The sequence below is a fragment of the Etheostoma spectabile genome, chromosome 8 (assembly GCF_008692095.1).
Source record: "Etheostoma spectabile isolate EspeVRDwgs_2016 chromosome 8, UIUC_Espe_1.0, whole genome shotgun sequence".
Lineage (NCBI taxonomy): Eukaryota > Metazoa > Chordata > Actinopteri > Perciformes > Percidae > Etheostoma > Etheostoma spectabile.
In genome coordinates, this window is record NC_045740.1 from 21,476,466 (window position 1) to 21,548,554 (window position 72,089).

The window sequence follows — 72,089 nt, forward strand, 5'->3', positions numbered from 1 at the left end:
AAATCAATTCATAAGTTGCTACACAGCTGCTGGAGCATTTCTATTTCTATATTAAATTGTTACTGTTGTCACGTTGTTTTTTTCTGTTGGTTTTCTCTTGTTATGACCAATGATTTTTCAGGGCTTGATAATGTGATTTATTTCCTTTTGTGAAACATATTTATAACATGAATCATCACACTAAAGTAACAGCTTGTCTCGGTATGAAATAACTTGAATCTTGTTTCACGTGACAGATGACGTTCTCAATGAACAAGTTCTGTGCTCGAGTATTGATTCAAACTGGCGGCCAGTGTAGTTGATCTGTATTGTTGAAAACTTAAAACAATTCAACAGAATTGTGAAATATTCGGCCTCATGTTATTTGAGCAAAACTAAACTATGTTTTGGGGAAATGTTAGATGCCTGACCACTTTTACAGTCTATAGGCTTTAGGTGTATAGTGCTTTGTGCTATAGCACAGCCAGGTATGGTGTGTAATGGAGAACCAAGGTGAGTGATAGGTCCGTTCGTTGCACCGGAACTTTTTACAGTGCAACAACATATTTAAAGAGCATCAAGCTATTGAAATCTCTATTATGTAAGCACAGATAATATAAGTATATTAGTTAGTCATGTGTATTAGGTTAAACAGTGATTTGATAACGTTTTTTATTTAAGGTCCACCCACAGTTGGTCTGGCCCTGGAAACTGGAATCCTGGCACCGTGCCTGAGGTATGACACTGCAATTTCCTTGCTTGGGTTGTTCTGTTGCTCACACTCAAGATGTCTCTCATGCTTGTGTCATGCCACAGAGAATAGCCACTGAATGAGGAAATGGGGATGAAAACAGTGAGTAAGATGCCAAAACACTGGAGGTGGATGGGGGGGGCAGCAACTACTCAAATTGCAGAAGTAAGAGAAAAACGTCATCACTTCTTCTGGCAACAATCAATAACCTGCACAAACTAAAAACACAAGTGCACAACCATCCTCAGACCTCAGCATCAGTTTTCAAACAACGTAAAAAAAGCAGAATCGTTACTGAGGCCAAAAGGCTTCAAGTCAGAGGAAAAACACTGCCAATTTGGAAACGCTGTGCAGCTGAACATCAGGCGTCTGACAAAACAGCCTCAAGTGAGGCAGCAATGTCATCACACCCTCATAACTGTGTTGTGATAGCTTCCTGTAATTAGAATAAGGAACACATCTTTTGGGCAATAACAGTTATTAACAGGTTATTTCTTGTTTCAGTAATAAGATTAGATTAGCAATTTGGTAATTATATTACAGTTACTGATCCTAGTAAAGCCTCAAACTCAACGAAAGTGATAATTGAAGCGCTTCAATTGATACTGTTATGGCGCACTACAGGCATCAGATTAGAAGTGCCAACACGATAGAATCAGCAGTATTTTAGAAAAATATGTATCTATCTAAGCAAAGGTATTTCAATTACAGATACCCCTTGTTGCATTACACTTTCTACCTTAACGGGATTTGTCGTAAAAATTCCTTCATAATTTAACCAATTAATATGTATCCTTTACATTTTGTGAAGCTATTAGAACATGTATTTTTTTGCATTCATTCATATTTACTTTTGAATTAATTAATTAATATAGGCTACATAATTAGTTTATAGGCTCGATACTGCTTTTAGAAGGGCATGGAGAGAAATGATGATGACCACTGACTCTGCAGTCAATTTCATTACAAAACAGATGATTGATTTCTTTTTTCTGCAGTGACAGCGGAGGCCACTATAAACATTGTAAATCAGTACGTTATGGTATACTTGCTTGTCCTTCATCCTCCACCGTAAAATGGTTTCATCACAATTATAGGGATTTTTAAAGAAACTTCGGACACCCAGCTACCGTGACATTTTGCAATGTAGGCGACCCGCCGCTGCAAAACTATGAGCACACAATCATTCATACCCTCTGCTCTTGGGGGTCTGAGGCTGTTTGGTCTAGAGAATGATGCCCTTCTGTATGATATCCGTAAACTGATACCAAAGTCAGCACACAGGACAAGTCAATGGGTTCCCTTTCTGTGTTCTCTCTAGCTGTGTTCTGTTTCTGTATTACACACTCACGTGTTATGTGCAGCCCACATGCTGAGCATAATGATCAACTCGTGTAACCTTGCATACACAGCTCGCTACATGGATGAGTGTATTATGGCCGGTCCCTTGCAGAGACAGCACCCAGGTAATGAAGAGGTGAGTGGAGATCATGGAGGGCTCTTTGTGCTGTGACATACAGTGGCTTGAGAAAGTTTACATTCCCATGCTAAAGTTGATTAAAAAGAAGAATAAAAAAATCTCTTTTGGAAATTGATGTTACTGCCTCAATTCAAAAGATTTAGGAAAATCAAAACTTTTAAGGACACCAATTTTCCTTGTGAATGAATAATAAGATAAGATAAGATAAGATAATTTGTTTATTAGTCCCCAATGGGGAAATTACTGCACTGCACTCTGTGTACACACTTTTTGTTAGTACTCACACACAGGCCTGAAATACACACACATGCTCAGGACCTATACATGCACTATACATGGAGAGATGTCAGAGTGAGTGGGCTGCCAGCTGAACCAGCGCCCTGAGCGGTCGGGGGGGTACGGTGCCTTGCTCAAGGGCACCTGGCAGTGCCCAGGAGGTGAATTGGCATCTCTCCAGCCACCAATCCACGCTCCCAACTTTTTGGGTCCATACGGGGAATGTATTGTAAATAAATAAATGTTCTTCCTTAGAATACAGTGGGCATAAGTATACACACCCCTATGTTAAATTCCCACAGAGGCAGGCAGATCTTTATTTTTAAAGGCCAGTTATTTCATGGATCCAGGATACTATGCATCCTGATAACGTTCCCTTGGCCTTTGGAATTAAAATAGCCCCCCATCATCACATACCCTTCACCATACCTAGAGATTGGCATGGGGAACTTTCCATAAGATCATCTCTCAATCCAAATCAAAACAGCTATTAAGCTAACTGAAATAACACCGTGCCAATCTCTAGGTATGGTGAAGGGTATGTGATGACATGGGGTTAGTTTAATTCCAAAGGCCAAGGGACCTTCATCAGGATGCATAGTATCCTGGATCCATTAATTAACTGGCCTTTAAAAATAAAAATCTGCCTGCTTCTATGGGAATTTAACACATATATTTATGCCCACTGTATTTTAAGGAAGAACATTTTTTTTATTTACAATTCATTATTCATTCACAAAGAAAATTGGTGTCCTAAAAAAGTTGGATTTTCCTAATTCTTTTAAATTAAGGCATTAAGATCAATTTCCAAAAGATTTTTTTTTTCTTCTTTTTAATCAACTTCAGCATGGGTGTGTAAACCTTCTCAAGCCATTGTAGAGGGGACTCTTTGAAGATCAAATGCCTGTGAGGGGGCATCCAGGTCCGGACAGTCAAGCACAATTAAAACCTCTATGAGGCCGAGCCACTCTAAAGAGGTAATGAGAAAAGGCTTCCTCTAATCCTGCCTAATTATGTTTAGATGCATGGCTGGATTGCAGTAACCATGAGGGACTCTACAGAGTCACTTTAGTTAACAGTATTGCCGCGTTAAGAAAGGTTCACCAAATACAGGACAGACAATACAGGCAGAATTGGGATTTCTACAATAGAATATAGTTTTAGGTAAATTGCACTTGTGTCAGCTCATGCACCTAATATTTTTGATGGCGGTTTCTATGGTACGCTCACCAATCGGATGCTGGTGTTAACAGACTGTTCTTTTGTTGTTAGAGCGGACTCCAATGCTGTGTGGATCCCAAATATTGATTGGTCAAACGCCAAGGTCACTGGGGACCAGGCTCAGGCCACAAATGCACTGAAATCATGAGCCAGCAATTTGGGGTTTATAGATATTTGGCGTACAGTTAATCCCATCTGTAAGGACTATTCCTTTTTCTCAGGTGGACATAAATCCTTTTCCAGAATAGACTTTCTTTTTGCATTCCCTTAATTATTTCTTTCAATTGATAAAGTGGTGTTACTTCCAATGGCCTTGTCTGACCATAAAAGGGTCCGTTGCACCACCACCAAAGACCACCTGGCTCAACACGCTACTACTTATTTATTGAAAAATTAATCCTACCTTAATTCCAGATATTTGAAGACATTAATGTTGGTTCTGTAGAAGACCCCAGGATATTGTGGGACGCGATAGAAGGGTTAATTGCGAGCAACACCATACTACTCTGCTCTAATGCGCACAACGCTAGATCACTGAAACTGCAAAACCGTGAAGCTGAGTTCATCAGATTGGTCTCACTGTTACAAACTAATTTCAATTTTTTCTGGTAGCTTCAGAACAATCATTAGTCAAGAAAGAAATAACATTCTAAAATAGAAGTTTGAATTTCTAATTCACAGAGAAAGACCGCACTATTACTTTAAGGGTGCTCGACCTAGACACCCTCTCGCTATGAGATTATGGTCCATATGGATTATTTTTTGCAGATATTCCTAGGGCTGCACAATTATGGCCAATATGATAATCACGATTATTTTGTTCATTATTTTGAACAATAGATTATTTGTTGATTTTAACCAAAACAAAATGTATACTCACATAGGCTATTTATAACATCCATATTGTGCTACATTCCTCTTATGTTGAAGTTGTACATACATACTCACATACTGAAATAAATAACCTAGGATATATAAAAAAAATAATAATAATTATCTCTGGGAAAGCTCCTTTACTTATTTTCAACAATAACTGATTAAAAGCGCTAGGGAGAGAGGGGGAGTGCAATGGACGTACTCAGAGTGACGGCTGACTCATTATGAATGGGTCCAGCAGGCTCCGTCCCACACGCTATTATTCTACCAACTGAAGTTAGTTGCGTTCAATAACTTCTTCTGTGTTTTTGCCGTGGCTGCTGCAACAGCAGAGTTACAGCAGAAACACTGGTACAAATACAGGTTTGCCTCTCATGCTTAACAATATACAGCTGTGTTAAAAATAATTAAAACTGTGGACAAATTTCATAAGTGTGGACTGGCGACCGCTGTGTCTCTCCATGTTGCTGGGGGGCCGTGTGTGAGTAAATGGGGAGGGCAGGGAGAGTAGATGGAGAGATACGAACACAGGCACGGCTTTACAGAAGAAATGGGTCATGTAACGCAAAAATTAAACCATATCGATTTATACAACATTGCTTCGTTTGTGGAAAGGCTGCGGATGCGAGGACATTAGCACCGGTGCGATCTAGAGGAAAAAGGTTAGTCGCACCCTAGAGCCCTGTGAGCTAACAGACACTAACTAGCACTGGTCACTGCTGTTTTCTGAAAAACAACACAGACGGGACAAAATGTTGCGTTTACTGGTAAACTGGTAAACCTTGTGACCGACGTATGACCGACTGCTATGTGTTGAATTTTCCTCACGTTACTCTGTCCTCTGTGACTGTCTGCATCTAGAAACTAAACTGCGCAGTGCAGGGAACAACTCTGACTGGCTCATGATCAGATCATGGTTTATGGAGCGGTAGATGGGCTTTACAAGAGCGTTCTATGAACGGAATGACGCATTTAAAATATTGCTTGATCACGCAAATTTGATCGTGGGAAGCCAAAATCGAAATCATTGATAAAAATTTGAATAATTGAGCAGCCCTAGATATTGTCGCTATTAAATCTTCAGATGGATATATTAGCCCTGACCCTGCCGAAATAGCGGCAGAGGACAGCAAGCCCCCAATGTCACTTCTCTCTCTTGATGCAATGAAAGTCTTTGATAGACTTGAGTCTCCATTTTTATGGTCAGTCTTAGAGGTGATGGGCCTTTGTAAAACTTTCATTGGTACGATATGTTTTGTATTCTAATCCCTCAGCTGGACTCTTAACCAGACGCACCTCCTCCTCTTTATTTCCAATTTCTAGATCCTCCCGCCAAGGTTGCCACTTGAGTCCTGCATTATTAGTAATTTCTCTAGAGCAGCTGGCTCAAGCCATTTGTCAATTGATTATGGTGTCACCAATATGGATACGTAATACACAGCATCATCTCTCATTATTTGCGGATGATGTTTTGGTCTTTTTAGAAAACTAAGCTCACTCTCTTCCTTACCTTCTATCTTTATGCGAGGAGTATGGAAGCTCATCAGGCTTTAAAATTAACTGGATAAAGTCTGCACCACTTCATTTAAATGAATCTGCTTGCAATTCAACCATCTCTGCTAAGATCCCCATTGTTAAGCAGTTTAAATATTTAGGCATTGAGGTCTTCCCCTGCTTAAACTAGATTGTTAAACATAACTATTCTGTTGCTCCAAACAATGTTTTGAAAGCTATGGAAAATGGATGGGTCTCCCTGTGTCGATTAAAGCCTGTATATCAGTGGTTAAAATGAATGTGTTACCCAGGATTAATTTTGTGAGCTCTATGCTACCTCTCTCCCCTCCTGTTGGCTATTAGCGTAAATTACAATCAGCAGCATCTAAATTTATCTGGAAAGGCCAATGGCCGCAACTTAAGATGTCTACTCTACAGAGGAAAGACAATGGTGGCCTCTCAGTTCCCAACTTGAATTATTATTTTTGGTCCGTCGTGTTAAGGCCCCTCCTTACTTGGTTTAGCCCAGATATGTCTATTTGCTGGCGTACCTTAGAAAGTGCTATGACAGAGCCTTGGTCACTCAATGACGTTGTATTTGCCAATGTTTCGTAGCATTTTACATTTCACCACAGTAATAAGATGGTAATAGTGGGGTAACAGTGTGCTATAAAGAGGTAATATATCGGTAATAACTTAACCAAAGTAATGCCTCCTCGCCTCCCTCTTCACACCCCCCAGCCCCCTCTTTCACACCTTTCACACCTCCCCTGGCCTACTCCCCCCCTCCCCTCCTCAGCCTGCCACCTTCAACGACCCTCAACAATAAGACCACCAGCCCGCTCCTCCCCCTTCGCCCCACTCATAAGTTCATCCCCCCCCTCTCCCACTCCCTGAAACTCTCACTTTCCACCATCCTCACACCCCAGTCATCCTCCACCCCCTTCTCCATGACAGATGATCAGGTGAGAAGTCAACTTAAGAAGATCAAGGCAAGGAAGGCCCCGGGCCCGGACGGCATCAGCCCAAGTCTCCTCAGGGACTGTGCGGACCAGCTCTGTGGTGTGTTCAGGCACTTATTCAACCTGAGCCTGAGCCTGGAGAAGGTCCCAGCCCTGTGGAAGACCTCCTGTGTGGTTCCGGTACCAAAGTTGCCGCGCCCCAAAGAGCCAAACCACTTCAGGCCTGTTGCCTTGACTTCTCACCTGATGAAGACCATGGACAGGATCATCCTGCGTCACCTGCGACCCCTGGTGGGCACACAGCTGGACCCCCTGCAGTTTGCTTACAAGCCTGGGATTGGAGTGGACGACGCAGTGATCTACCTGCTGAACAGATCGCTGCTCCACCTGGAGGACAGCGGGAGCACTGTGAGAGTCATGTTTTTCGACTTCTCCAGTGCTTTTAACACCATCCAGCCTTCGCTCCTCAGAGTGAAGATGGAGAGTGCCGGAGTGGACCAACATCTGGCTGCATGGACTACGGACTACCTCACCAACAGACCACAGTATGTGAGGCTCCATCACTGTGTGTCTGACGTGGTGAACTGCAGCACAGGTGCCCCTCAGGGTACGGTGCTCTCCCCCTTCCTTTTCACCCTCTACACCTCGGACTTCACACACAACACCACCCACTGCCACATCCAGAAGTTCTACGATGACACAGCCGTTGTTGGTTGTGTCTCTGAGGGGAACGATCTGGAATACAGGTCGGTTATCAAGGACTTTGTCAGCTGGTGTGAGCTCAACCAGCTTCAGCTTAACACCAGCAAGACAAAGGAGATGATAGTCGACTTCAGGAGGAAAACATCCCCTTTCTCACCGGTGAGCATCCAGGGATCAGACATTGATGTAGTGGAGAGCTACAAATTCCTGGGTGTTCACCTAAACAATAAACTGAACTGGACTGATAACACTCATGCAATTTACAAGAAGGGCCAGAGTCGCCTCCATCTGCTGAGGAGACTCAGGTCCTTTGGAGTGTGCAGGACTCTCCTCAGGACCTTCTATGACTCTGTGGTGGCCTCTGCTATCCTCTATGCTGTGGTCTGCTGGAGGGGGGGCAGCTCGGATCGGGACAGGAGCAGACTCAATAGACTGATCAGGAGAGCGAGCTCTGTCCTGGACTGTCCTCTGGACCCCATAGAGAAAGTAGGGGAGAGGAGGATGTTAGCCAAGCTGACATCCATCATGGACAACACCTCGCACCCCCTACATGACACTGTGGGGTCCCTGAGCAGCTCCTTCAGCAGTAGACTGATATACCCACGGTGTAAGAAGGAGAGGTACCGCAGGTCATTCATCCCGGCCGCTGTCAGACTCTACAACACCTGCACTACCTGATAGTGTTGTAGTTTCTGTTCCTGTTTTTCTCCCATCTACATCACACACTTTCTGTTTATCTTTAATATTGGTATTTATATTATTTTATTACAAGTACTTACTTTTCAATATTTATGGTCTCAGGTTAATATAATTTAAATTATGCTACCGACTCTTGCTTCTTTGCTCTAATTACACATTCAACTTAATTTTTAACGTCACTTACACCGCAATATTGTTTCTCTTATCATGGCAACCGCACTTTAAAATTCCTTTTGTTTGACGCCATTTTACTTACTCAGTCTACCATATTTTCATTGTCTATTGCTTGCCTGTATTTCTTGCCTGTATTTCTTGCCTTGTATTTCTTTCGTGCTTACTTGTTTGTGTGTTTTTGTTTTTTGCTGTTATTGAAAAATGCTGCTACTGTAACGACAAAATTTCCCCGTCGTGGGATGAATAAAGTATAATCTAATCTAATCTAACTGAGTAATAAGATGTAATACTGGAGTAATAAGGTGATAAGAAGGTAACAGATGTAATAACATGCAATGTAATAACTAGGAATGCTGAAATGAATCCATCCTTTATCTTCAAAGTATTTCTCTTTTGTTTCAAGATAATACTTTACAAATTATATGTTTAATATTGTGACTCTTACCAGAAAACACGTTTGGTAGTTTCTATGTAACAACCTTGAATCAGTGGTGCAAAATGCAAAACTGCCTGTTTCTATTTTATTACGTGGTAATATTAAAATAACAAAGGTGCAGAGGTTACCTGGAAATGTTTCTGGTAGTTTCCAGGTAATCTCTTCACCTCTGTTATTCTAAGACTACCATGAAATATGTCTGGCATATAAAGTGCTACCAATGTTTCTAACACACAGTGCCAGCTACGCGTTGGCCCCATTATCTCACATCTTATCAAGACTTGGAGATTAGCTGAAACCTACTGCCATATAGCTTGTCACTGGCAGACAATTCCCCTTTATTCAATAATACAACACTCCTGATTGGTGGGAGGCCGATAACAGCCCCACAATGGGAACAAAGGGGGCTTCATTGTCTAAATGGAGGGAACTGGGCACGCAATTGCCCAGGACTGAGTATGAGAAGTATTATGCCAGACCATCAGCAGATTCACTACAATTTCATTCATAGGACATATCTCACCCCCAAAAATGCACCACATAAAAATCATTAGCAGCCCTTTATGCACTTTCTGCCCAATAAAAGCACAAGGCACTTATCTACATATGATCTGGGAGTGCTCTCCCGTTGGAGAAAATGTCCACCTTGTTTAATGTTACTGTGCCTGTTTCTGTCAATGTCTTGATTCTGAATGCTGTCAGCATTTCAGTCACTGGAACTCCAAAATGTGCTGTATTTGCTGGACTTACAGCTGCGAAGAAAATGATTGCAACCCATTGGAAACCACCTCATGACCTGTCTATCTATGCATGGAGCCTTTCCTTCTTGTATGTAGTGTATATGGAACTATGGGAAAGGCTCTGGACACCTGGCTGAGCATCTCTGAATCTCTGCGCTCTGGGCTGTAGCTGTGTGCAATAACTTGAGCAGTTGATTGGTCCCTTATGTTGTGTCTGTGTATGTGTCTCTTTCTGCATTTGTTGTTTTGTCCCCCTTCCCTCCTGTCTTTCCTCTCTGTGTTTATTGTTATTTTATTTTTTGTGGACCTGGAACGCGTTCCCAGTCTCAGTGTATAGTTTGTAAGTGTTTGTCACTATTTGTACTTGTAAAAAAATATGTATATAAAATAAAACGACATTTTATCACAAAAAAAAGAGGTTTTGCAATCGCAATTTCCAGTTTTTGCCTTGCCTACTTTACCTTGCACAACTAAACCATTTTGTTAACCAATCATCAGGCAATAAACAATGAATAGTCTCATTGCCTTCTTCTAGAGGAGGAGAACACAACACCATACATTCTTTGGCTTTACTGTAAAATATATTGTATATTAGTATATGCTATTCAGATCTTAGATGTCAAATGTGGAGTTCGCACCCTTATTAAGTGCCTGCTCTAAGATTAAAACGTTTTTTTAGGGACACATAAAGATGGCATCATAATATTTCACTGTAATTCTACATCAACTATTTTCATACACTGTTCTTTAATTTCCTATTCAATTTCTCACTCAGCAGTATCACTTAAAAACATCCCATCTATTGTTACTCAGGACAGACAGGAGGAAGAGGACAACAATGTCAGGCCATTTGGGCCACACACGGGGGATTTACCACGCAGGCTGCAACTAAGTGGACTAGGAAAGTTAAGTGTGAGAACATCCATGTAGTCTTTTATGTTTGCCACTTTCCCCCCATCAGGTTTCCAATCTGCACAGATACACACTCATACTAAACATTGCTGGCAAAGTCATAAAAGCAATAACAGGATTCCTCACAAGCACTCTATGTGGTTGCACTGTATCGGGATTACGTTTCTCTGTAGTGATTCTGTGATTCTTTTTCTTGGCCCACTACAGTTGCCCTATCTCTTAGTTTAAGCCACACTTTATCGTTTTATGCCGGTATGTGTCTCTCTTCTCTTCCACACACACACACACCTACACAAAAGAAGCAGATGCGGTCTATTATTTACTCTGAAAATTAATTCTGAAGCCAGTTCTCAACAATAAAACGGAGCTCTTGCAGTTATTCTAAGCTTCTTGCAACATTTGTGGTGTTTTCATTCCACAACCCAAAGATTGCAGTCAAGTTCAGTGATCCCCACAGTGTCAAACGTTTAGTCAGCTCTGCCAATGAGTACAAACATGAGAGTCAATGCTAGTTCAGCTGTCTAAGTCTCAAAAGCAAAACTATTGAATCATAAAGTGGAAAAATGAAATGTTCCATGTTAAATATAGCCAAACATACATATTAAAAAGCAGTTTTACTGACATGTTTATTGAGGGGATTTACATCAAAAATGCCAGAGGAAAACGGAAACGATTGCATGGCCATACTTGACTTTAATTAGATTTACTTACTTACATTTACTTACAGCCGATAACTGACAGAATGTGTTGTGTTTGTTTGTTAGTAGACCTACCCATACCTGTGTGTTGCTGATTTGAAACCATGCACACAGAATTGATATTAGATTTAGATTACTGTGCTATTTGTCTGGCCAATCTTTTATAGTTCTATATTTTACCACTCAAGCTGGGCTTGGTATCTGCAGACATAGACTATAAAATGTTACTATAGTTCTTTCAGCTTTGAATAGTAATCTAGATAATATTGAGTCCCCACTCCCAAGAAAAAAAGATTTCTCCTTTCCATGTTATCCTGTATGTCAAACATAGTTGCGGCTGGTCTTTCAAAGATGGGAAGCTAATTTTCGGCCTACGTCATAGAAAGTGTCTATTTATTTATAATATTATAATTATTATAACATTTTTAGAATAAAAATGTATAATATCCGTGAGATGGTCTCATCAAGAGGCATGGCCAGCAGTACACTTTGTCACAGCACTTCCAGTTAGCCAGCTGACTTTGTCATACCAGGAGAGCTGGTATGAGCTGGTTTCTTTTCCCTATCTTTTGCCCTAAATCAATCTAAGGTGTTAATATATCAATTTTAGGTGTTGATCTGCTTTGCTGTTTAATGTTAAGTTTCTCCTCATTAGGAAGACTTTTAAATGGCTTTGCCAAACTCAGCTCGACAATATTAGCATTGTCTGCCAGTGTGTGCAGTTTACTAGCTGGCTAGTTCACCCCTACAACACTAGCCTAGCCTACTGTATGAATGAATGAATGAATAAGCAAACAATATTAAACTTGAAGGAAGAAATGTGGGAATTAGGTTAAATTGAAACAAGGAATGTAGTGTATAATTGTATAAAATGTATGATGAAAATTGGCTAGCAAATACCAAGAAATAGGTTGCAGCAGTTCGTCCTTCTGTACAAAATGGCTGTCAACCAAAAGGAGATGCAGATTCCAGAAATTCAAGATTCCAGATCAGCCCATCTGAGCTTCCATTTTCTCAAAGATAGAGCAGGATTCCCAGGTTTACACCTATCACCATTTCTAGCCACTGGGGGACCGTAGGCAGGCTGGGGGAACGCATATTAATGTTAAAAAAACCTCATAAAGTGAGGTTTTCATGCCATGGGACCTTTAAGGTTGCAGATTATTTATCTTTAACATGATACCTATTGTTAACTACTAAGAGTCTTGTTTGAATGTCAAACAAGTAACATTTGTAGTTGCCATTGGTGAATGCTATGTTCCAGTAGATGTCATTTATAAGTAAATTTGTTACTTCTGGGAAAGTTAGAAACATTTCACAGCAACTACAGAATGCTTGATGCTCTCAACTTAATTAGTATTCAATAGTATCTTAGATATTTAGTTTATTCATCCCGTAGTAATTTTTCAGTATTAACTTTGTTAAAGATGCTATGAAAGATAATATAACCAGTATAACCAATAACCAGAGTTTCCGGCGACTTAAACCAATCGCAGCAGTCCCACGTGCCAGACTTTGTATGAGCATGTGATTCTGAGAGCAAACGACCAAGCGGGACTGGGAACAGGTTGACGTCAGACGTACGTGGCCCTATTCATTTCCTTGTTTAATGAGACGTGTGTGACTCAAACATCTCCCATTTACCAACAAAACATAGAGCAAAAGAGCGTGCAAAACATTTCAGACCGTCCTGCCAACCTGTATACATTTTACATCAACATTTGTTCACTCTGCAGCGGGTGGGGTTGTTGAATTCACGCCGCAACTGACGCGCGCACACAAGGAAAGGTCAGCACAGAGTAATTTTATTCCCCCCAAGACAAGTTTCCTTTTTATTGTGAAAGAACTATACAAAAAAATGGTAAAATTTTTTTTGCAACTTTCTCTGTCTCCCGTAACTTTATTGCAACAAACATACAAAAACATAGCAACTTTTATTGCAATGTTTTACCAAAGCTCCCGCAACTTCAGGCATTTTGGGCAGCAACAATCTCAAAAAAAGTCTGCGAAATCCTGGAGGGACTGTATTATGTCCTCTATCATGCAAATGATACAAAAAAATTCTAATGCTACTTCTACTACTGACTACTGAAATGGCTCACTATTTACCTAAGTGTATTTGTGTATTTTTAATATACCTCATATTCTTAATAGGCTTAAATTGGCACTTTGTATTTCTTAATTCACAGTACACTGTATTCTACAGGGATTTGAGGTTGCATATAAACCTATTTTAATGGACCTCCTCTGCTGCACTGGACTGAGATTGTAGTGGCTTTAAATAACAGAAGAGAAGACTCTGTAACACTGCATTGCCTAATAAGCCCTTTTCAGTGCTTTGACCTTAACAACCATCATTGAAAACATAATATTTATAATTCACATATTACCCAACTAAATAGTGCTTCTGTCATGCCACCTCTACATTTCACATGTCCACCCTTTAACCACATTTACCTTTTCTAGTTCAGAGGCAAATAAATACAGTTCGTAATATGTGGGATGTGTGAAAATAGATAAATGGCATGCACACAGACGTACTGTATACTGTAGGTGCAGAGCCCTGCACACACACTGTACCTTCTGTAACATTATTACATGGCTTGGTTAAATTCTAATGTAGAAAGCAGCCTGTTATTTTCTTGACAGACCATTGTTAAGTATAACACACCGTTGCCATAGAAGCCATTCTGTTCACTCTGGAGGACGGCTATAATCAGTCTACTAAAAGAAGTCCGAATAATTTATCGAGTGGCGTTCGAATGTGGACACAGCAGCGCTAATGTGTTAGCTTAGCTACCTATGTTGCAACATGTTTAACGTTGACTTACAGGTGTGTCAACATGCAGTGGCTGTGGAAAAAGGAAATGACATGAATGAGGACATAAACGTCAACATAAATATCCCCAAAGAAGTCATTCACCGTGTCTCACTTCCCCGTCAACGGAAATGTTCAGTTTAATGTGAACTAAAAGCAGCTGATAGCCGTTAGCGCACTACAACGCTTCAGCTAATGTTGTGTCAATTCCTGCTGTAAAAAACAGTAGCTGGGTAATTTGTCCACCACGGCAGCACCCCATAAAATATAGCTACGGCTACTATCACAGCCCTTAAGGTGGGGTTGAGTAATAGACAAAGGGTTGCATTAACCAGCTACAGAGTTTGCGTTGCTATGGACGCAAGATTCCAACCGTAAAGACGGAACAGACTATTTTCTTTAGCAGCAGCAATACAATCAAGTTTAAATCAATAAACTCCCATCTAAATCAATATTTTGGGTCAAATTATTGATTTATTTGGTAAGTAGCCATGTAATAAGCGGGATAATGGAGAGTGAGGTGGTTGTTATAGCGAATACAACCCCTTCAAGCTTTGCGTTGGGGTCCTGGTCAACCTGTCGGGGTTGTATTTGCTGTAACAACCGCCTCGATCTACATTATCCCTTACACAACAATTCTCCCAGTTTTCAGCATCAATAAGTGTTAACTTGGTCCTTTGGAAAGATGCCTATTAACTTGTGTGTTTATTCACAGTTCCTCCTCCTTCTGCCTGTGTCCAACATTTGCAACATGCACCACAGCACCAGTCTCCAGCCCTGCTGTTCTTCCTACAACTTGACAGAATGACAGCCCTTATAGAGAGACAAAATGCCACTATCTCTCAAGCAAAGAATGAAACAAAACTGCCTATCTTCTTTGGACGCATAAGGGAGACGTCAACGCAGTTTAGACAGCAGTTTGGATACATGGAAAATGATATTGACCACATATTGGTCACATCAGATAAGACCATTTACTCAGTCGTATGTTCATTCTTTTAACATTTCCTTGTTGCCATTTTCGTACCAGATGGGAGAGTTACAGTATACACCCTGCCTGGTCCCCTAAAGAAATTGAATTATGGACATACAGGAAACACTAATTGGGTTTTATGTCAATTTAAGTGATTCTGAGTGCTGTCCTTCAGCATATAGTGTCCTTGAATTCAGAGGGCACAGGTCTTGTATCCCAGACACACAAATGGTTTTGTAACAGGATGACCAACATGTTGAAATTGATACTTAGCATAGTTAACAGCTGCATAGCTGATGATGTAATGTAATCAGTCTGCTGTGGTGAAATTGTGTTTCATGATGGCATACTGGATTATTTTCACGATTTTTTGCAAAAGGGGGAACCATGTAGAAAGACTCAAAGATCACTTTTTTCTTCTTCTTTTTTTAAATGGTATAGTTAAAGGATCCTCAGAAAATCACTTTGAACCTATAGAGTGCTTTCTGTGACATGTACTGTAAGTGATTGGTTCCAACCGTAGTTAGATTTCTAAGGGAGACAATTCTCCTCCAAAACAAAAAAAGAGGTTTAAAAACACTCAGTTGGTATTACCATGGTCGCTCCATGATCTGTTCTATTCCATTATGTAGTTGCTATATTGATTTTTAACTCAAGTTGAACCAAGACAGTAGCTGCATGGTTTTTGTCAATGGATTACTTTTTGATTAGTAAAGTGGAAGCCAGTCTCCGCTTATCTTACCATATCCAAGGTCCATACATTTTAATCATTTAAAAATGAGATTCAATGTTTCACTTTTTTTTATAATATATATTCAAACAGATCAATGCCCTTTTGAGTCACCAATTTCAATAACCTTAAAAACAAATGCCTATATGCACAGTTTAAGCCCTGCCACTCATCCAGACAGTCAGGAAGTTACAACTCAACCTCAGTTAAGCTATTATCTGCACAACCTGAAAGCCATTACCAGCAATGATGGAATGGATTCCCATGGGGACAGGAGATGGACAGTTACATAGATAGCAGGTGATGAGGTGGACAAGGGAACATGGGGCATGGTTATAGCTCCTATACCTCATACTCAATTGCTGTGCTGGGCTCACTGAAACCTTCAAATGAATTCAACTTATGACAGAGTTGTCATTTTGAGCATGGTTGGATGGGCCAATCACCTTTAACAGTTGCCTGGAGAGACCTAGGTGGGAATGGTAAAAATGGACATTTATGACATGAAAGCACCCTGTACCTTAAAATTATATAGCCTTGGCTTATAAAATCATGCAATTTGCCATCTTCTCAAACTTGAAGTGACCAAAATATACCAGATTTGATCACAGACAGACAGACACAGACACACACACACAGACACAAACACACACATGTCCTACATTGTGTGTCTGTGTGTAAATTCATGCCACTGTCATTCAGAGCTGATAGCTAAAAATATCAGCAGTCTGAATGTAAGGGAGTAAAACTCACAGTGCACCCTCTCCAGAGACTTGCGCATTCAGGAACGCAAAAGCAGTCCCAGGCTGTGTTTTTGTTGATGTTTGAAGACCATTCCTCACACATGACACACAGCCCCTTGAAACACTCCGCTCACATTCACAGTCTTCCACTGTCCAACCTGTCCAACTTCACCTAAAAACACCTCTGGGTTAGATGTGGTTGGTCAGTTTATAGGTTTCAGTCATTTACTATTCAAAACTATTCGCCCAGCTCAATACAATGAAACCACGTCCGCAGTATTGTCATTGTGAAATGCCTCTAAAAATGTTTTCAAATGAAAACAAGAGTGCCATTTTATTATGTTTTGTTGATTTGATATTCTTGTCCCACATGTATTCTTGTTCTAATTCCACCTCTGGAGCCTAAAAAGAATAATAGCCAATGCTATGAAAAAGTAAGTTAATAAAAAAACTAGAAGGGCGGTCAGAGAGCACATGGCCTATCTTGCCATGTTAATGAAAGTGAAAAACAATTTGTGTAACCGCCCCGTGATTTGGATCCACTCCACACTTAAATAGCATCTTCGTTGGAGGCTACAATTCAAAACACTTAAATGGGACTGTCAACATATCGCAGAACACCAAACCCGAGGATTAGTTAAAGAAAATTAAAGTTTAATTCAGAGAACCTGATCCCGGTCTCCCAGCCTTCCTTATATACAGGGGCGGGGCCACACTGACAATCAAGAATCAGGAACACCTGAGATGAACACAGAGATCCATAACACACTGCTAACACATTGCAAATGTACCACTATATCAAATATATAACAAAGGAGTCAACAGAGATTTGGTTAACATTCTGCAGTTGCAGTCAAAATTGAATGTTGAAGGCTATTTAACAGATGAGAAAAAACAATGGTAAGTTGGGTAGTTTTAGTGGTAACCTACTGAAAACAGCCAACACATATCGACGATGAAAGCTTTCAAAATAAGAGTGTTTTGCTTTTGTTTACTATATTTGGAAGGTAACAAATTCAAAAATGTTGGAAGACACTAAACTAACAAGGCCATCTGGATCTCAGGCCCCGTTTGACGTTGCGAGCTGAAAATGAAAATGGGACAGCCACGTGCAAGGAGCTTGCTAGGAAGTGAGCCACTCTGCAATACCTCAAGCTTCAGATATCTGCAACACACCTCGCAGTAGCAACATTGTCTCAGCAGGATTTTAAGTGTTTCTATTAAACACAAGGATTTGTTCCTTTTGACCTGAAAATGAATCACCGGTAAGCCTGGATACGCTGACAGACTATTGTATTACAAGGTAAGTTAACATTTGAACTGCCCACACAGCAAGTGCCTCTCTTTGGTTTTCCATCAGCTTTACAGTGATAACAGCATGTTGGCATTTATACACCACTAAAGCTGATTAATCTGCTTATGCTAGCATTTAAGCCATGCACACAGAGTGGAGAAAAAAAAAAAACTTGGGCCATGAAAACATTAACTAAATGGCTCAAGTATATTTTTGAAGGATTTTGCTATACCCCAAGCAATTGCAAATGGCCACTGGTGGTCAGAGCAGAGGAAAAAGCAGCTGAGGGCAGGTATATGGTATATTTCATTGGACATGGAGCCTCAGGGGAGCTGACTACACTGTATGTTTGTCACAGAGGATTGATGACGTTTTTTTATAAAAAAAAAAGGTAAATAAATAATCGCAGTAATCCCAAAGATGTGACGACCATAATGTGTGCTGCAATGAAAAGCTGTGGTCTGAGGCTACTGATAGAAGTTTAATTCACCATGGAAAATGTCTCAACTATTTATTTATTTATTTACATAATCGTGCCATTTATTCATGTACTGCTGCAAACATGCTGCTGAAAGATTGGATTCTCTATGACTACAAAGCTCAGTGGGTTATAGGTTTACTGCCACCTATTAAAGTATCCACTGCTTTCAAAACTGGAGAGATGACTAAACGTTTTTTGGGGGGAAATTAGTGCTTTAACATACTTCAAACGAAAAGCACACAGGCTTCTCAGATATCCTTATTGCTCACATCCCCCTTTCCCTATATTACAGCAAAACAGCAAAAAGACGTGAATTATAAAAACTATTATTAGTGTAGCCGTGGATTTTACTTAATGGGGTTGAATAAATGTAGTAGAAAACAGTAGGCAGTACCATTGCTGAAGCCTTCTTTTCCATTAATAGGGCCCTTATTGCCTTTTTTGTATAACTTTGTGCAAGGTTAAAGAGGAAACTCAAGGATGCAAGTACAAATTATCTGTATTTTATTGGAAATATATATATATATACTTTTTTTTTGCTGTTTAGATGTAATGCTTCTGCCCACTGTAGTTCATACTGCTGTTTTTCTTGTCCTTGTAATACACCATCACTAGAGTGTGCAAAGCATTACAAAAATAGATGTTACAGCTCAGTTTATATCAACAACTACTTTTGCTTTTTGTTGATGTTAATTTATCTCTGTCAAGAACATATTTATTTCCTTACCTGTCTAACAGTGTCTATATACCGTACATCTTGGTAGGGGGTAAAATACATCTCCAGGTGACTCATACTATTAAATCAGAAAACACTAAGCAAAGCATTGGTTTGTGTGACAATTTCTTTAGAGTAAAGTGGCATTACGCAGATTTCTTTCTATCCTTCAAGAGACTGTGCTGTGTAAAAGGAAACACACTGAATCATAATAAAATATGACACCCTAGAAGGTAAATTAGTAAATTGTAATCTAAAAATTAAGATTGAAAATATATGGAAATGCAATCTATCTATTGGTTTATTTGTATTCATAACAGGTCATTATTGTATCAACCATATCAATGACTGGGATAAATACCACATGTTGTTTCCTTCAGAATTCTTCATACAAAATAATTTTGTTCTGATTTTTTTCTGAAAGTTTTAGAAGCACAGGAAATGATGCATGACTTGGGTTTGGGTTCTCAGGGGTGGGTTTTTTTAAAACGTAATTTTAAACCATTTGGATTTCTGCTATTGGAGCTTTTAAACAGTTTGTTCATTTGAGGTGACTTTGCTTAGGTCTACATGATCCCAGATTTAACAAGGTAATGTCACGCCATCAAATGCAAAAAGCCCAGTCTGTGGCCAAGGAAAAGGTTACCACTTCAACATGTCCTACATAGTGGGTTTTAATAAGGTTAGAAGAAAAGAAAATTGTGTTTAAATACAACACGGTCTCACGGCAGTTCGTGAAGTTGTCACGTTATTTTTAATCTAATGATATGTGTGCATTTTGTCATGTTACTGAGAACGTAATGTATTCATGCTGGTTAGTAGGTGAAGGGAAGCATTCATTTTGGAAAAGAAGAACGGGGAAACGACACGCCACACGCCGGGACACGAGCCCCGGTCTCCAGGGTGAAAGTCCTGTGTTGTTAGACCCATCCACCACCCCAACCTACCTCCTTACGCTGATTTTCCGCGTTTAATAATTACTCGCTACCGTAGTCGTGCTGTGACGACAAAACATTGACACTTTAATTTAAGGTCAAAATGGAATTGAGATGAGAGTTTAGAAGCACTTCTCACAAACCTAATACATTTTAAAGTACAGCATGAAGCATCAATTTTAGTATCTTAGCTTTCTCTTTACCTGTTTTTTTTCTCATTTGACTACATTGCATGTTTTTTCGTCAAATGTTATGACTTTAAGTATCTGAAAACCAGGAAATTCCTGCAGTTGGAAAACTTCCAAATACTGCAGGTTTCAGTCTAAGAAGTACAAAGTTAGAGGAAGTCTTTCACCCTGAAAAGGATAATTATGTAACGTTCCTTAGGTGTACTTGGAACGACATGTCTTCACTTGTTCTACCTGTTAATGCTTAAGATGCTAAACTTCAACTCCTCCTGGAGGCTCTGTACAGAAATGATTAATATAGGCATAGTGTATAGAGATGCTATTTGAGTCGATCTATGCTCGCAAGTCACTTGTGAAACTAACAAGCACTGTTGTTCCAGGTCAACCAAAATAACTCAAATTGACATGCTTCTTCTATTGTCATAAATGCATAGAATATGCTACTTTTATCAACATCTACCTTAGGTGTCTCATCCGGCTACTATGCTTTAGTATTGAGCTGATATTTACACTACAATGTGATTGGCTGATTGGCACACTGTTCCACTCATACCTACAGGTTTTGCATTAATTCTAGTAACTGTGCAACTAGGTTGAACTTTAGGTTTCTGATTTTGTATTTAACCTAAAACTGCACTGTACACTAATGATGAACAGAAATATCAGATAAACCAATATTCTTTCATCTTGTGAACTAATTGCTGGCACAGACCTTTTCTTATGACAGTGGGGCCGGCCTCTGTTTTATAATTTATGGCGTGGGTCAGCCATTTTACCGGCCATTATCCTCATTGATTTTTTTTAACTCACAGGGGCCGTTTGCTTCTGCACCTTTTTGGATGTAATAAAACGGGGCTTGGATGCATTGGTCAATCAGTCCCAAAAGGTAAGCAAGTTGGATTTTATTCAGCATATTCACTCCTAAACATGAGTATAATAAGTATAATAATAAGTAGTTTGCATGTCCATTTTCATTTATGCATTACTATTAAATTTATCTTGTCCTACAGTGACAAACAATACAAATATAGCACCTCTCAAAAAGATTGTTTTCAAATATTTAAATCTAACTAGAGCCACATTAGCTCAGCATAGCTATTTTTATTGCTTTATGTATTTGAATTGCAGGAGGAAAACTGGCGTTTGTTTAAAAGAGCTGCCTCTGGAGGATGAGGACTTGACACCATCAACAAGGATTATCCCACTTGCTAAGTGGTCATTATCCCTGTCTACTAATAGAATCAAAATATTACAAGAAAGTAAATATACACATACATAAGGATATTATTTCAGTCCATTTAGACAAAATACATTGCTTTTTCAAAACCATAGCTGTCAGTCTTCTCTAAGACCATGATGCCAAAAAAAAGGCTGCATTCCTCCCATTAGATCAATACCTAACTGATGTCTAGAGGTGTGCAATGTCAAGCAAGGCCCCCGAGGGAGCACAACCACAGCTCTGTGTTCAGCGGCCGTCTCCCTGATGACCCGTCCTTCTGGAGACCTGACCCACAATTGACCTCAAAGCTAACCACCAGGCCAATTAGCACTGGCTCTCCCCAGGGCCTTCCTATCTGCACATCGGATCCAAATACCAAACAATCAAACTGAGGCCGGCCTCTAAGTCAGTGTGTGACCACAGAGAGTCCCAGGGGGGTTGTATCTTCACCAGTTTGTTTATATGGTACAAACTAGGTAATCACGTTCACAACTGTATATACCCATCTTTACAATGCTGAAATACACAGACATGAGGAAATTCATTACTGAAAGATTCACTGTGACTGCTTTGTTAGGCCATGTTCTTATACTGCGACACGATAGTAAGTCAAAAGTCTCAAATGACTAAACCAAACATCAGCAGCTTGAGTCACATTACAAATTTAGACTGCAGATGCTGTAAACATGACATCCGTCATCACACACCAACATCACACATCGAACTGCTGCACTCAACATTAATTCATATTGACACAAGGATATTAGGTTCAATATAGCACGGATTTCTGGCCTTATACAATGTCAAGAAGCCATTAAGCATTGTTGGCTTTTCGAAATATCAAGCATTTACATCAATACTTTAAGTCATGTATGTATATCCTTTACAAAGATTTGCCATTTAACCCCATGAAACAAATCTACTAAAAATGTACTGGTATTACTTTTGAAAAATGGTTTCTGCATGAACATCTGTCAAGGCAAAAAACTAGCATACTTTATTTCTGGACTTTGGTGTAGATTACAGTGTATTAACCTATATTAGTCATGCTAGCATTCCTTGCAGTACAGTTGCTGGGGCTGTGTAAGTGATGCTATTGAACTAGAGCCTTTCGCCTAGAGGCTCTCGAGGCCGAGATGCTTTTAGAAAACATAGTTTGGATGCAGTTGAGTTTCTTTTACCAAGGCACATCCTCAAAGACATCTACAGGCGGTGAAGGTAAATTGGCTTCTGGTCAACGCTGTCCTTCTCAACTGTTTTTGCTTTGTCTGCTGTAGCCAGACAAAATGTCTAGCCAGTTCATGTTGCATCACAATTAACATCCTAACATTTTTTAACAACATGATTATGTATGTTTGAAAAAAATTAAATATCACTTCTCGTTGCTTCTTTTTATCTTGCTATTGAAAACTAAATGAACTGCAAAACAGGAGCTTAGTAGTGTCAACCTGTACACAAAAATACAAAGAAGCAAGACAAGTTTAGAAAGGTTTTACTGAAATGCAGTTATTGCACACTTAAAAAGTATAACAAACATCGTGCATCTTCAAAAATTCTCTTGAGGACACATGAAAACCCACTTCAACACTCAATTGTTGAAATTGTTTGACATAAAGCTGCAGTGCTGTACTTGGAGATCTCTCAGGCAGCGAGCGGCTTGTCAGACATAAATGAACAGCAACAAGTGGGGTGAGCTGTACAGAAATGTTTGCGCTACAATATCTCTTAAAAAGGTCACTGTACAATTAGTCGACAGCCGGTGACAGCGGTAACCTGTCAGCCAAAAATGGGCAGCAGCATTGGTTTGTAACCTATGAGCTAGTTTACTCTGAATGGCAGGATAATACATTTAAGTGCTCCACTGCATCCTCTCAGACAAAATGGGGTATCTTGTACAAAAAAAGTATTTTTGTTGTTCTGTACAAATGAAGATCTTAAAACGTTATTTGCTGCGGTTTGTTTATGTCTGGCTAGACACCACATGAGGGACCTAGATTTAGATTATTAACTTATAAACTCTAAAGGTATGAGATGAAAAGATTGATACTATATTGTAGAGTAGTAGAAATCTTCTCATCTCATACCTTAGAAGAATACTATAAGTTTAAAATCTCTTCCTTGGCACAGACCCTTGCACTATGACCCCTCTGAAATGCATGTGTGTAGTCTGTGTATATGTAGACGGAATACGCAAAGACATACTGTACATGAATTAATTATTGACTGACTGTGGGAATTTGCCTCGTGTAAATTGTCTTGAGATGATTGACGAATAAAAGCATCTCTCTCTCTTCATGTTGTTGAAAGGATACTTGGCTGATTTAAATCCAGCTCCGTGTCATGGCAGTGTGAGCAGTGTCTGCATATGAACGGTGTTTGGCTTTACTCCGAGACACCAGTCCATGGAGCTCCCAGTGAAGGTCCGACGCGACGATGTTTTGCGTCATCTGGTGGATCTCGGTGGATCGTTGTGGATTTTGGAGGATCTGCGCTGTTCCGCTCCGTGGGGAGCTCCCTGCGCCGGTGCCAAGGAGGGAAGCCAAACACTGTTCATTTGCATACGCTGCCCACATAAAGATGACACAGAGCTGGTTTAAAATTGGCAAACAAACATGATACTAGCTTAGCTTGGCATACGGACCTGAGAAATCTACCTACCAGCATTTCTAAATTTAAGTTATAACATGTTTTATTGTATCACATTTGTTTAATCTGTACACAAACTGAAATGTAAAATGTTGTTGTTTCACGGGGAACTCCACGACTCCTGTCTTTGCCGTGAGGTTACAAAGCAACCAGATGAGACTCGGTAAGTAAACAAATTTAGAGGTGCCCCTGTTTCTTTGCTAAGCTAAGGCAAACACCTGCTGGCTCTAGCTTCATACATAACGTGCAGACATGAGCCTGGTAATGATCACCAAGTGAATAAACCTATTATTCCTTGAAGATTTTCATTAAATAAACCCCATTGTTTAAACAATTTATGCCTGACAGTTTTTCAGCACTAGCTAAATGTATTTGGAATCTGTAATTCTCACGTTTTTGTTGTAAAAAATGGTATTGGGGTGCAACAACATTAATCACATATTCCAATTAACTGAATATTAGTGTTAGAAACACTACATCCTCACCAAAGAGCACAAGCTCCACATGCTTGTGATGCGGTCAAGTTGATCACTCTGTTGTGCCAATAACACTATTCCCCTGGGCCTCCCTTCACCTGTTGTTAACAATGTTCTCTTAGGAGTTTCTGTCAAGTGCTGACAGTGAGGAAAACATATGGCTTCCTTCATCTGTTAAAACCGCATGAGAAGAATTCCTGGGAGGCTAGTTTGACCCTCTCCAGCAGTCTTTAAACTGCAAATTAAACAGAAATTGTTTTTTTTTTAACCTGAAGCCAATGTGCTTCCCTGGTGTCTTCATGCTTTTGAGGAAATTGTCAGTTCAAGACAAGGGATGCAAAAACGCTTTGAAGAACAACATAAATGATTAAAAGACCGTTGAGCAGCTGTCAGTAAAAGATAAGACCATATCATTTGCAACGTCAACCCCACAGCAGCTAATAATCTGGGTTTATATTGTTGTTTTTCTTCTAATTTGTTCAAATTATATGCCGTTTGGAGTGACTTTCAATTGTTGTTTTTTTACACAATTCCATTAATTGTAAGAAACAAGGTTTGGAGTGAATGCCATATTCCTACATAATGGTCTTCCACCTTGAAGTGACCCTGCCGTCCTCGTCTTCTTTTGATGATCTGCAGTCACTGCTTTGAGACAGATCTACAGAGAGCGGAGGTTGTTTGACGGCTGATGGTTGCCTGTGGGCTGTATAGTCCTAGCTTTTAACAGTTTGAAGTGTGCTGCTTATGTTGGGCAAGGATAAATTCATGAACATATTAGTAAGAGTAAGAGGCCTCTCTCATCCAAAGGTTAGCATAAAACAGTCAAGAACTTTTTCAAAAGTCCTCTCCTTGTGCCCTTTGCTCCTTCCTTGCTTAACATTTTTTTTTAAATGTTGCTGATAATCCTTAGTAATTTAAGGAATAGTCAAGCATAATGATTATGTTGCATTTGGTATAGCATGATAGCAACACATCATTGTAGTCTTACCCATCCCAATAAAAGAGACACAAACGCCTATGAACGTTCAGTTAAAACTTAATCTATGTATAATGTCTTGTAATTTAACACATCATACTACTTGTCACTCTCCATTTCGTGTATTGTATATACAAAACAAGAACAATGAAACAAATGAAATAAACAAAACAAATGTGGACTAGCAGTGTGACTGATACAAGATTTGGTTTGTCTTCAGTTACTGTAATTGCCACATGCATGTACAGTACTTGAAATTGTGTTAAGAAATCAAAAGAGAAGTAGCCTAAAAGATCCATGTGAATAAAAACGGGACGTAAACAAACATGGAATTGTGGAAAATGGGCTGGCAAGGTAATCAGAGGCAGATAGAAGACACCAATAACTCCTCCAGAAAGGAACCAGCCACTTCCAATGGCACTTCTTTTTTCCTTTCTCCACGCTCTGAAATCCTGTCAACTCTCTCTCAGACAGACAGCAACTGCATTTCACGCTATTCTTCCTACAACTGAGAGTTGCCCACTCACTTTATAGAGAACAGGGTGTTTGTCTGCTGCAGTTAACTGTGCTGTGGTTTAATTTGTTCTTCTTACTTGATCGTGGTTAAAATCTAAAAGATTTCAGTCCTTCTAGATGTTAAGTGTGCAGATTTCTGCAAAAAATAAAGACTATGGTGCTATGGCTATGGCACCCTATGTTAAAAGGTTTGTAAGATACAGATTTTGGCTTTGGTACTTTGGAGTGTACAAATATGGAATTTAAAGTTATTGCCATACAGCCATAAATCTCCATAATCTTTTGCTACCCTTTACAGTAGCAAGTGTACCTCTTTCCACCACTGTTGCTTGACTCGTAATATCCTGTGATGACCTGCCCATTGCTCCCATTCCCACTTGATTTTTCTCTCTCCTGGCACCACAATAGATGAATTACCTTCTCTTTGTAGCAATAAAAGGATAATCTTCTGCTAGAGTACACATCTCAAAACTCGCTCCTCAACAAATACTTTCCATTTTACTTCCCAGTGGATAATATTCCCTCAGCACTCTCAATGACATCTAAAATATCACCATCACCAAGACCATGAGCTTTGTCTTTCTTAGTTTAAAAGGAGAATTCCGGCCAATTTTTATGTTGATCTTGATCGCTATATACATGCATGTGTATATTGAAGATTGAAGAAAAAAAAGAGATGCAAATCGGTGCAGGCAACACGGAGTATCAGCAGCTATCACAAGCTTTTACTGACTTAAAATGGTGGCTGTCGGGGCAAGTTTTAGAGTGCCTTTGTGCTGCTTAACAGACACAAAATGCAATTAAAATGTCTATGCAACAGGAACAGGGCCCTTACGTGACAACAATATGGGTTTTCAACTCAGACATTGTTTAAATTCACCTACCCTGTCTCTATCCTACCGGTAGCTAGCTCACTCTGCTAGCTGCAAGCTGTCGTCCGTGATGTTCAGCCAGGCTTTTGAGATAATCAACACGCAGCAGTTCCGTGTGTATTTGTACCTCATCCATTTTGTGTGCGATCGATCTAGTGTTGGTGAAAAGGAGGCTTGGCAGTGTTGAATAAGGTTGGCAAAAAAAAGGCGCCCCTCTATTCCGTGTCTATTTTTCGCTTAGAGGAAACTCAACAACAAGCCATTTGCCAACACTAAATATAACAGAAAAGCCCGACACTAGGTTAAATAGTAATAAGTTGCTATGAACTGTAGCCTACATTCACCACTTCTAAACAGAGGCAGAACATACCATAATCTCAGAGATCATTCCTTCACAGCGCTGTGCAATACAAGAAAATCTCAGAGCTGAACCGGGCAGACAAAGTACTTTTCATCGAACTCACCCCGGGTTAATTAAGTCTACTGCTAACTCATACCATTACCGTCACTAAAATACCCCAGCAAATCAAATCCCCTACTTTACCGTTACATGTCAAGCCACTAAACCTATATGGAAACAGAATTGGCCATTAGTGTTACTATTACCATTATTCTTATGTCTCAAAAATAATAACTCTCCTCCAACCCCCCCAAAAAATAAGAAAGAATCCAGGTTTGCATCGAATCGTAGGTCAACAATCGTGAAACAAACCAAATCTTGGGTTGATGCATCGTTACAGCCCTACAGTTTGTGTCTGTTTTCATTTAAAGTCAGAAGCCTGCATGACTTGTAGGCCTTTGGGGTATATTGCATTATCCATGATAGGTAATTGCAGATTAAGGCCAGCCAACAAACCTATCCAAGCCACGCCATCCATTAATGTAATCTGAATTCAAATACAACTGCTGAGATGCTATAAAAACTTCCACATAGGAGATATGGAGGAGGAATATTACTTTCTTGATATTCTGTGTTCATAGTTTGATCATAGATTTACAGATCAAAGAATGGTTTCAGCCCTTCAAAGAATTCATTGCTTTAATCCACTTTAGGAAAGAGCCCTTTAAAGTGCAGCTTTGTGTTGCATTGGTCATAATAGCTACTGCCCTGTGAAAAGATGAAAAGAATTGATCTTCATTTCAGAAAATAGATGGAGATAGACATCAATTACATCATTCCAACCTGCCTCTGCTCTTACATCCATACATTAATGCACATACATACGTTTGAACTATAAGAGACATTTAAGGCTTTGTCCTGCGTTCAGATATCATCGAAACGTTACCAAGATTGTCTAGATTAAGCAGACTGTCGTTAATACTTGGCAACAAAGTGTGAATCACATGAATATCAAGTGACCACTTACGATTTTTATTTTCTTTTCTTTTTTTGTTGTTCTTGTGTCCTTTTTGTGCTTTATTTTCAAAGAGTTCGGAGACACAGTTGCCGTTACAGAGTCCGTAGTTACGATTGGGTAACAGGTCAGTTCTGAGCATTTACAGGTGTGGCGCGATACAGTTTGCAAACTGAACCGTAACTTTACATATTTTATTTGCTTGGTATACGCTGTAGGATGGATATAGGTCTGTTATAGCTACTGGGAATATATAGGTAAAAAACAGGTCTCCCCTACTAGGATAGGATGTTTCGCACACTGGGCCCAAAAAGTGAACTACTTTCTCTCTCTCTTCTGTTTGTCACAGAGAACTGAGCTTTAATTAATACACAAAGTCAGAACTGCAATTTTATTTCATGCAATGCGGAGCATAATGCCAGTGCATTAAGTTTAGCAACCTCAATCATAATTTCTGAGTATCTCTCTTTCCATCAGCCTGCAGGGAAGACTTGTGAAGGTTTCTCCTTTATTGGCGTTTTTCCACTGCAGGTAACAGCTCGACTCGCCTCGACTCATTCTGCGTCCGTTTTCCATTGCAAAATGAGTAACGCCTCAGCGTGGCTGGTCACCATAGCTACGCGTGATGATGTAATTTTCAACTCGACTCACAGCAGCACGTCGGCTACTCACCACAGCCAGAAGAAATGTTTTGTTTCAAAAGAAGCTGAGGGAAGCAACAAAATCACCGCTATAAAAAACAAGAGTTTGGGAATTCCGACGGAGTTCAGACGTCGATATGACGGTTGTTCGCCGACACAAAAGGGTAAGTTAAGTTTCCTGGTACCGTCAGCTAACATTTGCATGTGTTAGGGGCCCCGGTCAGTATTTACTATACGCTAGCGTTATATAAAGTCCATGAACTTTAGCAACCACAATTACACACCAACATGTATGCGGTGTAACATTTGTGTTTCAGAGGGTTCACGCTTTGCAAAATCGCCGCCGCAGACCGTCTGGTGGGCGATGTCCGACCGGTGAGATCTCTGGTTCTGACCTGCTGGGCTTCGTATAATCTTTATGAGAGTCATGGAGAGGCTTATGACAACGACTGGGATGTATCTGGGACGGCAGAGCTGGGGGGGACACTGTCACAGGGTGCAGAGGAAGAAGGTCGGGATGTACGGGACGGTTTGATGCTCTACTTGAATAGCTAGATAAAAACTTTTCTTTGACAAATTGTCTTGTTTTGTTTTTTTAAATAACAGTGTGCAATATTGGAAACGACATAAAGCCCCTAATGGCCTTTAATATTGAATAGTTGAAAAGTGAGAATAGTGCAGAGAGTCAATAATCTGTCGGTGTCTGGCTAGATTTTTTTTTTAAATGTCCCGTTTGTTCTGGAAACACACTCCGCACTCTTGTTTGCTAACAACGCAGTCATAAGTGACGATTCTCTCCGACCAACCAGCAGTCTGCAGGTTTTCACGTCACCTTTTGGTATCGCCTCAGCTCGCTTGGAACCTCGACTGAGGTAGTACTAAAAAAAGTACCAGGTAGCAGGTCCCAGGGACTTTCTTTCGTAACGTAAAACCAAAAAAGGCGAGTAGAGTCGAGGCGAGTCGAGTAGATACCACGCAGTGGAAAACCACCGTATGTCAGACACAAAAACACGAGTTCAGAAGAGTTGATGTAGGAAACACCCTGCCAAAACACATTTTCTACAAAGCGACAAACTGGTTGTGTAGAAACAGCTGCTTCTTTCACCTAGTGGTGACAATGTCTTAGAAAGTATCCTCTTTCCCTACCTTGTCTATGTTTTTAATCCAAACCCACTATATCCCTTATTTTGCCTAGAAAACAGACCCCCAGAAGATAGTAATTTGAATCCAAAATTCACCTGAAACTGTAACACAAAGCAGCATCTAGAAGTCTAAATGAATGAGAATCTTAAAAAAAAAAAAAAAAAAATCTGAACTTTAGGTAATAGATTTATTTATGTGATAAGGAAACCCACGCAAACACGGGAAGAACACGCAAATTTCACACAAAAAAGTTCGGAACGATCTGGATTCAAAGCTAGAACCTTCTTCCTGCTGAGCCACCGTGCTGCCAACTAGGTACTGTATATTAGATAAATGGCATCCACAATCTTAATCCCACAAAGCTTGGATTGTCTTCGATGTGTTTTTCCCCAACTCTGGAAACAACTGTCACTGAGCACAATACCAGACCTAAACCACTCAAAAAAGAAATGAGCTGCCATTCCAGATATATCTACTAGGGGTGAAGAAAAAAAAGATGCATCGCGATTCTCTCTATAACGATTTGGTGCCTGATTCCGATGAGTTATCAATCGATTATTACAACAATAAAATGTGTATGTGCTCATTTTTATTTTAAAGTTACTGTCTCCATACATGTACAAATCAAAAAGAGTGACGGAGGGAGGGATACAGGACAACAACTTAGAGTTTAGACAAGAGTGCAAAAAAAATGGCCAAAAGGGAAAAATATAAGACATGTGTAAAATAATTTGGCAAAACACACAACACTTTATCACATTACATCTGACCACCTCATGTTTCCTGTTCTAAGAAGCCACTTCTCCTCCTTTAAATATGACGGAGCCTCTGACATGAAAGATGTGAGAGAAGGTGACTTTCCCAAGCCTGTTTAAGGCTTAGGCAGGGAATGACAACAAAATAAAAACCTCAGTGGACAAAACATTTCATTAAAACTTGTATGTGGCAAATACTGTATATGTCAAAATCTAACAAACTCAGATTTATGTGTATATTTTTTTTAAATCACGTATGGATATGTCCATAAAAAAACTGTTGCTTCAAGATGCATCGATAATCAGTTTAGAATCAAATCGTTGGCCTCTGAAGCGGAATCGAATTGTGAGGTGCCAAAAAAAATTGGTCTAGAGTATATGCCAATTGGAGCTGCTGTATTGCCTTCCGATAATGCTGCATTCCAAAATACAGAGTGCAAACACATTAAACTGTGTACACAACTGAGTGATACTAATTATTAGACTAATGTCGGATTTAATCTATTTGACATTCTAAATCATGTATGTTGTAATGGGAACACTTAGTACGTTATACTTAGTTTAATGCATGTTACTAACTCAACATCTTCCCTTTCCCGTAGTCTTGTGCTCTCTCGCCCCTCTCCTCTCTCCTCCTATCATTTCCTGCTGGTGTTTCTGGCTCTGGAGCTGTGGAGTCTGGATCTGTGGTCGCTAGTCACATGCTGCCTCCATGTTCCTGCACAACACCCTCTGCTACAATTCTCCATGTCTCTCTCTCTCTCTCTCTGTCTGTCTCTTCTCTGTCTGTCTCTTTCTTTCACCCCCCAACCGGTCGAGGCAGATGACTGCCCACCCTGAGCCACAGTTCGGCTCGAGGTTTCTGCCTCTTAAAAGGAAGTTTTTCCTTGCCTCTGTTGCCTAGTGCTTGCTCTTGGTGGGAATTGTTGGGTTTCTGTAAATAACATCACAGAGTACGGTCTAGACCTGCTCTTTAATGAAAAACGCTGTGAGATAACTGTTGTTGTAATTTGGCGCTATATAAATAAAATTGAATTGAACATAAGTTGTGGGCCCAAAGTGCAACTAGCAGCAGCACCAGGCTCCAAACATTTGGGTTACAATAAAAAAAATGTATTTAGAGCTCTTGTGATCAGATCATCTTAAATTCACGGTGTGCCAATTAACAGTGTGGCCCAGAAGCCAGTTTTGTCAGCATAAGAAAGACATTAAATAGTTTTTGATTGGGGTGGAGGAGTAAGGCATTTTCATGTTGTAAAATGTGAAAGCTTTTAATAAGTAGCTCTTACTTGTTAAATGCTCATTCTCTCTTTTCTTTCCTTTGTCTACTTTGAAGAAGAACCTCCATTTTAAGTACCCTTATAAGTGTTTTTTTCCTTTGTTCAGTGTGCTCTTCCTGAATGTTGACATATGTAATGAGGCTAATGGGTGTGCCAGTCATAATGGGTGTACAAGTCATCCTGGCATGCACTGTGCTTTATTCTTTAATGTAAACACACTTGAAATGGCATCCCGTCCGTAGCTCTGCATGGGTAAGCTCCAACACAAATAAGACTGTCAATCCTTTTTCTTTGTGTGTGTGTGTGTGTGTGTGTGTGTGTGTGTGTGTGTGTGTGTATTAATCTGAGAGTCATGCCTCTGCCTTACCTACACACACACACACACACACACACACACACAAAAATAGAGAAAGAACAGGCAGGGAAAAAGAAAGAGCAATAAACAGCCCCATGTGATGTGTCTTAAAACCCCATAAATTGGCTTGAAAACGCATCAAGGACATGTTAAGGAGAGAAGGGGTTTCAGTTTGATTCACTTTGAAGTGATCACATATGCCTGTGTGATAATTTCCATGGGTTTTAGCATTCCCTGACCTCACCCTATTCGCGTTAACACAATCAAATTTCTAAGCACCATTTGAGTTGCCCATGTGCCAGCTCCCTAATCACAAACAGAGAAAGGGAGGAAGAATTATCTATGAGAACTTGAAACCCACATAGTGGGGCAATCATCATTATCAAAGCCTGTCCTTCTAGGTTATCCAGATATTATTAAAAGAAGGGCTGATGAACGGGGACGGGGAGAACAGAAAAAAAATAAAAATAAAAAAACAGAAAGTCACAGGTGCACCTTTTAAAGTTCAAATGATACACAAATTGCTGCTTTTAAAATGTGTCTTGCCTCAGTTCTCTTCCTGAGTTGCATCAAAGCGTAGTGATTATTTAGAAGCATACAGAGTGTGACAAAATGACAGAGTTACTCTCAGCTGACAGTCCAGTAATGGGATCTTTTGAAGAGGTAACTACAGCATTTGAAGTGGGAGTTTGAGTCCTGTTTTCGTACCTTCAACAACTGCTGTGATACAGAATGACTTCATCTTTACTGCACAACTCATGAGTGCTGCCTGTAGCTGTGGGAGACAATCTGTTTCACTCGAACATAAGAAACGTATTCCAGAGTGTAAAATAAGCCAAGTTTGAATCCTGACAGCCTCTCTTTAACCTGACATGCTTTTGTTTCTTCCCACATGGATTATTGCAGTAGATTTTGATTGAAAGTATGTGCATAGCACTTTTAGAGCTGCAGAAAAAAAGTAAAGAGTTTGTTCACAGAAGCATTATCTTTTTAATTGTAAATTCCAACCCTAAACCTACTTAATCATTCTCTTTTAATATCATAACTATAGCCACTTTTTTTCCATTCCCTTTCCTTTGTTTTTATGGAAATAAGACTCAAGTCCCCAATACTGTTACATAAAATCTTGAGATAAATTTATGTTTACATGTGTAATAACGGGTAGTGACTGTCCTGTTATGAATGCTTTCAATTTTCTTTTGTAACAAGCACAATTCACTACATTCCTAGCAACTTAGTTACATGGCAATAAAGTATTGAATCCTGATAAATATGTGTTTACATGTGTAATAACGGTTCGTGACTGTCCTGTTATGAATGCTTTCGGGTTTAAATGCACTACATTCCTAGCAACTTGGTTACATGGCAATAAAGTATTGAATCAATAAATATGGAAAATAAATAAATGAATTTCCCTAATGTGCACTTATATCTTATATACTTGTACCATAGACTATAAAAATAATCAGTGACGTCACCCATTGCCTTTGCCATTGTACTTTGGAGCTATGCGTCCATATTTGGACAAAGGGCTGAGCTGTGAAGGATGTCATGTCCAAGCCAGTGTTGTGTATGGTTTCAATTGCACTGCGCAATGCTAAGAGCATCTGAGAATTGCTAATTTTCAACCCTTCTGACGCAAATCGACTAGCTGAGTTTTCCCAGAGCATGAACAAACTGCTTCCTTCCTTTCATTTACACGTACAGCAGTACACAAAGATGGTTGTAAATCGGCAGACTTTCTCTTGAGTTACCAGCTAATGCTAGTGCTAGCAGAATGTTTAACAAAACATTTGTATGCGACCCCTTAATGGTCCCCTAATACCATATCTGAAGTCTAATTCCCAAAATCCAGCCTCGGTGCAGAATTACAGCCACTAGAGCAGTCCCACAATGAGCTTTCCTTAGTATATGTGCCATTTCTGAGTCTGTAGCTTTTGAGGAGAAAAGGGGGGGCAAGGTGGAGGCTGGGGGTGTGGCCTTGATCAACTGCCACTTTGCTCGTTTGAAAGCCATGATGTCTCTCTCTCATGGGTGAGCCAAATTCTCTGGACGGGCAAAGCAGAGAAAGGGGAGAGGGCATCATCTAGACGTTGTTTAGCGAGTAGTATTTAAGGGGGAAACACTGGACTTTCTCCAAGGAGAGTGGGGTTTGTGTCCAGTGTGTGTCCTTAACCATCCCGTTATTTCCGCGTGTCAGGGAAGCCGCTTTCTTCTTTAACCGGCCTGTTATTTCCGCGTGTCACGGACCGTAAGCCTAGCCACAAGCAATAGTACCGACCATGCACGTGTTTTATGACAATAAAAGAGACTTTTAGCTTCAATAACAACGACAAAGGCACCTGACCAAGCATTTTACGAGAGGGATAGCAGGATACCCAGGGCTCGGTTTACACCTATCGCCATTTCTAGCCACTGGGGGACCATAGATAGGCTGGGGGAATGCATAATAATGTTAAGTGAAATTTTCATGCCATGGGACCTTTAACTGTTGTTTAAACAATGGACCTCTTTTCAGCCCCAACAACAAAAGTTGACTCAGACAAGGACATCTTCAACATCTCAAACGTAAGAGCAAAGTTTAGTAAGAAAATCAACCTGAAACATTAGTGTTTACAATAGGTTTACAGCAGTCTTATCTACCAAATAAGCTCCAAACTGACTGTAAACTATCTGCCCAACAACAAACTGCAGACGAGTTATTTGACAAATTGGAACACCTAGCAAGCTTCAGAAACAGACAATTTTTTTTAAGGAGTACTAAGTGGTGACTAAAATCCAGCTAGAAGGCAAATAAATATTGGACTTACATATTATGTGAACAGAAACAGGACTGCAAAAAAATCTGAAAACATGAGACTGTTTGCTAAGATGTTTGCTAATCCCTAACAACTCTTTAATGCGATAATGTCAGGCTTTGTGACTGTCAGTTTATTGTGGAGTTCTTCTGCCTTCAAGTGACAGCCAAAATACGTATTGCACATTTTGACTTAAGGTCATAGCGAGAGTAGGAATGATGAAACATGAAAAATTGAAAGAAAAAAAAGAGCATGTTTGACATATGCTGACCTAAACTGAGTTTTATGTCTTTTCTTTGCAGTGTGACATGCACAGCAAGCAGACGGGTTTAAAACCTATTTACTAGGTCAACCTATTCCCATGTAAAATATTACAATAGTTTTTTTTTCTAGACTTGCATGCAGAATACCATATTAGCAATGTGACAGAAAGATGGGAATTAAATTGTTGCAGGAAAAGTCTGCTGCTGTAATGTAAACCAATCACCTACTAATCACATGCAACAAACCATAATTACACTATGGTTTGTTGCGTGTTAATTAAAATGTAAAGGATCTAGCACATAGAAAACAGCTCTATATAAATATTGTATGGTGCTAGCCATGGTTTCACGTTCATCATTAAGGCGACTTAAATGTTGGCAGCTTCGATCTGACATGCACACAAGGAAATATGTGTAGTTATAAAATAATGGAAGCCATAATTTTATTAATCCCCTGGCATGTGTTTACAAATTACACCTTGGTGGTGCTCCTGTGTGTGCCTTGTATTTGTGAAGACGTAGGCTCGGGGGGAATCTGTGAGTAGATTCTGAGGACAATATTCGGCAAGAGAGACATCTGACAATCCTCTAGCACTAAACCTGTCACACTGTCAAAGCAACAGCCCAAGTCCCATATCTCCAGGCACCAAGCATCGGCCAAGAGTGAGAGTACAAGAAAATACATATTTATTAGTTCCTGTAAAATATAAAAGCACAGAACTATACAACTTAAGATATTCTGTTCCCTCTGAGTCTGAGGAGGAAACCTAGGCAGCAAGACATTTTCTCAAGTCAGACAGAGAAAAACATGCAGCAGAATAGCTAGATGGAGTATTTTTGTATGAATTAAACCTTGCCATCAGTTATAAAAAGCATCTTCTCGTTCAGTATGGGTGCACGATGTGATACAGGCTCAACGGGCACCTTTTATTACCAATCCTGCGTCGTCTGAGGATGAGCAATGAGCCCTCTCTACTGGGGCAACATTTAAAATATGACGGTGTGTCATAAGGTATTCCAGGAGGAGAATAGACAATCAGAGGAGAAAACTGGGGACAAATTATGTAGGCTGAACTTGTAGGTGCTTTTATTTCCTAATTTATGACTGGTTAAAATCTAGTTCATCTCTTAAGATTTAAGGTCAAATAGACTGGAGACTATGTCTTAAATTGCCAAATCAAATTAAGATTAGAAAAAAGGCTGAGGTTCGGGTTAAAACACCAGTCTCCTTAAGAAGTATTCCCAAGACACAAACACATGTTTCCTAGGTAAAAGTATTAAGTAAATGTTAAGAAGTAATGTAAAGTGTTTTTCTCCTAACTTCCCCTAGCACCAGAGATTTCTTCTCCTAGAAACACGCACACACACACACACAACACCTCCCACCTCTGCAGCGGTTTACTATGCAAAAATATGAAATTAATTGGTTTGTTTTAGTAATATATTTATTTGTTTTTTAAATATAATTTAACACATTCATGAAAATGTATTTTTTTGACACAACAGAAATTTCTTAGGGGTGCTGAGGGGGTGCTATGGGAATCTTAGGGGCAGAGATGGGAAGTAACAAAGTACAAATACTTCGTTACTGTATTCAGGTAGATTTTTCAGATATTTTTACTTTACTATCTATTTTTGGAGCTGGTTGATGTGGCTCGGGAAAGGGAAGTTTGGGGTCCCCTGCTGGAGCTGCTGCCCCCGCGACCCGATACCGGATAAGCGGATGAAGATAGATGGATGGATGGATGGATGGATGGATGGCTTGTTACTTTCGTTTGGTACAAAAGGTTGTATCAGGTGTGACTGTGAGTTCATGTCAGAGAACAGCGCTGACACGCACCTCACTTCGTGAGCGGACGCGCACGCCACATGGAAACAAAATTAAGAAAAACAGACTAGATCAGCTGAGATTGTGTGTGTGCGCGTCTTAGAGAACTGTAAGTTGTATAACTTACTGTATGTTGTCAGTTCATTAAAGCCTGTTGTTGTATTGGTCTATAGTTCTGGCAAATATAACGTATTAGCTAGCTAGTGGTTTGGTTGTTTGTGTTCTTCACCAGTTAGCTAGGTTGCACCTGGCTGTTGATTCATAATAACTGTTGAATGCCCTTGCAATTTTTTTTCCGTCTATTTTAGATGGATTATTAAGATAATGTAATTAATAGTGGGTTTATTGTTATTATTTAAATAAACTAGAACAGTTTATTTATTACAAGTTATTTCACATTTTTTTGTTAAGTACTTAATTCCATTCATAGATTTGATGCCTTCAGTGATAATCTACAATTTAAATAGTCATGAAAAGAAAGGAAACACATTGAATGAGAAGGTGTGTCCAAACTTTTGGCCTGTACTGTATATGATTTCTATGCATGGTATATGGTAGCTTTTACAACGTTATTTCTTTCTTTGCAGAACCACACACACACACACACACACACACACACACACCACACACACACACACACACACATAGCAGAGCCATGCCCATGTTTGTGTTGCTTGATGGTAATAAAGCATCAACAGTGTATTAACAGACACACCTGGGGTGAAGTTGGAAACCAGAATCAGCTTTAAATCCAGTCCTAATCTAGTTTCAAATAATGTCACTGGAGTTATTACTGTCCACGTCATTAATACCAAATTCAATCTGATTGGATGTGAATATATATAGTATTGTACATTCCACTTGACGCACCACTACAAGTCGACATGACAGATTTGCCTATGGTGCCTTAAAAAATGCTACTGGTGAGCCGGTGTTACCCTGTGTCTTTTAACTGCATGGTACTGTCTGTAGCTACGCTGTGTCGTCTGTGTGTTTTGTTTTATTCTTCAGACGCATAAACAATTGTGGGGAAATTATTGATATTGCTTTTGATTTCAGCTATTGAAATTTAAAGCTCATTTCATTCAAGTTGAGGAAAATCTTTACTCAAACTTCAATTTGTTAGTTTGTTTTTTGTGTGTTACTTAGTTAGTCAAATTTAATCAATATGCTTGAGTAGTATAAGTGCTTACATAACAGGAAAGTATTTCCATACACCTGAACAAACTTCAAGATCAAAACACTTGGGCACAGCTAAAAAGCCTCATCCTTTATCAGAATGTGCCACCTGAGAATTTACTACCTGAGGGTGACATTTGGCATCATTCATTGGCCGATGAAAAGGTGGAAAGTCTGAGCATCAGCAGGTTCCATGTTCTGTATGTAGGGTCTTCACCAGCGTCTCCATCTGTTTCTCTGGTAATGCAATTTGCCTTTAATTTCCTAATGTTCCTCTAATCACCAGGCCGGGTGCAGGAGGGCTAATAGAGAGGTCACAAGTTGAAGTCTGTCCCGAGGAATGGATTTAATGGGGAACAGAGAATGCAAACTGCATTAAAAAACACAGCTGCCTCTGCCTCACAGCGAGCCCAGTCAAAAATGATACTACGAGTTACGCACATGTTGATGAAAATTCAAGTTATGCTTTCTGCATGATTAAAGCAAAAGCCAGACATCTTGCAGTCTTGCAGTAAAAGAGTATATGTTCAGCTTAGATAATCACAAAGCCCAAATATGTAATACTCCTATGAACATCATCTATTTTATATTCAAATGTAAATTAAACTTTATTTTTAGCCAACGTAGGTTTGAATGACTGAGGCAAGTATAGATAGCCTTGTTTTTTTCTTTCTTCTGAAAGGAATATTTTTAATGAATAATAGATTAAAGAGAATTGTTACAGATGAGAATGTTTTCAATACAAAATCAGCTGTTAATGATCATATAGGCAAAATTAATAATCATCTCTTCTTATAAAGCTTGCAGGCAGAATGAGTAGGGTTTTCCTAAACAACAAGGTCAAGACGAATACAAAATGAATCCCTCTCCATCGTGACTTATGGCCACTAGAAGTATATGGCAGTGTCGGTATATGCAGAGACCCTCTGCCTGTATTTGCTCCTTTCTTTTTGTTGTGATCAGGACGTTTCTGGGCGTCACCCTCTGGACACTGGGTGGTACAGTCCTGGCTGCATGGACAGGAATTGGTGGTCAACTGTACCCACCCCCAATATAACACACACACATCCTGTTGCCAACTCCATTTTTGCAACTCGTTGCTCAGAGTAATCTCGGTCAGCGGCTCCCTCCATCTCATTTCTCATCATGGTATAACCAGGCATAAGTGTGTTGCTATGGTAATGGGCAGCGGTGTCGCCAGGTCATTCTGTCAGGCTTTAACCCTGAACAATTTAAGTGCATCAAAAAAACATTAAAATAGTTTATCAAAAGGCAAGGCAAGGCAGCTTTATTTGTATAGCACATTTCAGCAACAGGGCAATTCAAAGTGCTTTACACGAAATCAGTTAAACAGATAAAACACAAGTACAAACAGTTAAAAATCATAAGCATTAAAAACTAATAAAACACATGAATAGACAGTTAAAAACAAAACAGAAACATTAGGACACATAAAACACAAGAATAAAAGTTACAGTGCAGCATAAGAAATTTAAAGAAATGAGCATTCATTTAAAGAAAGGCAGCATCAAAAAGAAAGGTCTTCAGCCTTGATTTAAAAGAACTGAGAGTAGCAGCGGATCTACAGGTTTCTGGGAGTTTATTCCAGATATGAGGAGCATAGAAACTGAAAGCTGCTTCACCCTGTTTAGTTCTAACTCTGGTGACAGGAAGTAGACCTGTCCCAGATGACCTGAGAGGTCTGGGGGGGTCATAGTGTAGTAGCAGATCAGAAATGTATTTTGGACCTAAACCGTTAAGGGATTTATAAACTAGCAAGAGTACTTTGAAATCAATTCTTTGAGACACAGGAAGCCAGTGTAAAGATTTCAGAACTGGAGTGATGTGATCCAGTCTCTTGGTCTTAGTGAGGACTCGAGCAGCAGCGTTCTGAATCAGCTGTAGCTGTCTGATTGATTTTTTAGGGAGACCTGTAAAGACCCCGTTACAGTAGTCAAGTCTACTGAAGATGAAAGCATGGACCAGTTTTTCCAAGTCCTGTTTACACATAAGTCCTTTAACCCTTGATATATTCTTAAGGTGATAGAAGGCTGACTTTGTTATTGTCTTAATGTGGCTGTTAAAATTCAGGTCTGAGTCCATGACTACACCAAGATTTCTGGCTTTGTCTGTTTTTAAAATTGTTGTTTGAAGCTGAGCGCAGGTTTTTAATCGTTCCTCTTTTTTTCCAAAAACAACCACCTCAGTTATTCCTTCATTTAATTTCAGAAAGTTCTGGCACATCCAGTCGTTAATTTGTTCGATGCACTTAGTCAGTTTTTTGTATTGGACTATAGTCCCCTGGCGATAAGGTTATGTAAATTTGTGTGTCGTCCGCATAACTATGGTAACTTATTTTGTTTTTCTCCATAATCTGAGCCAGTGGAAGCATGTAGATGTTAAACAGAAGAGGCCCCAGAATGGAGCCTTGCGTAACTCCGCACGTCATATTTGTACGCTCAGATGCATAATTACCTATAGACACAAAGTAATCCCTATTCTGTAAGTAGGTTTCAAACCAGTTTAGTACTAAGCCAGAAAGGCCAACGCAGTTTTCCAATCGGTCTAGTAGTATGTCGTGGTCGACCGTGTCAAATGCAGCACTGAGATCAAGTAATACTAAGATTGAAATTTTGCCATTATCTGTGTTAAGGTGGATGTCATTAAAGACTTTGACAAGAGCCGTTTCAGTGCTGTGGTGTGGTCGGAAACCCGACTGAAAGGTATCAAAACTGTTGCTTAGTGACAAGAAATGGTTGAGTTGTTGAAAGACTACTTTTTCAATGATTTTACTTAAAAACGGAAAGTTTGATATTGGCCTATAGTTGCTCATTAGTGACTTGTCTAGGTTGTTCTTTTTTAAGAGTGGCTTGATTACTGCAGTTTTCAGGGCCTGTGGAAAGATTCCTGAAAGAAGAGATGTGTTCACAATCTGTAGAAGATCAGAAGTCAAACAACTGGAAACATTTTTGAAAAGTCCCGTTTGTAGAATATCAAGACAACAGGTCGAGGTTTTCAGATGTTGAATAATGTCCTCCAGGTTTGTATGGTTGATCGTGTGAAATTCTGTCATATTGATACTATTTTTGCTTGAACACTGTGACAACACATATCCTGAACTTGATATGGAGGCACTGACTGTTAGTCTAATCTTCTGAATTTTGTCTTTGAAGAAGGAGGCAAAGTCATTGCAGGCCTTGGTAGATAAAAGTTCAGATGCTACTGGTACTGGACTCAGTCCCCCCCCCCCCCCCCCCCCCACAAATCCCTAACAGAGGTCGGGGCTAAGGCTGTTCATGTCATGATTACTTGTGTCTCTCTGTTGGTACGAAATCACATCCACATCTTGGCAACGCCTCAGAAAATAGCTGTTTCTACGGACCTGCTTAATAAATATGTGAATTGTCAATGACCTCAAATCATTAAACCTTCAGCCCAGGAAATGCATTAAAGCATATGACTTTGTGCAACATGGATATACTTCCTATAGATAAGGAGGCTGTGCTTTTAATTGAATAATAAGCCAACGCCGCTTATTATGTTTACATTGGGCCTGCTGACAGAAATCAAATTACTAACCATGCACAGAATTATGTCTGTTGCTGGATCAGCCACAGCACGTGGGGTGTTAGGGCTGGTCTATCAAAACGTAGCAACCAGGTCCCAGATCATAAGCACGCATTCTAAGAGGAAGCTATGGAAATGGAGGACAGTGTCGAAAAAAAAAAAAGGCAAATAGGCTAAAATGAGAGTGAATCTGGGGTTGGCCATGGCTGACAAGCACTGACGGAGAGGATGGGGATAAAAAGCAACTGCGGTCAGGGGTTGTTTGCTTCTGGTGTTGTTGAGCCAGAAAGGGGCCAACATTGAATGTTTAAAAACCAGACAAATCCTAATTATTCTGCCTTTATATTCCTTTATTTTGGATTATGTTTATGTGAGTCATAAAAAAAGAATCCCACAATTCCAATATTCTAACATTTTAAGCTCCCAACATAACATGTATTATATTTATTTTCTTTTAAGAATAAAACAAGTTAGCCTTAGATATGCTTATATAGGTTTTAGATCAATGAGATGAAGCCGTGGGAGTACAGAAATGGGAAAAACAGCCGCTGTAAGGAACTAAAATAAGCAGCCAGGCAACTGCATCTGTTCAGTCGCACACTTTTTAAACCCTCTGCGGCACCTTTAACTAAAGGACCCCATGGCCAAACATGGACATAAAATATTTATTGGAGATGTTCTTTGCCCTCATGGCATGTTTGTCTATTGAATCGTCTTAATAACTGGGTTTCGAGTGTGTGGCAGACTTACATCTGTAGTTGTTGCAAGCTTTCTTTCTGAGTAAAGATTTCCATAGAGATAGTTAATACTTTATAGTACTCTATTTATCTTAACAGTCCATTTTGCACTTAAACCTTGGGTGAAGACTGAGTTACAAAAAGCTTGTTTGTGCATTAAACTAAGTGATCGTCCTTTACCTGAAGATAGGGTTAGAAAGCACACCACGGTCTTTGCTGTGTGACACACATTTGTTCCGGCTGAGTGTAATTTCTATGTAGGGCTTAATGGAGTTATCCAAGGCCTTTTATCTACAGTGTTATCACATAGGAAGTGAGGCTTTTTTACCAGTGGGGTTGTTGACCTGGACCAGTGGTGAGCCAAGCAGATCTAATATGTATAGATAGGGAGGCCGTCATACGACAGATTTATCACCACCCTATTTTCTTCATCATGACTACTCTACCTTCATACACTCTGCCTTCCCTATTCTGCGTTGACAGTGACAGATTGAGCATACTGTATCATAATTGCAAAAAGCAGCAGAGCCCACAAAAATGAAAGTAAGGAAAAAGGCAAAGCAGAACTTAAGTTAAAAAATGAATTTTTTTTTTATTCATGCCACTACATGGCATAAATACTTGTATTTGATATTGCTTTAAAATATTAGTGCAACAAGTGTCATTTTTCCACTTAGTACTGTAGTGTGGCTTTTGTGAAGCCTTTTAAAGAGTTGTTGAACATGTTTTGATATGGGTGCTAACCAATTGGACGAACGGAGTTAAGAGTCATCATATTGATGTGTATGTGATAATGGATAAAATATATTAATCAGACATGCCCACGAGAATGTTACATTAAATCAATGAAAATGGCTTCAATGGTCTTCATGATGATATGTTTGGTTTAGCATTGAGAGAAATCATGCCATGCATGTTGATGTAACTTTGGCCCGTTGTTAAATAGCTGGTCAAAATTAAACATGAAAAGGAAATTAAATATTGCAGCACTGTTCTGCTACTTTAGCAAAAAATGAGTTCTGTGTCAATAAAAACAACCATTCATGTATAGTAAATTTCCAATAAAAAAAAATAAAAACACTTGAATGAATTATGTATTTACAATTACATCCACACAGTAGCTTATTCCAATGCTGCATTATGAATTATTAATAAAGCCATGTTAAAATTGATGCATACATAATGTCAAAGTGATCATTTAGCGCTTTGATTTGAAATTTTCATCAGCAGGCTGGGCATTTAGTAGCTTAACGCTAACAGCCACTAGAAAGTACTGAGAAACGGACAACCCTTCACTTTTGATGTTAATGTAAAATGCTGTGTTGTATTTTGTTAATTTATTAAATGAATATATATTTTACGCTATCATGTAGCATTTACTTCAAAAGCTGATGCAAAGAGCTGCTGTTTTGAACACATTTAGCATTTTGTGCTGGCATCACTGTTCTCAGGGCTGCTGTTTGTTTGGGTTGCAGTTCCAACGGCAGAAGCAGAGATGGCTTTAGAAACCCGAGGCTCTTAAGATTGAAGAACTCCAGCTGAGTGGAAAAAGTTGCAAACAGCAGGAATGAATTTCATGTGTAAGCAGGGTGTCTTCCTGTGGATATAATGCACTTTTAGAACACTCTAAACTCTGCTGGTGTGATTCTCTCTGCTTTGAGAGCTTTTACCTTGTTTTTTCACACACAGCGATCAAACAGTGAACCTCAGTTGCTGCTTATTTAGAATCAGGTGACAACATTTCTCTTTTAGTGGATCCATCAGCTAAAGCAAACTGAGAAGTAAAACATATGAACAAAAATATTTACCACATTTATCACTATTTTAGATTGCATGGAGCTATTTGTTGTGATGTTTTTAAATCAGAATATCTTAAAGGAGCCCTGCCACACGTATTTCATCGCTTTGTGGTAATGTCTGAAATTCTCTTCCATCGACTAACATTTTCAGTGGAAAAAAATGCCTTGGTTACCTTGTTTCAATCCACTCTAGTGTGGTATAGAAAGCTTGCAGGAAGACTCAGTTCTCATTAATATTCAACGAGCTAATCTGCATGACTCTGATTGGCTAACAGTTAGCAAATGAGAGACTGGCTATCAGCATACTTTACCCAGAGTAACTGAGCGAGCTCATGAATAGTAATGAGCTCAGGCAACAAGACGTCAGACTGAGCAGCTTTTGTAATTGGCCTGATTTCTTCGCTTATTTCTTTAACTTTACCTTTAATAGACATTTGTTTGACATCTGTGTTGACAAAGCAGGACCTACAGTAAATGCATTTATCAAAGTTCAGTCAGCTATGGTATTTTTGGACCTCCCAAATGCATGTGTCTTTGTACCTGATAATTTATTCCCGAATGCTTTTGATTCCTGCAGGGGCATAGCACTTAACACAGTTAGAACATACTGAATTTGAAACACTGAAAGATATTCACATGTGTTTGAGTTTACCACAGATCGGCAGCATATGGCAGGGTGCACTATTTCACACTAAGCTTTCACTATGGGACAGTAGTTATCAGCACATCTACGGAGTTGGTGGTGAGTGGCTCATGTGAAGATAAGATGAATAATAAAACTATTGCAGTTACTTGTAAAGACTGCTGGATGAAATTAGACTAAACTGGATAGACACTAGGAGCATATTTATTCATTGCTTTAGGGGAAAGTTGTCAGGCAAGGATTGAGTTCAATCAGGAAGACTATTTCCTACACCTAGACTCTTTATCGTACAACTGCTAGCTCTATACCTTTATACAGGTTGAAAATCATTTCTGTAAACATGTGATTTTAATATTAATCAAGAATGCTGTACATTTGACTGCTTCATATGTGGTGTAAACACAAAAAGGTTTGAAACAATGATCACAAATACAGGGAAAACTATACAGGGAACTCTGATCAAATGCATGCTCCTGGGGAAGACCAGTTATTGTATGTATATATTTTTTTCCAACAACGCTAGTATGTCTATCCACATTGGAGTCGGTCTACGTAGTGCTGACGCTGCCCACCCAGCTAAATTTAAGCACACAACTCAGAAATGTGCAGTCTCATGAACGGGTCTGTATGATATCATACAGTAACGGATGCACACCAAAAGGTATGATATTCTACAAAAATTAGGAAACCACAGGCTGGTCATGTGACAACATGGTATATGATATTATGTGATGCCGGCTGGCTACGAGCTCCATGACACAGAGCGGCAGTTGCTTGTTGCTTAAGCCGCTACAACGCTTCATGACACCGGCTGCAGACCTCAGTTGTATGAGTGGAGCGGTACTGGTGGTTTAATTACCCGATAATAGGTGACTTTGAGCTGGGTACAAAGCACCGTGAGCTGCCGGTTGTTTCATCGGCCATCACGGGTAAATTTAGTCCACAATATATGAGCGTTTTGCTGCAACAAAAGTTGAGATCAGGCACTAAAACAACTAGTTAAGATTAGGAAGACGATTATGGTTTAAAATAAAGCTCTCCATTGTCTTTTTCATGAGTATTTACCCCCACCATCAATTCCAAGAATTCCTATCAGGTTGAAATTTTCGTAGTGAAATATGAAAGCCGGTAAGAGACATACAGGATATACTGCTCCGCCTTTCGCGTTTTCGCTGTCAAATGATAAAGTCACATGTGCTGCTAATCTGCTAATGGGTATTGTCGCTTCCCGGCCCGGCAAGTTTGACGAAGGAAACACAGAGGATCAATCCAAATCCAAATTTCAGGAAGGAGTCTTCTTCTTTGTAGAGAAAATGAAAAAAAAGGATATTGAAAAGAGCAAAAGACCGGCTTCTTGAAGCGTGAAGGCTACTGTAGCTGTAATACGTACTTTGAACTGTGTGGTGCAAGAGAGTTGATTGCTATATATGATCTCAACACTAGATGGGAGAAATTCCTACACATTGGATCTTTGAATCAATTTATAATCGCACACATTTTAAAGGTCATTACGGTTTAGTTAAAAAGTCAGACACTGAATTGCTGGGCAGAGACAGTTTCTGAAGAGGAAGAGTGACTGAGATTTAAACTAAAGTGGAAGAAAGTAGAGAACATTTTGTTAGAGGCCTGAGCAGTGGCATTTCAAACACAAAGAAGAGTGGCAGAGGGTAACTGATGCAGTTAATCATGGGTGTTCTCAGCAGCACACACTGGAAGAAGTACAGAACAGTGATCTAAATAATAAGCCAAGAAAAGCTTCATGAATGATCTTAAAAGGTGGCTTTTTTTTTTATAAGTGTACTTATTTGCATGTTTGCATTACATTCAGATGAACTGTGAACTTGGCTGATGTAGCACTCACCCTGGATTTTAGCTTGAAGAATATTAACCCACCAGCATATTGATTAATGATATATTATTCCTCTCACAACCCGGAGTGTCAAATGTGAGTCATTTACATTTTAAATTGTCTTTCATTTGTCTCTTTCGTCTGCAAATGAAAACATTGCACTCAATGTCAGAAGCCCTCCAATATAACCCCAACAACCTGCTTTAAACAGGTTTTGTTCTCATTGATTGTTCACTCACACACACACACACACACACACACACACACACACACACACGACAAAGCTTATAAGTAGGTCTCCCACACACTTCATAGCATCAGTCAACTGTACATTTAAAAGAGCAAAGTGATCCCAAAAACAACCTCACACAAATGGACTTTGTGATTAAAATGATTCACTTTAGAGAAAAGAGCTTCAACAGGTGGTCCCCTAAGAGAGCCTGCAGGGGGACTACCAAATTATTGTTAGATAGTTAAAAAATTCAAGAGTATATCTGAAAATAAGCATTACCATGAATCCAACATATTATTTGTAAAGATAACATTTTTTTGTAATTTACACAACATTGATGATAGGCTTACTAGCCTATAGGTAGATATCAAAAGGTAGCCATCCACAGATACAGTAAAGCTTAAGGATTCACTGTGCCACATGTTGACATTATTATTTCAATAGCTAAATATTGCACTATGAAAAGGTATGTTTTAAGGCTCTAAGACGCCCTACACGTTATTGTAGGCCCAGTTTGATATGCAAATCAATTTTCCCCTCCAGTCCCTGCTCCATATACAGTATGTTTCAGTAAGCCAAGCTGAGTTTCAGCTTGCCTTACAATACATTGAAGACCCTTCCTAAGAGCACAGACAGGATCTTTGCTCATACATCTTCATGGAGAAAGTTTGCATTTGCTCAAAGGAAAGTGAGGTCAGTGACCAGTGAGAAATATGCTGATCACCAAATGAACTGCTAACTCTGTAAGAATGCAAGCTCAAGCCCCGAATTTCTATTTGTAGCACTTTAATGCCTACAATATACAAAATATGGGATACATAATGCATATAAATATTTAAATAAAAATTGCTACATTATACATTGAACTATTGTGTTTTGTAATAATCAGGCAGTACAAGAAATTTTGTAATTGTGATTTTGGCGTTTAATTGTAGAAGGAATAATGTATATATAGTGCACATGTGCATTAAACATTAGCCACAATTGACTGTTCATATAAAATCATAACACTTCAAAACTGTTTATACTGCATGCATCATATCACGGGGTCAGTAAATGGTTGCAAGAAACAAATTAGTTGTGTTGTGGGACTATGAGACTGCAATTAATTAAGAACAAATTTTAAAAACGTTGAGATTTTTGTTTGATTGCACATGCATTGTTCTAGTTTTAAAAGAAAGAAAGAAAGAAAGAAAGAACAAAAAACATAGTTCTATTTTGTCTAGAGAAATGTCAGACTACTTAATGAGAAACTCAGAAAGAGAAGGTTACTTACCCTGTGCCAGGCTCATCTCAACCGATCAAACTCATTATGATTCGATTGTTTGTTTCTTTGATTGTTCTCCTCACTGTACCCTTCTGGTGTCAGAGTTTCTGGTATACAGTATACTTTTGCACACAAAGTGCTAAAGCCCTTAAATGGGGAAATATAGATCACAGGGAAGTACTGTAGATGGTGGTCTAAATCCCTGCTGTGATTTCTTGTTAACTCCAGGCTAAACTTAAAATCTAAAGCTGCAGTTTAATAGAACTGAACACACAAGGGGGCAGTGTGCTCTACTATAACGCACTGAAAGATCAAACTGAGGTCTTGCTTCAACTTCAGGATTACCAATGCAGGAGGCCTGAAGATATGTTAGCTGCTGTTGATTCAGCATTACTGTGTGAAGCAGTTTATCAAAGTCTTCCTATGGGCAGCCAAACCTGACAAGCTAATTCAGGGGTTTGTTCCAACTGCAGATTACCTGCCAATAGATAAACATAAGGGGTGAGCTAGTACACAAACTTCACTTTAAAGCGTTCTTTGGTTTTAGGGGCACATTTCGGCACACAGGGGAAAGCAAAGCAATGCAGAAATACACTTTTGTCATTTGTAATGTTGCACTTGTAATACTTACTTGTAATGTTGTACTTTATACAAGGCAAAAACAACATACTGCATGTGTATGTAAAGCTTAAATTCCCGATTTACTCTGCAAAGTACGGTAGTATATAGGGTCGGGTACCATAATCTGTACTTTTTAGGGTAGGCTAGCGACCAAATTACGTCGGTAGGCTACTACCGAGGAACAATTAACATTATACCAAACGGTGCCAAATTTCAGTACCTGAGAGCACGTAAATGCAAGCTTATCTGTCCTCTCTCGATGCTGACAGAGGGGGGGGGGGGCTCAGCTCCGACACACACAGAGCTGTGGAGCAAAAACTACGTAGACTCTGCAGTTTGGTCAAGTCACAGTGAGTCACGGCAATGCCGGTGAAGCGGTTGCAAGTGTCATTACACTTTTCAAAAATCCACGCTGACAGCTTTGGCTGCATTATAATATTAATGGCGAGCCGAAATCGGTAGCGGTGCAGGTACACTTCCAAGGACAGGCAGGTACACTAGCGTTCTCTACGCCCTGTTGCCTGACTGACAGGCTGGAGGTTGTAAAGCAAGTTACATGTATTTCTGAAGCACATTTCAGCAACAAGGCATTTCAAAACTCTTTAGAGAAAACATAAAAGAGCAGCTGAGAAGAGATAGAAAATGAAAACATGCTAAAATAGAATAAGAAACAGATATACAGAATAAGATATAATAAGATTACAGTTACACTTAATTTAATTTAATAGCGTGTAGTGACAGGTTTGGTAGGGGAAGGAGGTGTAAAATCTTTTTTTTTTTTAAATGTACTAAGTAAATAGGATAGGAATTATTTGTACAACTGAAATTAATTAAATTTTGTTATTACAGAGGGAAAGTACCGAAAAAAAGGTACCATTGGGTCGGGGAACCAAAATGCAGATACCAGTGTCGAAAGCGGAAACAAATGTGACTGGTACCCGACCTTAGTAGCATATGATTAAACACTCCTATAGCTGTGGATATTGCTTTGGCATGACCGGAGCGGCAGTCTGAGGGATTTGCTTTCCAGGCTGTTTTTGTATTATTCCTGTAATAGAAATACTCCGGTTCTTTCCATCCCAGTATCCTTGAAAATGATACCCATATTGCATGACTTCAGGCCTCACAAGTTACATTCAATGCAAATGTTCAAAGTTATAAGTGAATGTAATCTGGGGTATTGCAGAATCTTAAACTGATAAACATATTGGTTAAATGACCATTTAACCAGTATCTACTGCACTGTAGGAATATCGTACAGTACTGGCTTCTTTACTACTTTAATCCACTGTTGTCTCATTCATGAAATCGTGATTACTTTGTATTACTACACTGGATTGGAGTGAAATATCCCAGGCGGCATGGAGATTTCCCAGGCATCTGTTCCTCTTCGATCTCTGTCAGCCATGAACATTCTTTTGCCAAGGTCTTCAACTCCTATCTCCCAGGCTTTGGGCCTGAGAACTCAAAACACCAAAGTCTCAGCAAAGCTCACCCACATGGCCAGGGTCACGCACACAGTGGCATGCCTCAGTGACAGATGGTGCTTGCACAGAGAGATGCCCTGATTAGATGCAGTACATACAGGCCTGCTGCAAGCTATTCCATTAAGTACAGTGTGTGTGTGTGTGTGTCCCAGTCCCATGATGCAAATGAAAACAGCAATGTGTTCTCCTGGTTGTTTTTGTTGCTCATAAGCGATGGTTCAGAGGTTACAGGTGGAAGTGAGACCAATCACTCGGACTCACATCTACTTTAAATCCCTGAGGGAAGTGACTACTGACTGCATGGTATATTAATTCAGCATTGCCATTGTGAAGTGAACATGCACAATAGTCTCATCACAAGATGTACAATGTGAATCATGTAAATGAATTCAAACACTATATATTACAACGTTTTTACAACGAGAAAACTTGCAACTTACTCTGTGGCAGTGTGTCACAACCAGCTCTGGGTATTAATGGAAGACCGCTAGGCGTGAACCTTCTTCACAGATCTAGCCTCTTAATTCTCTCTCAAAATGCATCAGATTAATGCATTAATCAAATGTACAGTACATGTAATGTACATTGGCCCATGAACCCCCTTTGAGAGTGAAAGTTCCTGTAGGATATTTTTTTGGCACTTGCAAATTGGCACTGAAGTGCCATGTGTTGACTGTTAAAGCCTTGAGACAAGTGGCTTGCCAATGCATCACAGAGGCATTCCAGATATCTAGCAGCCTAAATATCTGGACCTGTCAGGGAGTCTAAGAGCCAATGAGAGTGCAAGACACTGGTTGGGGAAAACCTGGAGAAGAGGACGCCTGTAACAACAACAAGGAACTGTTTATGTTGTATTTGCAACGCAGACCAAAGTTGGTATTGCACCTAGAGGCAAAATGCTATAAATGGTAAAGAAGTGTGGAAACAGGCTATTTGGTGAACTTGTGTGCCAACAACAACTCCTTCAAGCCCAACCTTTCTTTTTCTTCTATGATTATAACTGGTAATCTGCGCACTGACAACTTGGAGTGCTTGTTTCTGGCGGAAATCACCTTCTTTAGGTGAAACTTGGTTTTAGGGGCGCATTTCGGCACACCGGGGACAGCAAAGCAATGCAGAATTACAGTGTTGTCATTTGTAATATTCTTATAACCTGATGTTTCTGTTTGGAGAGAATACATTGAGGATTCCTCTTGGTGAAAGACCCTGTAGGGTGGGACCTGTCTTGTCACCGGTCAGTTATGTAATGGAAACCATGACAACTCTAAGACTTCCGATTTCAAGACAGTATGTTCGATCGTGTAAAAAGTACAGAGATTAGATGAATTTGAAAGTTGTGTAGTGTGAACTTAGCTTTATCTAGTTCAGTGCAGCCCCTTACAATACCAAGTGAACAGCAACTGGCACTCTGCCTCCATGGCAGACAGATCCAAGTCATTGTCAGAACAAGTTCAGTAAATAACTTGTTGTTTCCCGGATGCTACTACTGCAATACAGCTGATGAAGCCCTTGAAATTGACCTGATATGGCCAGGGTCATCCTCCACATTGGCACAAATGCTATTCACAAAGAACAGTCTGAACTTCTGAAATGTGACTGTGTAAATCTGTTAAACACACTGAAGATTTGTGAGTCTCAGCTACACATGTTGTCCTGCTCCCTCCCGTGGTTGTGGTATTGGGCAGTTCACAGAAGGCTTCTGTCGCTGCACATGGGCTCTCATCAGCCTTGGTGCCCATAGTGTTTCCTACATTGACAATTTCATACGCTTCTGGGAGCACAGGCTATTTAGAAATGATGGCATGTCTCCAAATTGGTTAGGGGCAAAACTTCTATCCACAAACATCCCAAGATACCCAGATGTTCCTCTGTCAGGCAGCCAAAACATTTCCCCAACATCCACTGGTTCTGATGAGCCGGGACTGTAGCAACCCTATGCATTCTCCCGTTTAAGAAATTGCTATTTAGAAAGGGTTGACCAATTGCTTTTGACTTTTGAACTCAGAAGGCCTAAGTGCCTAGAGAGGCCGCTGGAGCTAATTCTTGCAACCTATGAAACTTCAGCGGGGTATCTGCCCATCTGCTCTCACATCTGACTATAACACCAGAACAAATTGCCATCTGAAAGCAAGGTCACTTTGTAACAAATTGTTCATAATTAAGGAATGGATTGTCTCTAATATTTTTGGACTACCCTATTGGTATCTAAGAAATGGTTGGCTCCAGCAGACTTCACTGTCTTAGTGGAGGCATATCTAATTAATGAGATGTGAAGGTACAGTAAAAAAAGAAAAGAAAAAAGAGCTTTAACATCACAAGATTGAGTCCTATGAGCTTCAAGTGCAATCCAATTCAAGACAGTTTTTTTTTTTTTGTTACAAACTGTCATCAGCTCAACGCTGGTTTTAAAACGCGGGTTTTAAATATTTCCATTTTCAGTGGTTTCACTGATTTTTTAGGTGTTTTTAGGTGCCGTCTCATTTCATTTGGTATTTTTATAATATATATTTTTTCATATATAAGATCAAAACCCCTTCCAGGCTAAATGATCACACTCAATCCATAAAACGACTGCACTTGTAATGTGAACGCAAATGAAAGTTAACTAAGTCACAATACTCTAAACATATATGGCAAACTACCAGAAAACAGTAAAATATGCAAGATCGGCCTGTATTTCAAAGATAACATATACAAATAATCCAGAAAGCCAGTTTGAAATTAGAAATGTTTGTCGGTCATTTTTTTAGCAATTTACAGACTAAATGATTCATTAATTTATCACGAAAATATGCAACGGATTAATCAATGATGAAACGAATCCTTTGTTGCAGCCCTAAGCAAAGAAAGTGTGATAAGTAATTGTACATGCGCTCCACACCCATTTATATATTCACTAAAGGTCATAAATCCACCAAATAGAAAACTCTTGTTATATTTGGATTATAAAAACAAAGCATCCTTGTAACTTCAAATATTTTAAAATCTAAAACAGGTACAGGGAGAAAGCTTTTGATTTACTGTCACATTATGCATTTTATTAAGCAAGCCTAGTTTTAATACACCTGCAAAAGTTTATTTTCCTTTCAACCTGATCCTTCCATCTGGCGATGAGATGAAAAGACAGTGCTGACTTAATTTGCATGAAAGTCTCAATGAGTCAGCTGCACAATTGGAAACAGCTGCAACTGTCGTTTTTTTTTAACGATTTTGTAATGATTTGTGCCTTTTACTACAACCAGGAATGCACGCATTGTCTGCATTGCTTTGTTTTAGCATTGTGATTTCTTTTTTTTCCCCCTCCTTTCATCAGCTTTGATGAATGGACCAGAGAAATTGCTCTCTGCATAATGACTGGCATAATTCATTCTGTAACATCTCCGGTTTTCTGCAATTCATTGTGGGGAGGATTCACTTTAAACTAACATTGACACCGCATTTAGGAAGCATCTTCTCGCTATAATTTTAGGTTCATTATTTTCTGTTGAAATCTGATATGGCAGTGGGAAAGACAAATCTAAATGTGCAGTACAGTGGGTAGATGCAATATACTGCAAGTGTACAAGGTCACAGAAAAAAAATAACCAGTCAGTCACCTTTATCAACACTTTCTGGTATGTCGGTTTTTAGTATTCAATTGTCAGTTGAAGGGTGCAGATGATAAACTACTTGATTTTGGGGCTGACGTCCCTTGAGCATGAAAGAGTGAGCAAAGTTCTACTTTAAATGACAGTGAAATAAATCACAACATCAAACGAATTTAGCAACTTCCTTGAACTTTTACAAATTTGAATATATTTACAAGCCTGTGATCCTCAATTGCCTTTTTGAGATATCATTCTTTCTGCCAAATCATTTAAATCACCCTCCCCCCGAAAAAAATAAAATAAATTAAACTTTACCACACACATGCCTCCAGCATCTTGTTTTCCTGCTGCTCTTTGATCTTATAAGTAACTCAAATTCTTTCACTGATGCTTTCATTCAGGGAAAACAATTGGATTTTCAAGGATGTTAGAACCTTATTTGCAAACTGCGGAGACACTGCTGCAGCAAGAGCCATATGCAGACTGAGATGGAGCATTTGAGTGTACAAAAAAGGTTCACGTTCAAATGATTTGAATCTCAAAATAATTGTTCATAAAATAATGAATAATTATTCCGCTAGTATTGCTAAAAAAGAAAACATGTACAGTACATCTTTTTATTACGTTTCAAGAATGCAAATGAAGCACAAGGTAATTTAATATGACCTAATCCGTAAGTAGGCTCCTTTGTGTAGGTCAAAGCAATTGCAAAATTTCATGACGATCAATTTACCATCTGTTCATTAATGCTGGGATAAAAAAACAGAGCTAAACTTATTGGTGATGTACAGTATGTGGCTCCTTACTTGTGCCTAACTAATGTTCAACTCCAGTGCAGTAAAAATGACTTTTCCCTCTTCTGCAGAAGTAAAATAAGTAGGTATACAGTGAACATGAAAATGTCAGTGCAATTGTTTTTACATAAAAGGTATTGAAATTGTATTTTGTTAAGTTTCTGGGGAACCTGCAGTTTCTCACCTATTTCAAATGATGCTTGCTTCTGACGTAAGAGCGTGCCTTTTATTAATACAAAAGGTTTTTTGACGAGGAGATTGGTATCTGCACGTAGCAACATAGTAGAATGGGTCTTTTGTAGCTTTTGATCAATGCCACAGGACTTTGAGCATCAGGTATTCTCTCTTTATTGATTCACATGTAAAACACTGTGAAGTGATGCTGTCCTCTTTTATTTAGGTGTTTGTGCTATACTAAACAACACATGTAAATCAACATTAAATAAACCGATTTTACTGTAATGTTTTAAACCTTCTTTCCAAATATACATACTGTACACATATACAGTACAGGCCAAAAGTTTGGTTACACCTTCTCATTCAATGCATTTTCTTTATTTTCATGACATTGTAGATTCTCACTGAAGGCATCACAACTATGAATGAACACATATGCAATTATGTACTTACCAAAAAACTGTAAAATAGCTGAAAAAATGTCTTATATTCTAGTGCTCGGATTACTGCTTTGCACACTCTTGGCATTCTCTTGATGAGCTTCAAGAGGTAGTCACCTGAAATGGTTTCCCAACAGTCTTGAAGGAGTTCCCAGAGATGCTTAGCACTTGTTGGCCCTTTTGCCTTCACTCTGCGTTCCAGCTCTCCCCAAACCATCTCGATTGGGTTCAGGTCTGGTGACTGTGGAGGCCAGGTCATCTGGCGCAGCACTCCATCACTCTCTTTCTTGGTCAAATAGCCCTTACACAGCCTGGAGGTGTGTTTGGGTTCATTGTCCGGTTGAAAAATAAATGATCGTCCAACTAAACGCAAATCGGATGGGATGGCATGTTGCTGCAGGATGCTGTGATAGCCATGCTGGTTCAGTATGTAAGAAATGGCAAGAAATGCCACTAATTAACCCTGACAAGGCACACCTGTGAAGTGAAAACCTACACCAAGGGTTTACAGCACTATCGAAAAAAGCAAAGGGTGGCTACTTTGAGGAATCTTAAATATAAGACCCATTTAGGAGTTATTTCACACTTTTTTGTTAAGTACATAATTCCAAATGTGTTCATTCATAGTTTTGATGCCTTCAGTGAAAATCTACAATGTAAATAGTCATGAAAATAAAGAAAACGCATTGAATGAGAAGGTGGTTCCAAACTTTTGGCTTGTACTGTATACACACACACACACACACAGTATGTATACAGTATATATGTGTATATATACTGTATGTTCACAGTATGTATGTGTACATATACTGTATTAGGGCTGCACGATTATGGCTAAAATGATAATCACGATTATTTTGATCAAAATGTTTATCGCGATTATTCTCACGATTATTTGTTGATTTTAACCAAAACAAATTTTACTGTCACATAGGCTATTTATAACTGCGAGAGGGAGTGTGATGGATGTACTCACAGAAAGACGGCTGATCATTATGAACGGGTCCAGCACGGGTCGAATGGCGGATACACACGTCGTGTGGATGAAACGTCTGTATCGTCACTGCGCTGCATTTTGATGACCTATGATATTCAAGCCATGGATCACATCTCTGGCCCAGGTCCAGGTCCAGGTCCAGCGGCTCCGTCTCACACGCTGTTTCTCTACCAACTGAAGTTAGTTGCATTTAGTAACTTCTTCTGTGTTCTTCGCCGTGGCGGCCACGATAGCAGTTACCCGCGGAAACACTGGTACAAATAGAGGTTTGCCCCTCGTATTTAACAATATCCAGCTGTGTTAATAAAAAGTTAAAACTGTAGACAAATGTCAGAAGTGTGGACCGGCGCTGTGTGGCGGGGCTGCGCGGAGATTAAGATGAGAGAAAGCTGAGGAGAGATCCCACACAGGCACGGCTTTACAGACGAAATGGGTCATGTAACGCAAAATTAAACCATTTCCATATAAACAGCATTGCAGCGGATGCGAGGACATTAGCACCGGTGCGTCCTAGAAGAGCTAACAGCTAACAGACGCTACTAGCACCGACTAGCACTGGTCACCACTGTTGTCTGAAAAACAACAGACGGGACAAAATGCTGCGTTTACTGGTAAACTGGTAAACCTTGAGACCAACGTATAACCAACTGCTATCTGTTGAGTTTTCCTCCCGTTACTCTGTCCTCTGGGACGGTCTACATCTAGAAACTAAGCTGCACGGGGTGCAGGGAACTGCTCTGACTGGCACATGATCAGACAGCGGTTGACGGAGCGGTAGATGGGCTATGCAAAAAATCCGGAGCGTTCTATGAAATGACGCTTTAAAAAAAAAAAAAAAATAAATAAATCGCTCAATCACGCAAATTTGATTGTGGGAAGTCAAAATCGTGATTACAATTAAAATTCGATTAATTGTGCAGCCCTATATTGTATGTACAGTATATATTAAGAACATGCAGCAGGGTAGTCTAAAAAAGAAAATAGGAAAAAAATACACAGAAGAAAATAAAGGGACTTAAATTATATTTAAGTGCTTCCTCTGTATCTCAAGAGAGAGGTCCACTTCCTTTTAGTGCTTGTAAGATTATGGCACAGTGTGACCTGAGTGAGACATAAAAGAAATAAAAGGTTATGGATGAGCTATCTTGCGTAGTCATCGGAGGTTTGCAGGGGCATTGTCTCTTGATGTACTGTATTTTCCTTTAGTTACTGTAAAACATGTTTCAGTCAAGAGGGAGTTCCAGTGGACTGTGCTGACCAACTTTAATCTATGTGTGTCCATCCTGAATGGGAAATAAAAAGATTTTTACACTGAAGTTGTCAGACCGGATGCAACAGCTGCTGAATGCTGAGACTCCATCTGAACATTGCAAGAAAAAAAAGAAAAAAAAAGAAAAATCGATGATGTTGATACGGGCAAAACATCTTAACCTCACACCATCTTCACTGAATGGTTTTATTTTCAGCAAATCTCTCTCAGTATCTCTGTCTATGAAACCTCTGTCTTTTTATCTTTAACTCGTACTGTGGCTTGCTGGTCAGATAGAAAGCAATTCAAGTCCACCAGTCTACTCTTGACCAAACCATCAGAATGATAAAGTGGCCTGACAGCCATTGAATAGGCTAGAATACACATCGCCTTGCCGTAGGGCAATCTTCATTGCCGGAGGTTGGTGAATGAGCGCTAAAAAAGGAATCACCCTGGAAAAGAAAATCGACGGTCAGCATTTGAAATGTGCTCAACCATGTGCAAGGAGTCTTCTCACATGCAATCAAGACGAAATGGTGAACACAGGACAATGGGATAGCTCATCTCTCTTTCCCAGATGGTATCTCCGGTGATATGGCAGGGACAACGGAAAAGGGGAGCTTTTGCTTTGTAAAGAAGACAGCTATTTCCCCCTTGCTTCACAGAAAAGAAAAACAGTGTACCTGTAGTACACTGTAGACAGATTGTAAAGGTAGTTGGGGGAAGGGGGCTGACTTGGAAGACTTTGCTGCAACATCAGGCAGCTCGGTAGAATGGATGGCCTTGAAAGAGCCGAGTTAACAGAAAACAGCCAGGAAGATGCATCATAAGGCTCTAGCTGGAGGACGTGTCTGTGCAGCGCCGTATCAGGGGGCCCGAACCATGATTGGCTCTGCCTGTTTTGTCATTTGTTAACTTCACTCCTCAACCCCCCCAAAAAACACAGTCAGCCGCAGAGCAGCATGGATAATCTTGACAAGAACCTATCAGAGGCATCTGTTAACATGGAGCGTGCTGCTTTGTAATTTAATGTGACTGTTGTTGTTAGTGCAGTGAGCTGAGCAGCCTCACAGCAGATACAAGGGGGGGGGAGACATACACTCTTGGGCTTATGCACTCTTCAGTTCAGTTGAAATAGTTTTACTTCCTGTCATCCGGACAATTACATTTACTGGTAGCATTTTTTCTTCCCCAGTTGCATTCAATTTACCTAGAAAGCTTGGAGGAATAGAAAAAATACTTCTAAACTATACCCGAAGAATTATAGTACAGTATCTTATTGCAGTATTAAAGCAACACTAGATAACTTTTCCCGCTTCAGCCCCCCTACAGTTTGTAAGTGTAATTGTCTCATTAGGTCTCATTGGAACTACAGATCCGCTACCCGATCTGGCAAACTTGCATAATGCCGTTATCACCAGTAGAGAGCCGCAAAACGAATGCAGAAGAGCCCTTCACCCTGTTACGAGTTGATGAACCACAGAAATTATTTTGGAAACATTTTTTTAAGTTACAAAAAGTTCTCTGATGTTGCGAAAAAGCTTACACATTTTTGGGGAAGCGTCACTGTTATTCAAGAGCACAGTGGCAAAACAAGGATCCTAAAAGAGACTCAACATGAATGACTTTTGGAAGTAAGAAAAACATGATTTAAATGTTCAAAGCAGAGAAAAGTAGGCTTAAGACAAAGAAACGTAAGTAACTTAAATATAAGGACAGGCACAGATGGGTGGCAGTAAAGAGTAAATACTTCATATGGTGGCCTGGAATTCAGTTGTTTTACTGCACTCAAAAGCAGAGCATTTCCACAACAGGACATATCAGAGTGCGTTATCACTCTTATACCATGACCGCTTAACATGGGCAACTATGTAGCTGTAAATTTAACCCTCCATAGGCACCATCATATTAGCCAGTTGCTATAGTTACCTGCAGTCACTGTAATCATTGCCTAATGGCTTAATGGCTGTCAACTCAATGCATTCTAGTAACTACACTGCAAGAAATCCACATCCCTTGTTCTGCCTAAGTGAATATGAAGCTCCAACATTCTGAGGTAGCTACATCGAGTTAATGTAGTATCATCCAAAGTTACAGTCTGATGCAGCTCAGCAAGGAAGCACTGCCAGGAAAAATACACAGAGGGAATTAGAATTGCAAACATATTACGTACTCAAACGACTATCTTTGGAAGATTAATTAAGTAATTTTGCTAATTAAATACCACTGTCTTCGCTATGTTGCTAAGTAAGTATACCTATAATGTACGTTGTGCACTGACTTAGGGGCACCCCGCACCATTACTGTGTGTGTAAATCCCAGTTTTCGGTGCAAGCCTTCACGCTGGGGTTTGTTTGACACGTATCATTGCCTCAACTCATCCAGCTTGTCCTCGCTACTTCTTAGACTTAGACTCTTTTAGTAGTTCACTCCACTTCACTTACTGTACCTAATTCACTCACACTCTCTGACTCTCGCTCATGTGCATTGTGCCTCATTAGAGATAATGGAGAAAACGACCGTATAGGTCGATTATGCATGCAGCTCATTACGACCCACAATGTTGTTTCTTATTGTGCAGCGTCCTCCTGTGGCTGTAGTTTATATCACAAGGGCAAACAAGGAAGTGGGGTGACAGGCAAATTTCACATAAGGAGTACGGTTAGTGTGGTGGATGGGTCGAAACAAACACACAACTTTCACTTAGGAGACCATGATTTGTGTCCTATGTGAAACAGAAAGTCCTTTTGGAATTAACCAAATTGTACGTGATTAAATGATGTCACAACCTTATTTAGGTATCTTTACGGGACACATTATAAGATAATCCATGATGTTTTACAAATCCTAACTATTTTTGTTAACTAAACTTAAAAACCGGTGATTGAACCGCCAAACTTATAGCTGAGGGGCGACCACTCTACCTCCAAGCCACAGCCACCCATACAGTCAGATGATCATCCCACCACTGTGCAGCAGTGAATACAGCGGGATGTGTCGTGATGGAAATCGACTGATAATGTAGTTTAGGTATGAAAATGTGTTGATTCGGATAAACTGGTGTCATTTTTCCGGAATCATTTGTCTATTCTTCTTATTCCTTTTACTCCCCAGACTAGCACACAACCACACTAGCAAACCCATGGCTCTGGTATAATGTGAGTGACTGCAAGTGAGAGAATAGATTTGTCAGCAGTTACTCAACAATACTTTTTAAGAATTGTAACAAACTGTATAGTTGGACCAGTGACAGAGTCCAGGAGCTCTAAAGCAGTCGTGCTATGAAAATAAGCATAGACATTTAGCCAATTCTGTATGACTAACAAAATGTCAAAAGCTCACTATAATCCACTCAAGTTAAAATATCAGCATAAGCTTTTATTAACCCACATTATCTCTCAGAACCACAGACACAGAAATAAGTGATGTGAATCACGGATGCTTTCTGTTTCCTCACAAGGACAGGAAGCTCAAAGAGCAGTGCTGCAAGAGAGAGATGAAATTAGAGCAGTTGTACACATGTGGACAGCAAAAAAAAGGGAAATGAAGGAGAGCTGGACACCCACTTGGGAGTAGTATATTGAGCCGGACCTCAAGGTGCACTACAGATCAACCCCTCTGTGAGCCGTGGGGCTAATCACAATTTTAAAGCATACCCGCGCCATATCTTGCCATGAGCCTTCAGGACAGACTCAGAGCCAACCTCTCAGGAGGGCGTCCCCATTATGAATGGATGCAGTGTTTCTGACAGACATGCTGGACGTCAGGGTTTTGATCAGCTCAGCCAAAGGAGAGAATTTTGTACTGGGCTTGCGCCTTGACGTACAGAACTCGCAACGGTGTCTTTAGACGATACAGACAGGAAGAGTAACCCCACACTCAATGCAAAGCTCTGTTCCTGGTGACTGTGCAATCGAGTGATGATGATCCTCTCTTTTTAGTGAAAAATCATCTTCCCTCTCTCCTTGAAGGTTAATGCTGTGGGTAATTTCATTCTCTGAAGAGGAAATTAAACACAGAGAGTAAACCTTGAGATATCTGGATGCATGGTTCCATTACTTACAGTATGTTTCATAATACATCTTTGTGTTTCTTTATATCCTGTGCCAGCTTTCGTCCCAGTAAGCAGTCCAGGAATCAAAGATAGCAGTTACTGAGCAAATGGGTCCCCATGCAATAGCTTTTCACCCCCCGCCCCATTTGTATTTTTCCTCAGTCAACCAATCGCTGCACTCCGTGTGAGTGCATAAGAGCATCCTTTTTTTTTCTTCCCTTAGGGATAAAAGTCACCTTCTCCAAATCTCATTGAACAAAAAGTCACACAGAATATAAAAATAAAATAGATACTAAACTATATTCCGCCTGCACACAGAGTTCAAGCTTAGAGAGAACAGGGTTGTCAGTTTTTAGTTCCCTCTTTGTCAGCAGGAATAGAGAAAGACAGTGAGAGTCAGAAATAGACGGACAGAGAGGGAAAATAAAGCCAAGGCAAGTGTGAAGAGCATTATTTTTCTAATTTACAGAGAAGTACATGTACTGAGTTGGAAGCCCTTAACTTGCTACTTCTTTGACTCCAACTCCTTTAGTAGTTCACTCCACGTACTGTACATAATTCACTCACATTCTCTGACTCTCCCTCTTGTGCATTGTACCTCATCCAAGATAAAGGAGTAGAACAAGTGAATCAGGTCATTCTAAATCATTGATGAGAAATGAGAGGCATGCAAAGCTTAACTCTGAAAGGGAGCTGTAATAAGCCCCAAACAGGTACTCCTGATGTGTTTCGATTGGCAGGTATTTATTTTTCAACGGCTTTAAAATGTGCCTGCCCTTGTGCAGACCTGGAAAACCCACTGCTCTTGAAAAATCCTTGTAATGGATATGTTAAAGGGCAACTATAATATAGCATTTTCAGGATTATACATGCATTTTGTGTTTGTTCTAGAACATGTTTACATACTTTAATATAAAAAAAAAAACCTGAGGTAGATTTACTAACACTGCAGTTTAAGCTGCATCTGTTTATGCGAGTTCGGTAATAGCGCAGGCTATGCTTCCTCAATTTGCCCATTATTTATCAAACCTGACACCCATCAGGCAATCAGCGCATACTCCGCCCTCTAGCATGTTTAGTGCGCCTCTAAAAGAGCAAAGAATGGGCCTGTATGCATCTATCATGGATCTTCCTATGGGGAAAAAAGTGCAAGCTAAATTTGTTGACAAAGAAATTCACCTATTAGTACAAACATGAACATATTGCAGGGAAGAACATACACACCCACCTTTGATGTGGATTGCCATAACAAATAAAATCAACTTGTTATAGAAGTGGAGGAGGTAAAAAAAAAAAACGGTGGCAAGACATAAAACGCGGAACAAAAGAGAAGGTAGCGTACAACCGAGCACAATCAAAGGAGAACTGGTTCAGGTCCATCAGAAAGAAACTCGCAGGTATATGTAGTCTGTAATGATACTGTTGTGTTGGCTTTATGTATGTATACTAGGGGTGGGACTCTCTTGGCACCTCACGATTCGATTCCGATTCAGAAGTCTAAATTGATTATCAATTTCTTTTTATGTACACATCTGTGCGCAATTAAAAAAAAATTACATTACATCTGACCACCTCATGGAACTCAGATTTGTATGTGATTAAGTAGATCAAGAGCCTGTATGTGTTTTGCCTAATGTCTTACTAGATCATGTGTATATATACAAAATCTTTTTTTTTGTTGTTTTTCCCTGCACTCTTGTCTAAACTCTAAGTTGTTGTCCATTATCCCTCTTTCAGTCACTCTGTTTTCTGATTTGTACATGTCTGGAGACAGTAACTTTGACATAAAAATCAACACATTTAAAAAAATAAATAAAAAAAATCTTGAAAAATACTTTTACATACAATATGATTAAATGTAAATGTAAATGTGCTGTATTTATATAGCGCTTTTCCAGTCTTAACGACTGCTCAAAGCGCTTTTACATCTACAGGAAACATTCACCATTCACACACATTCATACACTGTGGCCGAGGCTGTCGAACAAGGTGCCACCTGCTCATCAGATAAACACTCACACACATTCACACTCCTATGCGCAGCATTGGGGGCAACTTGGGGTTCAGTGTCTTGCCCAAGGACACTTCGACATGGGACTGCAGGGCCAGGGATTGAACCCCCAACCTTCCGATTGGCAGGCAACCGCCCTACCACTGATTACAATACAATAAAAATATATAAAAATATTTTAAATAATTGGTTATTACTGTAACTTATCAGAATTGCGATGCATCTAAAAATTGATTTTTACATGTTTATATTATTTATACGTATGTCAACCCAACCAATAGGCAAAGGTGGGTAGAGTACCCAAAAATTGTACTCAAGTAAAAGTACTGTTACTTCAGAATAATATGAAAAAGTAAAATGTAAAATTAGTTATCGAAATAATTACTTGAGAGTGAAAAAGTTCTTGGTGAAAAAAATACTCAAGTACTAAGTAACTGTTTTATTTTTAAAGTATTCAATCAGACGTAATGTAGCTGCTGTTTTGCACTTTTACTAAGGTAATAGGGCTGTAACGATACACCAAACTCGGTTCGTTTCACGATTTTTCCCACTTTGCAACACAGTTATACAACAGAGATCTTATTTATTGATATTGATTGATTTCAATACTGATCAATCCACAACTAAAGATTCTTTTGTACCTTAAAATGTTGTTTCCTAAATCGTTTGTGGTTCATTAACTTGTTTGAATGAGATATAATAATGGTAATGGTAACAGTAATGGACAATTCCGCTCCCGACCTGTAGGGGGAACAAAGAGGAGTGCTTTGGTGTCTAAAGTAAAGGTGCTGGTTGACAAGTAGCTAATGCTAAATTATGTAAATCTTGATGGGTAAAATAAGATTAAAACACCGTTCAACACGATCAGTTATTTTTAGTATATGATTGTTTTGACCACAGTTAACAACTCTGGGCTAATCTAAAAATTCATCAGCAATGTTAACTGTATAGATAGACGATTAATCTAATGGTAATTTAGCTAGCTAGCACACCTCTGTCTTCTGGCTTAGACTCCCGGTGCTGCGAGGCTTCAGTCGGGATGAGAGCTGACAACAGCCCGGGAACACATCCATTCCACAGTCAGCCTCCAGCCAGTTAGCAACCACCCCTTTCACTTACAGCCTTGGCTGGGGGACACATGCCACAGTCAGCCCCCAGGCAGCTAGCAGCCAGCCCGGTCGGCACTTAGGTAACTCCAGTGCTAAGGACGTTAAAGGCAGTGACCGGAATTTGAGGAGAAATGACCATCATTGGCCGAGATTACGGCTATGTTACGTTCGCATGTAAGCTACTTAATAGTTAGCAATAGCTAGTTAACAGCAAAACATTAGCTTCATTTATTCTATGGTGTGCGGTGGTTTATGGGATCAGTAGTTCCTTCGGTTGATAATAAAAATATGTACACAGTCTTGTACCTTTGACTTTTGGGGATTTTCTGTTCGTCGTTTCATTCAAAATTATGTTGTATGTTTATGAGTCGCGTCGTAGCTGGTAAGGCAAGGTCTAAAACTCTTTATATACAGATTTTTCCCGACGTTAATGGGAGAAATTAATAGGAAATTTCTCTCGGAGTAAGGGCGGAACTATTCAAATCTAGAAGGTCAGCTTAATTTAACAGTTAGAAATCTGAACGTTTTAGCTCACTGAGATTTGTCTAATACGTTTACATTATTATTTTAAGTTTTGGCCACAATGAATATTAAAATACTACATTATAACATTGTAAATATGACAGAAACACGGAAAAGCTTCATATATGACCTTTAAGGCATTAAGGATTATAATGGTTTAATGTAATGTATTCCCATCTGCCAACTAATCCCAAAATACTTTGGAAAGCCATTCCTTATTTGTCCTTTTTTTGTACCACATTTTTGTCACATTACAACAAGGTAAAGAAATGCCAATTGGGTGCATTTCAAGCCAACTGAGAACTTGATATTTCACGGTTTCAAAATTCGTTGGGAGCAATGGCCTGACCACTGTTACCATGGAAACTCATGTCTCTGGTGTTGATTGACAACTGACACATTTTGAGGGCTGACTCATCTCTGATATAGAGGTGCAGCTGCTTATTCAGTCAAGCACCCATGAGAATACCACACGGCAGATGTCAATATGCATGTACATAATCTTTTATACTTCAACTTTTGATAATTTTATTCAATTCCTAATGCATTGCTGATGTATACAACTGTCTTTTTTCATTTTTTTTCAAGTTTAATACAGATTTAACAAAGGAGGGCAGAGTTAATGCCATTTAATTTCCCAACATTGACAGGATTGTATGTGTGCAGATTTGTCTATATTTCTTCCAATGTCAAGAACCCGTGCAAACAGAGGAAGAACAATATAAAAGATTGCAGCAAACTATAATATTTTTTTAGTTGAAGATTCAGTCAAATAAAATGTGAATCCTCTTTTCAGTTGTTTAAATGCATTTAATTGTTTGAGTCTGCACCAGTACTTAAGTTTATTTTCCATCATCTTCCATGGCTGAGAGAATCAAATGGTTTTTTTTCCCATCTTATCCACTGTTTTGGCCCATGCTTCCTCCTTTTTCCACACGACCCTAAAAGGATTCATTACTGACCAATTCTCCTGCCTGGTCATTTATCCAGAAAATCTGCTCGCCATTGACACTGATTACACAGATAAACAATGTGCTTACAGTTCTAAATGTCCCCATAATGACATGACACTAAGTACAATATTGTCCACCTAACAAGCTCGTAAAAGTAACATGCCAACATTCTGGAGGCAGGATGTAATTGATGGAAAAGATCTGTAATTTGAGGGGCAGGGGCAGGAGAGGAGGGAAGAGTGTAGTAATGAACTGGCTCACAACAAAGAGATTAAGCTCGGATAAAATTAAATACAAGTACGATAAATTGGTAAAAGTTGTGATGAAATTAAATATGCTGTAAACAAAACACAATTAGTTTTGTTTCATACCTTGTTTTTTACTGGCTATTATTCACTGTTTATTACATTTATGTATCAAGTTTAGGATCTAAGATACTTCGGCCTTCATTTCCATTACAACTCTATTAGATTAAAGGGCAACAATTAAATGCGACATGAAAGGGGAAAGAGAAAGAGAGGGGGAATGACACGCAACAAAGGGCCGCAGGTTGGAGTTAAACCCCAGCCGCTGCGTCGAAGAATAAACCTCTTTATGTGGGCACCTGCTCTACCAGGTGAGCTATCCAGACACCCAGAGGGCAACTATTATTTAGCATTTTCAGGATAATACTTGTATTTTGTTTACATGCTTTAATGTTTAAAAAGAACTTGAGTTTTTTTCTTATACAGCCCTGCGGCTGCACCTGTATTCACCCTCTGTATGAGACGCCCTGTAGGAGCGCCTGTTTCTTTAATCCCTCCTCCCGACAAAGCCCAGTCTGCTCTGATTGGCCAGAGAGCTTTCTGGAATCTGAGCTCCGCCGCAGCCTCGCTATCACTCCCCGATGTGAGTCGAGTGCAGATTTGAGTCGCGCATGGTCAGATTTAAACGGTTTATGGCATGACGTGTCATACTGAAAATTGTGAAATCCATGAAATAATAAACTTTTCTCATTACACAATAACAGAAGATGGGAATCATATACAAAACGTTTTAGTTATCTATGATTGTTTGATTGCTAACGTTAGCTCAAAACACCATTTGAGTGACAACCTTTGTTGTGTTTGATTGCTGACTTGTAGTCTCTCATTAGCATCTTGTATGCTACTTGTCGCAAAGTAACGCATGCGCAACTCAAATTTGCACTCAACTTAAATCAGGGATTGACACTCGCTGTTGTTACACTATTTGCAGCTGGAGCTACTACAACGGTCTAGCTTTATAGCAGGACTTTGTACCATGAAAAATCACCAATAAAAGGCTTCTAAGCCAAAAAATTACAGAACCGGACATGTGCCAGCAGTAATTTGACCCAGAAATTTTGGAGAAATTACCAGCATTGACCGCCAAGATTACAGCTATCTCATGTTAGCGTGCAGCCACTTAATAGTTAGCACTAGGCAAACATTAAATTGTAATGGAACAACGCAACACTAAAATTTGACCCGGAATTTGGGAGAATTTAACATCACTTGCATTTAGCATGTACCTACATGTGGCACCAGCGTAGTAGCGCGGTAAAAATAAAACACTCCAGTCCTGCATACCTGGAGCAGCTGCCCAGTTGAAAAAGGCCGGCTTAGAGTTGAGTAACACTGAGCAGAGAATAGAACAAATTCAGAACAGTTGGAAATCTGAACGTTTTAGCTCACAGGGATTTGTCTAAAATTCGTTTCCATCATTTATTTGTTTTGGCCACCTTTAAATTTGATGTGACAGAAAATACAAAAAAGTTTTAAATGTAGGGCAGCTCGATTATGGTAAAAATAAAAATCACGATTATTTCTCATGATTATTTATTAACCTTTGGATATAATGGAATATATATATATATATATATATATATATATATATTATATATATATTATAATATAATAACATAGTGTCCAGAGTATAATATTTAGTATTCTTTATCTCACAGACAGAGTCTTTGGATCAGAATAAAATCGGTTTTACCATTGTGAGTCGGTTCAGCTTTTAAAGATATCATAGGCATAACATATTTATAGACATAACGATATTGCATCACACGTCACATTTTCACTCTATGACCACTACTAACCTATTGTCATTTCTAAACATCTTGCCAAAATATGAACAATAATGTTGCCCTCAGTGGGCCTATTTACTAGCTACCTAAGGAAAAATCCAGCACATACACGGTACCTTAGAATGTTACGTGACTCATGTTGACTCATTTTACATACAGTTTTACATCCATCCATCCATCTTCATCCGCTTTATCCGGTATCGGGTCGCGGGGGCAGCAGCTCCAGTAGGGGACTCCAAACTTCCCTTTCCCAAGCCACGTCAACCAGCTCCGACTGGGGGATCCCGAGGCCTTCCCAGGCCAGGTAGGAGATATAATCTCTCTACCTAGTCCTGGGTCTTCCCCGAGGCCTCCTCCCAGCTGGACGTGCCTGGAACACCTCCCTAGGGAGGCGCCCAGGAGGTATCCTTACCAGATGCCCGAACCACCTTAACTGGCTCCTTTCGACGCGAAGGAGCAGCGGCTCTACTCCGAGCTCCCCACAGATGACTGAGCTTCTCACCCTATCTCTAAGGGAGACGCCAGCCACCCTCCTGAGGAAACCCATTTCGGCCGCTTGTACCCTGGATCTCGTTCTTTCTGTCATGACCCAGCCTTCATGACCATAAGTGAGGGTAGGAACGAAAATTGTACAGTTTTACAGAAGAAACTAAATGCTGAAGGAACATTACTATGTTTTTTAATGTTGGTTTTGAGCAGTAGGCCTATGCACCCAGCTGGAAAAAGTTTTAATAGATAGAGCGTGTTGGGGGAATACAACGTCTACAACAGCAGGGAAGAAGAGGAACGAGAGGCAGGGTAAGCTAACGTTACCCAGACAACGGAGTTGGATTTGTCTTTTTTGCTCACCAAACTCTGCTGTGGCTGCCCTCCTTCTGCCATCTTTACTCGCGCTGAGTTTTTAAATTCCAGTGGATGCACACGACTCGCCCCCCTGACTGCTGAGAGATTTTATGGCTTCAGGAGGGGCGGATGTGCGCAAGCCAAAAGAAAGAGTGTTCTTGCACACCAGAACATGGCAAAATAATCGTTTTTCCTCGATTATACTATTTTGGCGATCTTTGGGAGCCAAAATCAAAATTGAAATCAAAATTCAATTAATTGAACAGCCCTAATCGTATGTTCACTTTAAGGAACTGCATGTTGTCTTCACATTTTCCTGTAAAAATGATGAATGGGACTAACATTTCACCAGATAGTTATTAAAATCCTCTATTAAAACTACATTGAATTAATTTTTGAAATGTAACTGTACCCTTGTAACGTACTGTAACTTTCCTCAGTATTTATTCATGTTTCCATTCCACATTTAATGCATCAACTCTTCATTGTGAAGTGTCATTGTCATTTAAATATATATCTCAGTCAACACGGAATGGAAGCAGTTGTTTTCCACAAATGCAGAGAAGAGCTGTGGAATAAAGTTCCCAGCACAAGTGCAACCTGGAGTTTGTAAGAGGATAAAAAGGGTAGAGGATTTACTGTGCATTCCACCCCTCTCCCCTCATCTTTTCGAATTGTATTTCCCTCCTTGCCGGCTTATTGAACCTTGAATAACATAGGAGTTAACACTCATCGACAATTATAGCAACTATATATATATATATATATATATATATATATATATATATATATATATATATATATATATTTACACAGATTAAACAATATAATATACAGATTAAAAAAACATTTCTGCTTCATGTTTCTTCTCAATTTGCTATCCATCTCCACACTGTATATCTACTTTCTGCTCATTATTCCCTTACCACCACCCTGATTCACTGAACCCTGCCTAGTATTTCCACTGGTTGATAGGTTAATCTCCCCACCCCCAACCCCCACCCCCATATTCTCAGTCTTATCTGGTCACCCAGGTGTATAAGATCGGGCCCACTGTGCAGTGGTCCGTTTGTAATAGTAGTCTGTGTTGTGTGCTCAGTCACCCTGCTGTTTCACAGATGCTGTACTTCATCTGAAGCAGACTGTGGTTATTATAGAGCAGGAGGCGGTAAGAGACACTGGTCCCCTGGGAAAATGTGTACTGTGCATGTGTGTAAAGTTCATGATTAACACACCTTGTGCCATTGTTATTGCACCCCACCCTCGCACGTGTCCAATTAGGTGCATGCCAACACACCTCACACACACTTTGACTAGAGACATGCCTGTAAGCCTAATATGTTGTGTAGCATCACGACAGCAGAGGAAACCTGACGTGCAATATATGAACGATCCACATTCATTTATTCCCTATACATATCATGGGAAATCAATTACATGCAATCTGATGCACACACAATGCTATGTCCAACAACACACTGATCTGTAACATTGTGATTTCACTTATCATGCTCTGTCAGTATGTGTCTCATAGGGCTGACATGATAATATGATTGCCATATGGAATCACACCCATGCACTCTAGCATTGAGAGTGACTGCTGCACAGATGTCACAGATAAGAGAATAGAAAAAGAACAGGCACTTGCGTTTACCTATTATTTAATGTAGCAGCAACACTTTCCTATCTCTTTATAAGCATTATATTAACATTTGATAAATGTTCATAACCCAATATTATATAATTTTAAGGAGATATGTGTACTTATTAATGTAATTGGCAAGAACTGTAACTCCTCCTGTGGGCACCTAAAAATGGAGGCTGTTTAGAAAAATGAGAGTATAGATGTCATAAGTAATAACATACGATTGCTGACAAATGCTGTCATTAATAAACATGTATAAGTGTTGCTATAGCTGCTTATAACGAGATTATAGGTAGAGTGTTACCAACATAGCTGTACTTCAAATGTACAGGGACATTTAAAGGTTTCAGGGAGAAAGGTCTTTATGTTCCCGTTTGCTTGCAAACACAAAAGGAGTGCGATACCTGCCTCCTGAGGGGAGGAAAAATGATAGCGTTTTCTTTTTGCAGAGTTCACACACACCGACACTCGCTTACAATCACAAACACACACATTGTGCAGCGAACATGCTCGCTGTAGTCTGTGAACACACACAGATACACAGCTATACACAGATAAATCTATCATGTTGAGCTATTGCGCTGTTAGCAGTGCTGGGGTGAATTGCATGCCCCATCCCTCATCTGTGCTTTATATCCTGCTAAAAATAAGCAGAAAAATAAATAAGTCTGAGCACGAAAGAGACTTAAGCAGTTGAAGAAGCTTGGCGAGTTCGGACCGACAGATGTGAAGTCTCATCGGCTCCGAGGGTCAATTTGATTTTAAATGCGGTTTGTTTGTCGTTCCACTTCACTATATTTGAAAAACACTGCATGACTCTGTGAGGATAAATCCA

The 72,089-nt window shown here is 39.6% G+C and overlaps 1 long non-coding RNA gene across 1 annotated transcript; it reads left to right on the forward strand.

The window, feature by feature from the left end:
* Positions 1–29,981: 29,981 nt before the first annotated feature.
* On the forward strand, positions 29,982–51,738 carry LOC116694225 (uncharacterized). Its single transcript, XR_004333088.1, has 3 exons — positions 29,982–29,992; positions 33,435–33,437; positions 51,499–51,738. It is a non-coding gene; the product is annotated as an uncharacterized LOC116694225 (long non-coding RNA).
* The last annotated feature ends 20,351 nt before the right edge of the window (positions 51,739–72,089 follow it).